At 38.0% G+C, this 56750-nt stretch overlaps 5 protein-coding genes across 7 annotated transcripts; 2 read left to right on the top strand and 3 right to left on the bottom strand.

The window, feature by feature from the left end:
• Positions 1-2594: 2594 nt before the first annotated feature.
• LOC135462117 (stabilizer of axonemal microtubules 4-like) lies at positions 2595-9079 on the bottom strand. Its single transcript, XM_064739481.1, has 12 exons — positions 8948-9079; positions 8192-8431; positions 7438-7591; positions 6997-7119; positions 6632-6695; positions 6194-6306; positions 5443-5514; positions 5153-5254; positions 4265-4368; positions 3549-3719; positions 2982-3146; positions 2595-2676 (listed from the first exon to the last, which is right to left on the bottom strand). The coding sequence occupies exons 2-12, from the start codon at positions 8419-8421 to the stop codon at positions 2595-2597; spliced, it is 1380 nt and encodes a 459-aa protein (XP_064595551.1). The 5' UTR covers positions 8422-8431; positions 8948-9079.
• A 1895-nt stretch (positions 9080-10974) lies between these two features.
• On the bottom strand, positions 10975-20157 carry LOC135470778 (uncharacterized). 3 transcript variants are annotated; one of them, XM_064749831.1, is made up of 7 exons: positions 20041-20157; positions 17365-18328; positions 16207-16758; positions 15599-15736; positions 14982-15052; positions 13941-14183; positions 10975-12822 (listed from the first exon to the last, which is right to left on the bottom strand). In XM_064749831.1, the coding sequence occupies exons 2-7, from the start codon at positions 18314-18316 to the stop codon at positions 12769-12771; spliced, it is 2010 nt and encodes a 669-aa protein (XP_064605901.1). In that variant the 5' UTR covers positions 18317-18328; positions 20041-20157; the 3' UTR covers positions 10975-12768. The 3 variants fall into 3 exon arrangements, with proteins under 3 accessions (XP_064605901.1, XP_064605907.1, XP_064605893.1); XM_064749837.1 differs by lacking the exon at positions 20041-20157 and adding an exon at positions 19599-19702; XM_064749823.1 differs by lacking the exon at positions 20041-20157 and adding an exon at positions 19270-19454.
• Positions 20158-20230: 73 nt separating this feature from the next.
• LOC135470802 (large ribosomal subunit protein uL23m-like) lies at positions 20231-29276 on the top strand. Its single transcript, XM_064749848.1, has 5 exons — positions 20231-20328; positions 22823-22972; positions 24159-24241; positions 25306-25382; positions 26248-29276. The coding sequence occupies exons 1-5, from the start codon at positions 20282-20284 to the stop codon at positions 26401-26403; spliced, it is 513 nt and encodes a 170-aa protein (XP_064605918.1). The 5' UTR covers positions 20231-20281; the 3' UTR covers positions 26404-29276.
• A 3125-nt stretch (positions 29277-32401) lies between these two features.
• LOC135462106 (uncharacterized) lies at positions 32402-46721 on the bottom strand. Its single transcript, XM_064739469.1, has 15 exons — positions 46436-46721; positions 43079-43189; positions 42668-42778; positions 42120-42230; positions 41846-41956; positions 41074-41142; positions 39349-39448; positions 38087-38203; positions 37380-37474; positions 36683-36804; positions 36217-36440; positions 35633-35743; positions 34329-34385; positions 33477-33589; positions 32402-32807 (listed from the first exon to the last, which is right to left on the bottom strand). The coding sequence occupies exons 1-15, from the start codon at positions 46535-46537 to the stop codon at positions 32670-32672; spliced, it is 1692 nt and encodes a 563-aa protein (XP_064595539.1). The 5' UTR covers positions 46538-46721; the 3' UTR covers positions 32402-32669.
• Positions 46722-47359: 638 nt separating this feature from the next.
• LOC135478946 (uncharacterized) lies at positions 47360-53024 on the top strand. The gene is made up of 7 exons (XM_064758662.1): positions 47360-47508; positions 48370-48499; positions 48936-49123; positions 49480-49598; positions 50633-50677; positions 51508-51618; positions 52253-53024. The coding sequence occupies exons 2-7, from the start codon at positions 48375-48377 to the stop codon at positions 52346-52348; spliced, it is 684 nt and encodes a 227-aa protein (XP_064614732.1). The 5' UTR covers positions 47360-47508; positions 48370-48374; the 3' UTR covers positions 52349-53024.
• Positions 53025-56750: the final 3726 nt, after the last annotated feature.

Below are 56750 nucleotides of genomic sequence, written 5' to 3'. Positions count from 1 at the left end.
TGCCCACTTTACTTCACTGCCACCACTAGACGAGCTTGACTGTTGGAGCCTGAGCAATGTACGTAAATAGCTTCTTTATGCTAAGCCTCACCACTGGTGTTTTCGCACGAAGTTATTTAGTAAACATTCAGCAATAAAATTGTTTTAGATGTTGGATACAATCATGTTGTGCGTACTTTAGATAAAGCGAGTGCATGAGTTTTAAGTATTATTACTTTAGAGATTTTGTGATTTCTATCAACACTTCCTGCCTCGTCACCGTGAACATAGTGACCTCGGCTTTGTTCAAGGTATCCGTACAAAATTTGCTAGTGCAGGCAGTGATGTAAAGTGAATGTAGAGAGAGATGCATGCACTGTAATGGATAAGCCTGGAACAGTTGTGTCCTAGCTTTATGTATATTAATAACAACTCCAGTCATTGCATCAGAAGTAATTACAAATAACCTTAGCCGGTAATGTTATTCGTGTAAGTAAAGGACCATGCATGCTTGTGGAGTGTTCCATGAGTGACAAGATTTTTTTTTCTTCTTGGAAGAGAACAGGTTAAAAGCAACAATGATTTGTCTTCAAATTTAAGGTAGCTCGCTACTGTTTAAATCTACCACTTCTTTCTGTTACATCTGTTGTGTGCTCTGCTCACTTTGATGTTGCTCTGCTGACACTTCAGTGGAATGCTCTTCATCACTAAAATGATGTACCACTTCTGTAGGTATACCATTGCACTCACATAAAGTTATTTTACACTGAATTTAGTTCCGTGACCCCCACTTTTTATTCGATATATGATTCTTTCCCACTATTTTTAAAAAGTCTTTTATATTAGAAGTGTAGCAAAATCTATACATATATCTGAGTTATAACTCAGCAGTAGAAGTCATGTATAGCCTGCAGGAGTAAACAGACAAATGCAATGGCCTTTTTACTGTTCCTTCCACAAAAAGTATTTCGATTGCCCCAGTTTTTTTGTTTGATATTACTTGTTCCCACAACAAATGCTATCACTTCATAAAAATCTGAGTGTTACAAGTTAAATCTAGTGAGCTACATTAAGGGCAAGTTTTCAGGTAGCTGGTAAGGTGTATAGCACTGTCCACTGTTTACCTTCCATGGATGTACCTATATCCATATATACACACATTGCACATATACATGAATGCAGGCAAGCCAAGAAGGTCGTACGTGGGAAGGTTTGCCAGCAACCTGCCGATGGTCGTTGCTTCCCCCATGGCTCTGCCCAATTTCCTCCCAACATAATACTTGACATCGTCGCATAAATAAATGAAACAAAGGAAGAACTGGTCCATCAGTCTGGGTAGAATTTGATGACAAGGCATCATTCGCTCACTGAAGCAGCACTGCTTACACTGTGATGACAGTTGTAGTCATGGCTACATGTACAGGTAGGCATGTGACATAAAACCACTCTTCTATTCTATCATATTGATAGCGTTCATCAGGAAATTAGGTGCTTATTGTATTTGATCATATGACGTTATTGTAAAGTGTTTTGCACATTATGGAGTGGTATTGTACAAACCCATTCAGACTTCCAACACAACATGGACGAATACAATACCACTCTATAATGTATAAAACACTTCACAATGACCTATTTATTATATAGCTGAACCTGTCAGAGGACTTAAACCTCGTGCAAAAATAATGATCAAAGATACACATACAGATTCAGCTGGCCTGGCAGAAGTTGTTTCGATCTCCCTGTTCTCAGCAGGCAATAAACTCTGTATGCAACCCTTGTATATTCCTAAGTCGCTTTTGATCTTCACTTTAGTATTTTGCAGAATTTGGAAATCAACAAATATATGAAACTTCACATTTTCTCGTCAAGATGTAGAGAAACGCACCTCCCTTTAGAATATGAAAAAAATACAGATCCAATATCACTCCAAGTACATGACGGTCATGTGGTATGATCTGGCTGATTTCATTGGACTGCATTTATAGCTATATAATAATATTTTGTATTAACTATGAATGTGACAATGTAACAATACAAGTACCGTATATCCAAAAACCTTGGTTTATTACCATAAATATACATAACTGTTTGTGTGTTTATACACACGTGTGAAGTATAGAGATAAACCAACCCAGCTGTCTTATATTTCTGTTCCCTATTTCCATGTAAAACAACATAAGCAAAAATCAACCAAAAAATGCAAAAGCTAGATCCTAAAAATACAGGTGTGTAAATCACTAAATTCAGTTGGAATGAGCTGAAAATTTATCACAGGTGCTTTTATAAAATACAGCTTACATATACATGTAAAACAGCTTTCACATATTCAATATCAGGCAAATTGTACAGCCAAACTATTAAGTAGCCATTAACAATTCCGGCGTGAATAGTTCTGTGAACGAAAAAGCAAATCCTTTCACAACATCATGAACATGATAGCTATAACAATTTCCTCAGTGATATCTGACTGTGCACAGGGTTTGAAGAATTACACTAACCCTCAAATTGCATGGATCAACAAAAACTTGCGAATCAGATTTTTCCACAACTTTTGAGAAATTTGTCGCTGTATATTTCATTTATGTATCATCGTTTTGTTTATCGTTTATCTCTCATGCCATCATGGTGACTGATCTATGTAGTTTACTGTCATGCTTGTGGTCATCAAAAAATGGATCTCTAGCCACCAAACTCCTGTAAGGAAAAAAAATAAAATATATTATGTAGAGAGGAAAAATAAGAATTCAATCATTGAAGCTCATAATTACATACATGTACTAGCATGTCATAATTACCAGCAGATAAAAATTTTCAGAATTTCATCATGCAATGCTGCGTCTGATCACTGTTTGACATCAGTATAGAATGCAGTGTAAATTTCAGGTAAATCAAATGCAAAAAGTATCAAACAACAAGGTAGTAAAGTGTAAAACATTTGTACGCATATAGCTGGTTGAAGATAGATGGAAATTAGCAACACAAGACATTAAAGCCCTTACCTGCCGACGTAGGGCTCAAGTCTCCTGAGTGTAGCACTGCTCTCTACATCAGGGCCATATGTATGAACAGAGGTACTCTTTGTGAAGCCGTCTAGCAACTGAGGCTGGACCCCTCCACCACAGTGGCCTTCCCGAGCCTTTCCCACTGGGGTCTCATCCTGGAACCTACAGCACAAATTCAACTGTTGTTATAACATAGAATAGATACCCCAGGAGGAGACCCTCACTTAAAGTGTACATCTAGTATGCAATGTGAGGTCCATGCAATTGTAAATGGAGGTAAGGCTTTTAGTGGGAAAGAAACTATGTTTTGTTAATTGTGTGTTGTACACCATAATCTTGTACGGAGGATAATGAACACAGCCACCTTAAGAAACTAAAGCTGCAAGTCGATTGCCTCCAATGTCTTACTTGCTGTAAATGTTAAATATTATATGAATCTATAACCAAGTTGTAAAGTTGTTGCTTTGCTTAAAGATTTCTACAAGTTAATAATGATGGCCTCCTTTCGGCTTGATCATCATTTAGCCTTATGCCAACAAGACCAACAACATGGGTGCAGCATACCTGGTCATGTAATGTGTGATGAAGCGACGTGGATTATCAGAGGTCTGTACAAAGCGGTCATTGTTCTCAGAGTAGCCAGTCAGCTCCTTGTTGCCCACACCAGTGTGGCCCAGGCGGTCAGACTCGCTCTGGTCAGGATACTGCTTCCCCAGGTAATCACACTTCATAATGCTGTAGTGGGAGGGAAGGAGGAGATAACATGTACATCACTAGAGGCCGATTTATGCCATTTATGCCAAGGCACTTTTTGTACTTTTGTGTATATGATGAATATAGCATGGTAGTAATTAAAGAAGAAGGCATTTGGCGAGCACATAGCACATTCACCAAGTGAATTGACTGGCTTTAGACAAAGGGACAATACTCTGCATTTCTCTCTTCCCTGTCAATGGTAAAGAATTACTTACAAACTTCCCTGATCAGGATTCCAGTCTGGGTCAACGCCGAAATTTAACAGACTTGGGTCCTTTTTACAAGGGTGTGGCAACACTACATCATGTACATTTACCATGGTAAAGTATCTTTTCACTACATGTGAAGTTATGTGTGATTTACTGATTATCACTTGAAATTTTCGCAAAGTTAGTAATGATAGCAGGGTGATTAATTGGTGAAAAATGGCAAGAAATTATTGCTGATTTACCATAAACCTCCCATTTTGCATGTCAACTGATTGATAATATATCTGTATAATCATCTACGTCTCAAAAGCTTACCTGGAGTGGTTGTTGGGATGGGTCATGTTTATGTATTCACTGGGATCCACTTTCCTTGTCCGATCCAGCCTTAGATTAGGAACATCACTGGCCAGGTCATAGGCCTGATTAATTAATAAAATATATCAGTTTGTTCCTCTTTTATACAGAAAAGCTATTTTCTATATAAGTCAACATATGTATCACATGCAATACAAAACGTGTTAGAGTGTCGGTAACCTGTACTAATATGTTAAACTGCATCATACCCAACCCCATTGTAACACTATGCACACTTTGTGAAATGGACCCTTGTGTCTTGTGAAAGATGCTTCAGTCAGGCAGTAGATATACTGTAGATATACCTCTAGTAGTGTTGGGATAATTCTGCTATCAGGAGATACTGATAGGAAAAAATGCAAATAATGATAAAGGTGATATTAAACCCTTAAATTGTGGGTGAATGGTTGATGCTGTTTATTTATTTTTCAGTTGCTGGGACATGCAAGACATTGGCTTATTCCCAGCCTTGGACACGGAATTTGTGGACTACCCCACTTTCAAAGTTTGTTGGGCCTCGGTGACAATAAGTGGATGAAGGAGCTCATGTAGCCATTTGCACAGCCTGACATCCGTTGAAGGCCACTTGCTTTCCACCAATATGGTGTGCATATTTGTACATTACACCTCTGAAAGTTTGATAATAACTTGCCAAACATCGGTGGTTTATCGACTCAAGGTGCTCCAGTTTCTGCCATCATATAAGTGAAAAATTGATGAGTACAGCATTAAACAACAAATCAAATAAATAACGTAAACTGTACAACTGTACGTAAACTGGAAACAAATTAAAACACCAGCTTATCTGGAAAGGCCTATAGTTAGTAAAGAAACAATAAAATAGCTCACTTCTAATGGCACTCGGTGAACATAGAGGGGTTTGACCTTTTCTCTGGTGAACCCTGAACCTCTCTCAGATGCAGTGTTCAGCTTTGGTAATGGCTCATTGCCCTGCAAGAAATATACATAACATGAAGATTTATCTATTTAGGGTTCCTTGAAAAAAATGCCTTTAATTTGAGAAACGAAAGACCATAAATGTCATCTAGACATATAGCTTTACTGTGTATGTCAAAACGTACCCACATACAGTATAATTTGTATAATATTGCTTCACCGCTACAACAAATGGTACTTACATGCAGATACTCAGAAGGTAGGAAGTGTGTTTTGAATATACTGACACCTGTTGGTCTGTTGGTCATCCAACCCTAGGGAAAGCAAATGGAAAGTCAATTGAATATAAGGAGATTCACATAACATAAAACCAATGTCAACTGACTCAGAACACTAGTATTGTTCAACATACACATCAAGTAACAGAGCATGCAAACATTATGGCGTGCAACAAAATTTGTTGATTTGACCCTGCAAAGTGGGGAAACTGGGGAGGTCTAATCAATGTGGAATAACAAGAATATGCATGAAATCTGGTGTCAAAATAGTAACAGCTTATATTTATCAAGCATAAAAAGTGCATAAACTGCCATACTCAGAACAGGTAAGAACTCAGACTGTGGCTGGTACATTGTTCTGAAGAAAAGAATCAGTGTAGAAATTTTAAAATTCCTAGAGCGAAACATTTAATTCTAGCTCAGTGCGTTTGAAATTTTCTTAAGTCATAGACATTTGAAAAAATCTGGGATCAGAAGTCCCTCTATAGGTAATTCTGTCTTCCACATTTTCAATGTCATGCATGGTACTTCAGTTTAGCCAATAGAAACCTGGGTTTTATGAATTTATCACCATCCAAACAAGAAATTATTGTTTCTGATGGCATTTATTTGAATAACCATGATAGGAATACAGGGAGAAATTATATCTTTTTGGTATATACATGAGGATATACCAGTGCACATTAAATATGTACACATTATACAATAGACTTACTGGATATTCATTTTTGTGAGGAGAGTCATGGTTGAATGTTATAGGCTCAACATTTTTAGCATGTGTGAAACCACTCTCTTCAATAGGGCCAACTGACTTCGGCTTCATATCACCTATAAAGACAAGAAGGTCAACTAAACAACCAGTCTGTAGCATTTTCTTTTGCAACTGTCAACTGCTTCAAGCATGTCGGTGGATTTTGCATTATTTTTGTGTTCATTTCCTTAAAAATGTAATTTTTTTCCTTTTTCTTTTTCCACCAAGATAATTCTTACCACTGCAGTCAAGTGTAGTTTTACGATTTTCTCTAGACTTTTCAATCTGCATGATTAACAAAGAAAGAGACAAGCTGCATGGCCACACCTGACATTACAACAGAAATGATATTTCTTCACACAGGTGTACCTTCAGAGTAGTTACTAAATATTTGTAACATACGTGTATCATCAGCAGGCTTTCCTGTGAACCTTTGGTGCGTCTCTGTTGTCATATAGCCAGGCCCCTGAATAATGACAATTTCATATATATACATGTACATTTAATATAAGAAAGCTGAACAAAGTCAAAATGAAACTGAAACACATTACCCTGTACTAGAATTTTTTGTTAACCTTGACAAACATAACGCTGTGTAAAACTGATAAAAATGAGTGCCAGAACTGTTATACATCAGGAAGGCTCAGAAATATTGAATGACTCTTTCTTGCTACTTCCCAACCACCACCTCCAATGAAGACATGAAAGAGGCAAAAGGAAGGTATAACCAGTCTGCAACTTTCAAAGTGTTTAAAAGTCACACTTACATATCCTGAATTCTCAAGTTCAACGGGATCTTTTGGTTGAATTTTATGCAGCAGAGGTTTATGTCTGGGTAGAATGTCTGTACGAGCATTCACAATGCGGGTGTCAATAAATGGTTCAGCAGCCTGCAAAACAAAGTTAAATTACTGTTTTACAAAAAACACAAATATTAACTTCTGCAGAAACAATGACCAGTTTTCAAATTACTTCTTCAAAACTATTTCTCTGTAACATATTGCAGCACAAGTGACACACAATGGACTAATCTAAAAATGATATAAGTGTTGATCAAGGGTATGAGTGGAATTATTCATGCAAACTTTGATTTTTAGCAATGACATATTTTGATAATTTCAATGAACATCGCATTTTGTACCTTTCATTTAAGCGTTGGTATTATTTATTGCAGGAGAACTCAAGGGAGATCACTCCTGTACACGTACCTCCTTCACTGTTGGAACTGTTAAATGCTTTGCTCGTACAAATCCTGACCCCACTTGGAATGTGGTACAAGGCAAAGCCTCTTCCCCTGTATTTTCTTTGTAGGGCTGGTAATGTAGCTTTGTTATAGTGTTGTAGTTTTTGGCACAAACTTCACTAAAATGAAAAAAAGGGCAACAAAACTTCAATCAAACACAGATAAAGATGTGCAGGGAATTCTAGATGAATTCTCATTTCTTGTTGCATTGCCTGCAGCTGTAAATCAGCAATAAAGGATGCCATAAACTTGTTCCACCTTTAACTGAGCTGATTAGAGATGACTTATTAGTACAGTTACTGTAGGACAGTGAATCACTGTGATAATTCAATCATTTGTTTCTATGTACAAGACAGACAGTGACTGATGAGGACTACACAACACTGCATCAAGGTCAAGTAAAGATACAATATTTTATAAGCCTATTTAATAACAAAGTGTCAAAAGGAACAAGTGGCACTGCTAAAAATGAACTTCCTTAGTGATTTGGTACTATATAGAAGAATCCTACCCATTGATTGATTAGTTGAGCATTTTTTCAAACTGGATATCATCCCACCTTCCAAATAAACCTCAAAACATCTTTCTTAGATCAACAGAACTTTCAGAATCTGGCAAAAATGAGTAACTTAGCCATTGCTAAATTTTACATCAGATACGGTACACTTTGCACATAACTGATTCAACCTTGACAATAAGTAACTAAAGTCCATACTGACCCCATGAATGGATTATCAACATCATCCAGTCTTTTACTATAGTAAACCCCGGGTCTGAAGTTTGACAGATAACCGGTGCCTGTGTGGCGACCCTGCTTGGGTTTGAACTTCTCCCAGTGTTTGCCATACGTTGTGGAGTTTTGAGTGACATAGAACTTCATGATGTTTGTATCGGGGCCATGACTGGCTGCTATGTGAGCCGTTCTGGGTCCAGTCTGTAAACGTCCCATTATGACCAATCTGGAATTAAAACCAGTCACATAGACTGTCGTGTAAATAATGTGCATGTACATGCTTGAGCTACGTATTACTGGACATTTAAATTTTGTGCATTTAAATCCAGTTCGAAGAAATTTAGAAAAGAAAACATATAAATCATTAATATCAACAAAGCATAATTAGCCATAATTAGTCATAAATAAAGTAAGTATAAAGTAAGTCACTTCAATACAACTTAAACACCCCAAGTGCTGTCAACTCAACGTCGTCTTATCTGACTAAAACGTCAACCCTGCTTAATTTTTGTTGTTGTTGTTGACAATTCCCTAGTGAGTTGTCTCGACATATAAAAAAAATTATCTGACAGTATCAACATTTAACTCGTCCAACAACACGGTTTTGGGGTTCTTATGTATTGTTTTTCAGTCTGACAGCAGTCACGGGACAGTCCAATACTTCACTTAGCCAAGAACCAAACGACAGCGTAGTCAAACTCAACTCTTCTAACCACACTCACTTTGTCGTACTTTCCCTTACCAAGTATTCGGAGAAGCAATTATCCCTTTATATTTGCCCTATCACCATCAGGCGCTGAAATTTCTCCCGGTAAGAAAATGTCAGCACATTTTAATGCCAGATACCAAACATCAAGTCGAAAAGCTTGTTTCGTCGTCCTTGGTTACCAGGTGTTGTCACATAGCGGAGAGAACGGTTTTCAAGGGGAGACAACTTTCTTTATCCCAATTACTACACCGCTCTCACGTGTGTATAATTAACCTGTGAATTCGTGGTCAACTGAACTGTCAATAAATGCCCAGTGATATATCCAAGTCCAAAAAAAAAAAAAAGTAAATGCAGTTGTAGACTTCTATCGGATGTCCACACTTATGTTAACACAGTACTGCAATTCTTAAATCTTTTTCGTATGTTGGCAAGGTGTTTGTTCAAGCATATTCTGAAGGTATGCTGCTGTGTTGACTGATTATACTTTTTGTGAAGCCCTGAATCTGGCCAACCCAACCAATGTAATTTTGTCTCCAATATCAAACTAAAAATGTGCATAAATTGTGTTGAAAGTTGCTCTTTCATATGCAAAAAGAATGAGGTCTATAATCTCTGGTTCATCTGTACCAAATGGCAAAGGGTAAGCTAGGGCTAGCCATTTGTAAGGCAAGGGCAGGCGTGCAGTTGAGTCCACTGAAGTATTTCACTTGCAGCATAATTATTTTTCTAACGCCATACTCAAGAATTGTTCACGTAAAGATTGGCTTTCAATTTTATGGTGGAGGAAACTAGTGCCAAGATTAACAAGGAAATGCAGCAGTTTCAGTACCGGTATAGAGCCTACAAATTAACTAATTTAGTTCATTTATTGTTAAACCTGCAATGTGAGGAGCATGGGAGTGTGAAATGTCAAAGAGTCAGTTATTGAATCCTGGCCAGCCAATGGGGAAAAAAAAAACTCTATTGTCATGAGAATGGAAGGGTGATAGCAAAAGCTGTCCACAATAATAAAAGCAAGCTATGTATTTCTGTTATAAATGTGTTTATTTTTTAATTCTGAGATCGCAGTTGACGGCAGGGATGAAGTACAACATGGTGGCGACACATATATATGACACATAACTGATGCATATGCCAATGATTTAGGGCACAGGTATTGTAAACCGCATTTTTGTTTGTCACAATCACATAAACAACTCTGCTACACAAAATTTTACTGTTGCACAATGTACCATTCAGTCAAACCCAATATGAGATCAGCCTTTATAAACTGACGGGTTATTAAGGAGTAAAAATACAACCACTTTACATTCCATTGGTTAATTACTCTGATGTACAAATGTACAATCTTTTAATACACATCAGAGCGCCAAATTTTTTTACCATAAATATTATAAACTTTGGCATACAAACTAAGAGCTGCACAGAACTGAGCCGAATTTCTATCAACTCAAATAATAAACTAAATCAGTTCTGCAAATATAACAAAAGTAAAGCACTGCCATATTTTTGTGTCTGATTACCTGACGTAAATAATGTAAAAAGTGAAAATAAAACTACCCGAACATTACATTCTTAAGTAAATTAAAATAAAATGGAATGAACATCAACCTGATTTTAACTATAACATGAATTCCGGAAAATAAATTAAAATTTATAATTTGTTACATTTGATAAAGCATATAAAAAATGTTTGATTTTTCAAACATTAGTATAAAAAATGGCCCTCAGGGGGAACATCAATACAAACTGAGTGATACTGAAGATTTGTGACCAAAGGTTAAATCTACTGTCTTTGTTACATATTTAGGCCAACTGCCTTCAAGTGGTATTCAAATCAAGGCAGATTTCCAATAATTAAGCTCACCATTATAAACTGGTCTGCATGTGGTGTACTTAGTAATACCCTGTATCATTATCTTAATGTATTTAATCAAGGTGGGGGGAGGGGAACGATTGTTTTGATGATTTGTAAAAGTTTCTGGAATATTTTTAAACAAATATATTTTCATTAACCAAATGCTTTGCTGGGCAGTTGATTAATGAAAAAAGTGGAAAGTGGAAATCCATCCAACCATTCTCTAACAAACAGCTGATACTCATGAAATCCAAACAGTACCTTACACCTTGTTACCTCAGGTAAGCTTACATGGGCAATACACTTCACGCATTTCACTCCATACAACTGGTCACATAAGCCACAACAATGCACACGTGTATGACAAAATACAAAATTGGTACAAATTTTCTGCATACAAAAACATTTGCCGATAATTATAAATGTTATATCAAATCAATACACATTTGCGCAAGCTCCATTTATTGATAAAAAAAACTTGGCCAGACACAAACATCATGATCAAGATTTTATGCCATTTATTACAGATATTGCAAATAAACGATGAAAATAAATATCACAGATTGAACACAATACAGATAAAATAATACCATGAAATGGGACTGTAGCAGTGAACACAATACAGATAAAATAATACCATGAAATGGGACTGTAGCAGTCAGAACTCACATACACATTACTGATAAGACAATTCTACTGTGAATTATTAAGTGAAGTCCCCTCTATAGAAGACTGATGAGATGAAAAAAAATCATGATCAAATGTTTGACAGCAATATATTTATTTATTCATTTGATTGTTGTTTTACGCCATACTCAGGAATATTTCGTTCATACCACGGCGGCCAGCATTATGGTGGGAGGAAACGGGGCAAAGTCCGGGGGGAAACCCACAACCATCGGCAGGTTGCTGCCAGACCCTCCCTCATACGTCTGGAGAAGAAGCCAACATGAGCTGGACTTGAGCATTGGCGAGAGGCTCCTGAGTCATTATGCTGCGCTAATGCGCCAGCCGACTCACTGGTTGAGCATAATTTAGACCAATTTCTCTGGATTTGTCTGTCTAAAAGCAGAAGACCATGCTTTCTCTTGAATAAAGCCATTTTATTTCATCAATTTTGACATACTATACTGTCGTTTTTTCTTCGCTACATTTGCGACACAAATTATGTGAATAAACATTCATGTCACTTCAATAAATGAATTCTGGCACAAGTCGTACTGTAACTCTACCGTTTATTCATCAATGATATTGAAAACCTGTAAGGTAGTCATTTCTTGTACTTGTAATTACAGTTATGTAACCAACCTCCTGACTTACAACTTCAACACTCGACTCAATCTGTTAATGTGACGCCGAATTAAGGTCTAACAACTGTGGTTAAGGGACAAATTAATTGCCGTGTCCTTAACAACACTTTATTCAAATGGGCAATAATAAGTGGAATGAACAATACCAAATTATGCAATGTGAATGAAAAAGCCACATCCTGTTCAACACTCAATATAATCCCACCTAAAAGCTTCCTTCTATACTTTCCTGCCAAATTACCACAGAGAGATTATAGTACTACATATACAGTATGTAGTCCATGTTACAACACATGCTCTGAAATAATAGCATTAAATACACCAGTTGTGGAAATGCATCATCAGCATCTTTTACTGTATTCTTGGGGAGTACAGCATCAACTGTCTGCAGCCTTTCTGGATCCCAATACTGGTAGATCTACAGTTGAAGAACACTTCAGCTGGTACTTGCCCATGTAATTCCTTTGAAGGATCAATCAAATCCGTGGTGATGTATACATGCATATAGGATTTCCTTTTCAGCCTTTAAAGGCTTTTCTCAACCTTCATCATTTTCTTATTTAGCTCTTAGTGTAACTTCAAGCAAACATATTGTCATATACATATGTCAACAAGGTTATTTAGTGGTTTGTTTTTCCCCAGAGCGTTGCACTCGAGCTGTAAATACTTCGACATTTCGGAATGTATTACTTCTTATCCACAATATCAAGCTCCGAGTCTGATTCTTCCAGCATTGAATCCTGTAAACAAAAAAAAACAAAAAAAAAATAAATGTTCAGCTCAAATCTCTCTAAAAACATTCACCAGAGTCATCAAGGGTTTATGTAAAATTATCTCATAGATATGTAGTCAATATTAATGTCATCAAAACCCCCCAGCACTACTTTGTTATTGCTGTGACCTCCATCATATAGGATTTCATGTCATCTTGCATGCAGACCTCTCGTTATGTGAATGGTACATGTTGAAGGATAGGAGGCCTAGCGTTCAGATAGGAAGTCAAATTTGACGAAAAGGTTGAGGAATTAGTGTAGTCACAGCCTGGGAAGAGTGGTATTAATTACAGCAGCAAAGTGTACCTATAAATGGGGTTCAGATAAACAAACTGGGCCAGCTTTCAAACCATTAACACCTCACAGTTCGTTTTCTTTGTGTTTCATATTGATTACCTCTGCCAAGGAGGCCTACTTTAGTCGGCGTTTTAAAAGAAATGGAGAAGTTATGCAGGGATGTAAATGGAATAAAGTGTGCATGATGGACTTTGGCCATGGACCAGTTATTCAGTACATTTTTTATTTATCAGTTTTTTAGTCAAATCAGAAGGTGTGTCCTTGTAGCATACACATGATTGCAGTCCTGCCTCATAAGACAGACTCACAAATGACACTTGGCATGATGTCTTGGCATGAAAGGCAGTTACAATTTTACTGACACTTGTCTCAAATGTACATGTACTTGTCCTATCCCTCTGTTCCATGAATTAAGTACAAAAATTGTGAATTTAAAAGCTATCAAACTGAAGACCTCTTCAACTCAATGACATAAGATAACTGAAATTCATGTCCAGACATTTAAATTTCTCGATCTTTACTACAAATGAAATGACAAATTTGAATGAAACTCATTTAACAGCACAGTTCAATTTTGTGCATAGAAAATGCAATTTCTGCACTGTTCAACTAAAGCACTTTTATGAAACACAACAAGAAGATGTACATGTAAAACCATGACAATGTGAAAAACTTTTGAGAAAGTAGCAGTGTTTGCACCAGAAGGCTTCCACCAAACAATCTCTGCTTGGACTAACTGCACAATGGAAAAAAAAACAACAAAGACAGGCCATCTTTTTATAACTTACCCATCCACCCTGGCCAACAATCCATGCAGCAAATGTATCCTCGAAGTAGCGCAACGTGTTCTCTTTAATCTTCATGGCTAAGGCACCACCAGCACCAGCTATCTGAACAGCACCTTTAGTGAGGTGAAACAACATGGCTATCTGTTTGACACTCGTCTCATGACCTATGGCTTTCTGCACAGTGTTCTGGAACGTACTGTATGTGGCATTCTTCACCATTTGTAAAGCTGGGGACATGTTCATCTGGAAGAAAATTGAAGGGAAAATATACTGTTTGATTGTCTCTTACATTTAAGTACAACTTTATGGAAAGTCAATCACATTCATTTTTCTTTTCTTTTTTTACAAAGCTCTCACCACCAACTTTTAACTAACATGACTTAAATTTTTTGGTACATTTCCATGACACAATTCACGCTCTCATTGGCTTTCATCATCCCCTTTAGCTGAGCCTATATCTGTTGCTGCTTGCTTGTCCCTCTGACCAACAAGTCACATTCTAATTTTCATCATCAACCGAAAGAAATAACATAAGTCTGGGAGCAAGATGACATCATACTTACTGTAGATTATAATGATCAAATTTTTTCCCAACTTGGCAGTAACCACAATGTTCATTCTACATCACAAATTTTATTAAAAAAGGACTTTGCAAGCTGCTGGATTATAGCCATCATTATTTATTTATTTATTTATTTATTTGATTGGTGTTTTACGATTCATTTTATAGCTGCCAGAGGCAGCTCTATAAGCACTTGGTTATCAGTTTGTCTGTCTGTCTGTCTGTCTGCCTGCTTTTTACAAAATCTTGAAGCTATTGAAAAGTTATGCTTGTTTCAAGGCTTTGTTACCCAAGATAACCTACACATAAGGTTAAAATGAACACAGGATTCTTTATAAGAAAGAAAAAGTGTGTTTCATGTACACCTGTGGAGACTGTTTGTCTTTAATCAGGGAGTTAGTGTAGTTGTAGATCAGTGTGTAGGTTATCCCTGGACACATTGTCACGAAGCAGAAGTGATGGGATGATTAGATACTTACATCGGTGTTGATCTGATCTCCTTTGTCGCGCAAACAGTCTAACAACTTTTTCTCTAAAGACGTCAGTTCTTCTGTAAAAAGGGGAAAACACCACATAAACCAGACCTGCAATATGATTGTTATGAATAACTTATCAAAAACACGTATACTGCATTTAAACTCAAACTTTAGCTTTTTTCAAGTAACAAATTTTTCTCGATTTGCACTGATTCATCTTACTTATAGGGCCACTTAATAGTTCTTTGTGAAGTTTGACTAATTTCTTGCCAAAAATACTTAGAGGTTGGCATCAATAGTATCATTTTAAAGTGTGATTCTTCTCAACATATGTTTTTACAGGCCAAATTTTGTTGGAAATACAGCACTCATCAATGTATTCATCAATCAGTTTATTTAATTCTTTTCACTGTATTTAATTCAAATGCCCAAAATTTGATAAAATTTTCTTGTTTTACTTTTCATTGAAATATTGATGAATATACGGGATAAACTTCTGACAATTTTTGTGAAAGTGAACCCTGGAGAGCAGCATCTATCAGTACTGACAGGACTGTAAAGCCCTTTGCTTGAACTTTACTGTATTGATATTTGGCAATCTGCCATAAAGCATTCCTTACCTTTAGGTGTTTCGGCTTCAGATTCCACGTATACGTCAGCAATGTCGGCCAGCTTGCGAGCTATGATATCATACATCTGCTCTTTTTCTTCCTCTGACTTTTCATCGAAAGGAACACTGTCTTTACCGGGGGGATGATCTGTTCATTACAAAACAGAGCAAAAAAATTTTTGCAACTATAAGCATTAAAAAATAAAACGCACAAAGAGCGAATGTGGTTGTGTCTGGTTCAAGTGATTGAAACAGTTTCATTTGAGATCAGAAATTAATCCTTGATTAACGAGGTTCAATATCAGGTAAACATGTCAGTGGAGCTGTTTGTTAAGTATCTTTACCTGGTAAGTGGTTTCTGTCTCCGCTATGCCAGATTCCACCAACATTTCGACCTGAACGTGTTTTATATAATAATAACAAGTACCCGAAAATTCAACCGAGAAAGTATACCATCAGATGTAATTTGAAAACAAACTTCAAAAGGGTTTGAAAATTAAAACGTTTTGTTCATATATTGGCACGTATGAGCTGCACAAGAGCTGATCCAGTTGAAAAATTGAACCTTGAGCACCTGTTCTGAGACCCTCCCACAGATAATTTCCTTATAATTTTTACCTGTGTAATCCTTTCCATCCATGACAACATTAGAAGGTAGCTTTAAGTTTTCATCCACAATGACTCGTGATCTTGTCTCGATTTTCCCTTTGCTGGTACAGACAACTTGGTCAACTTGGTGTCGGTCAAGGTCAAGATCAAAGGATTCCTGGGGGGCCATGACCGCATCTTGTCGGGTGATCCCAGACAGGCCAAGCCGTGACCTCCGCCCGTCACCTAACCCTGAACCAAGCAAAACACGGGGCGAAGACGGAGATGATCCAGGGTTCCCTCCACTACCTCCAGGTGATTTGCCTGTTGGACCTTCCACAGTGTCGTAGTCAGATGCGTCACCATCAACGCGGGTCTGGCGAGTTATCAGCTCGCTGAAGAACTCGGTGACCTTGGCTTTTTCTCTGCCAGAGAAGGTCTTTCTCTGATTCATAGAGTACTCATGTCTCCCACATGCCAGGGCTTCAGATACTGGTTCAGAATTTGTGCGATGGAATGGCGTAGATTTTGGCCCTGTCTTCATGTTCAATTGAGATATGACAGGTTCCACAGATTTCGACGCTGCAAAGAGTACAGAGAAAATATAAATTTTACTAAAACAAATGTATTAATCTATCTTTTGTGAAGGAGAGTAAAAGAAGGGAGGGAGGTCCAATGACTGCTACATGTCTAATACAATTCCGGTGTTAATTATTCCTCTATTTTGGTGTCCGAACTCTTATTACTACTCTTCACAAAATGTTTAATTTTCATATTACTAAACCTGAGTTTTTACTACATTTTATTACCCTTTTCACAGATATATTCACTTTTTCACATGCTGCTTTGCCAGCTTTGGGTTTGTATTTAGTTACTGCTAACAGTGATAGCCGTTCATTTCCAGCCATTTTGGAGAAAACATGAACGTGTGTCAAGGTAATGTAGTGTACATGCATGCAAATCCAGGCTGTACCAGCCTCTCCACGAAACACAGGAGTAAGATTCTCTTCAAGCTTACTCCACTTGAAGGTTATAGTTTCAGTACAATTCTTCTCAGCACAATGACAAACCTGTTCACCCTGCCACATAAAGCCACGTATTAGAGACATGTATGTTAGAGTAGACATTTTTGCCACCACAGACTAACATAGAACGTATTTGTTTCAAACAGATATTAAAAGTATGTACCAGATAAGCCATCTTTTGCACCTGTAGACTTTCTCCGACTGAAGCTTCGTCTGATCCGCCCTAAAACGCCTCCGAAGCCATTTTCACTTTCTTTCACACTAATACGCTTTTTGGTGTGTCTCATCTGAACCTCATCCTCCACCTCTATGTCCTCTGTCGTGTCCTCAGTTCGTATGATCATCGGCTGTTCACTGCTGCCATTTGGATGAAGCACCTCCTGATGAATGTGAGTATGAGTGTGTGTTCGAACTTCAGCTAACACATCCTCATGTGCTTTACGGGAACCATTCTCAGATTTAGCTTTTGAGTCCTTAGCCTTAGCCTTCTTCTTTGCTTTTGTGCGATATTTCTTCAACTTTTTCTCCTTTTCTTTCAAAATTTCATCCACGTCATTAGGCTGCTTTTTGAAAGCATGTCGTAATCGCTCCTTAGTACGCGTAAACAGACTTTTCTTTCTTCGTCCCTTTTTCACAGATAGCGACTCATCTTCTGTATCAGACGAGGAAACGGAGCCAGTTTTTCCAAGCTGGCCCTTCTTATAGTAATCAATAGGGACGGATTTCTTTGAAGGGGAATGTGAGCCGTTATTTGTTCTGGTGTCCAATACAACATCTTTATCTATCCGTGTTCTGTAACTAGACGGCAAACTTGAAGTCTTGTTTCTAAAATTTTCTTTTTCAAACTCACTGGCATCTTCAAAAATCACATCTGCTGCATCATGAAGAAAAGAATCAACTGATGCTTGTTTATAACTGTCACTTCTCAGGTAATGCCTCTGGGGGTCTTCTGTGACTTCATAGCTAACAACCCTCTGGTAGTTATAAGGGGTCACACCTGCTGCAGCCTTGTTTTGGGTTGCTATTTTCCGCTGTAAAAACTTCTCCAGAATCTGGGCTGCATCTTCCTTGACTCCTGGGATTGTGGCCAGCCGTCTGTCACGCCTTCCAGACATCTTCACATAATCCTAGAAAGAAAAAAAAATTCTCAAAATTACTAGTAACCGACTGATTTATTGCACTTTTAATGCTGTATTCAATAGTTTTTAACTGAAACAATGATGATCAGAGATATAGGAGGATGAACCTGGAGTACCTAGTGTAAAGAACTGCTGTTTGCCAGGTACATGTACAATGTACCGTGTCAAAAAGTTGGTCACTTGATTTAAAGAGACAAAAATTTACTTAAAGCCATACAGGCAGCTGTCACTACATCTGTCAAGGGACTAACAGTCACAGCATTTAACTTTATCTTCTCAACCAGCAATGGCTTCATTCAAAATTGAGATTTCAGTTGAGTGATGTAATTTTATGATTCATGTTGTTCAGTAATTTTACACTGGCGTAACTATGCAACTAATAAATAAATCTTGAGACCCGATGCCTTAGTTTTTTGTCTCTGGATTTACATACAAATTTCCACACATATCCAGCAGCCTCTATTTTATCACTGCATCTATAGTTGGCACTGAGTAAAAATAACTGCTTAGTGTAACAGTGGCATATCTGTAATGAACAGGCCAATACTGACATTTGGAAAAGTACGTCTTAACATGTACATGTAACACTAAGATGCCTCACACACATCTTCAACACATCAAATTTCCTGTGTAAATCCTGTGGACTCGAACTCACAGCAACCGCACTGGTAAGAAATATAGTTAAATACATAGAGGACAAAATACTTGATGATGAATTTTACAACACATGTCACACAGAAGCTGTGGAGGCATGACAGAGACTAAAAGAGCAGTACATTTATACATAAAAAAGATACATGTGTTATTTACCTTGTCATACATGTACACATTTAAAGCATTCAAGACACACTTGGTTAAAACATACTTGCCATGTCAATATCTGACACATTTCAGTATAACTAAAACTCAGTTGTAAATAAGATACCTACGACTGTTTTACTTCGTCGAAGGAAAGCGTTAACTCTATGTTCATCACAGTCCTTATTTGGCATCTTTGAACGAACTCTTTTGAAACATGAAATCCACAAATAATAGTGGTAATGACCTTAGGATAGCTCACTGAACTACCCTATCTCTGCTTCATAATAAACTGATCAATCTCCTGAATTAACGTTCTGTGTTTGTCACTAAAGCCACTTTGTCATACACTATATACTGCTGTGGTCATAGTGCGACGTAGGTGGTTTACTAACGCTATTACTAAAATTAGACCACATGTAATCAATAATCGAGCAAAAAAATGTAAACAGTGACTCACACTCCATCTGTGCTTACAGTAGTACTTGCCCACCTGCTGCTGTCGTCACTAACTCAATCGACTTTCAAATTCAAAGGTTATGCCATGATGACTAACACAAAGTAGTCCATTCCAGGTAAAAACGAAGAAGTAAAAATAGCTTCTCCGAATTCCCAACACTTCACCAGCCTGACCAGGTACGCATGTGGTGACAGGTCGAAAGAAATGGAAGCCAGTACCTTCTATACGACTGAGTTCCCAATGGACATATATGGTCTAATCGGGGGTTAACACAAGGTCATATCGATCGCTTGTGATTATGCAATGTCACATTCCGGGCAGATTATACATGCATGTCTGAACATCGGCGGAGGTAGGGTGAACTTGACGGAACTAATACACGAAATTCGCTTAAGCAATCACGTAAATATCACCCATTCAAACCTTAAATAACCTAACTCACCGGTCAAGGCAGTTGATAAACACCTTGTGTAGTTCAGGGCCAAGTTCGAATTCCTCAGGCGAAAGTGAAACCAGATTCTAAAGGATATACCTGAGACGTTAACAGGAAAACCCAATTCGTAACACAGAGCACTTCCTTGTTGACGTCACATCTGCTGTGGGGAAGCCAATCAAATTGTCTCATTCTCCATTTAGCAGGTTGGCCAGTCTAACGTCACAGATACGGATCAGTCAGTGCAAATATGTCTTTTTCCAGAAGCAGCCAAATAAAACACCTCAGGTCGCTGATGTAAGTAGCGAGCATATACGACAGTAAACAACGCGCAATGTATGACTTTGCCACAGGTTTTTTACTTGTGTGAACAACTTAAAAAGTAAAATCCACAGCTGACGAAAACTAGACCCTCTTTGGGGCCACGGCTTTCTATGTAGATGTTTATTATTTTAGGCAGTAAGGGTATTGGCGACTGGAGTCCATGCTAAATTTAGGGTATCCTGTTGTGGCATTTGTCAGAAAATGTGCCTGTCTGTATTTGACTCTGTCTGTTTTGGATCTGTGTCCCTATTTTACACAGCACAACTACCAACCCATCAAAATAATTTTCTGAACACGTGGAATAGGCCTATACAGACCATAACAAGATTATAATTAAATCCTTTCTAATTACATGGCATTATATTGTAAGGCAATGGCATAGACAAGAACAAGCGAAACAAGTCTTGTGCATCCGTCTAGGGCACCATACTCCTTACAGCGCATGCGTCGCTCCCTAGTTTTCGCTTTACATCACGTAGGCTTGTTTAGGATTAGCCTCATCACTTGTGTCATCCTGCAGAACTATTTAATCAGCATTTATCAAGAAAATTGATGTGTTACTGACCCCTCTCATATCAGTGATGTGTTGCTGACCCCTCTCATACCAGTGACGTCTTGCTGACCCCTCTCATACCAGTGACATCTTGCTGACCCCTCTCATACCAGTGAAGTGTTGCTGACCCCTCTCATACCAGTGATGTGTTGCTGACCCCTTTCATACCAGTGAGGTGTTGCTGACCCCTCTCATACCAGTGAAGTGTTGCTGACCCCTCTCATACCAGTGACGTGTTGCTGACCCCTTTCATACCAGCGACGTGTTGCTGACCCTCACATATCAGTGACGTGTTGCTGACCCCTTTCATACCAGTGATGTGTTGCTGACCCCTCTCATACCAGTGACGTCTTGCTGACCCCTCTCATACCAGTGAAGTGTTGCTGACCCCTCTCATACCAGTGAAGTGTTGCTGACCTCTCTCATATCAGTGACGTGTTGCTGACCCCTTTCATACCAGTGATGTGTTGCTGACCCCTCTCATACCAGTGACGTGTTGCTGACCCCTCTCATACCAGTGAAGTGTTGCTGACCCCTCTCATACCAGTGATGTGTTACTGACCCCTCTCATACCTGTGATGTGTTGCTGACCCCTCTCATATTAGTGACATCTTGCTGACCCCTCTCATACCAGTGACGTGTTGCTGACCCCTCTCATACCAGTGATGTGTTGCTGACCCCTCTCATACCAGTGACGTGTTGCTGACCCCTCTCATACCAGTGATGTGTTGCTGACCCCTCTCATATTAGTGATGTGTTGCTGACCCCTCTCATATTAGTGATGTGTTGCTGACCCCTCTCATACCAGTGACGTCTTGCTGACCCCTCTCATACCAGTGAAGTGTTGCTGACCCCTCTCATACCAGTGACGTGTTGCTGACCCCTCTCATACCAGTGATGTCTTGCTGACCCCTCTCATACCTGTGATGTCTTGCTGACCCCTCTCATATTAGTGATGTCTTGCTGACCCCTCTCATACCAGTGAAGTGTTGCTAACCCCTCTCATACCAGTGACGTGTTGCTGACCCCTATCATACCAGTGACGTGTTGCTGACCCCTCTCATATCCATTGAGGTAGCGATGAAGGTCAGAATTGTAAAATAACATGCTAGCTAGACCACACCCATGATAGCCATGAAATAGGTGGCTATTTCAACACCTCTCTTTATACTGTGTTGGTGAAGTATCACAGAGGTAACATTGTGTATCCCTGTTCCTCCTAAAAATTGCCGCAGATTTCCGAAAGTAAGCTCAGTGGAAGTGATCTCAACCAAGTCAGCATATTGTGACACCCCTGCACATTCCTGCGCTGGAAAAACAAATCCCTTTTTCTGTCCTCAGATGAATTTTGAAGATTGAAGTTGTTCTTACATACAGTAATTTTAAATATCATAGAGCTCAGTTACATTTCAGAAACCACATGTATGTCACATTACTTTTTAAAATGGCTGTCAACGGCAGTGAATGTAATGTAGTTTTTAGGTGAGATTTGTGTAGTAACAATAAAGTATTTGAGATTCAATCGGAGAATAGTTCACGATGTGATATCAAACTTGTAGTTTGTTGGCTACAAGTTGTATGGGAAGTAAAGCATCTAAATCTCAAGAATTTAAAACCTACTGGGTAAATTTGCTCGTCATGTGTGTGTTTGATAATTAAGAGCTCTAGTCCTACGTGGTTGAGTGAGCAGTGTGTGACTTGGGAACCTTTTTGCTAATGAGGTAGCTCAAGTCCAGCTCATGTTCACCTGACTTTCTCCTGGGTTGTATGTGGGAAGGTCTGGCAGCAACCTGTAGATGGTCACGGGTTTCTACGGGTGTGCCAGGCGACGTAATAATGAAATATTCTTGACTATGGCGTAAATAGCACCAATCAAATATAAGATAAATAATTAATTGAACTTTTAATTTGTAGACCATTATGGCAGAAGAAAATCCCACGTTATCCTTTATATCAGAAAGGAAACCCACAATTGAGAATCTTTCTCCCACAGTTCTGGATGAAGATGGTGAAACCAGAGAAAGACTTTCCTCCTGATCGTCTCAGCTTCATTGTTCATCCACAGTATGTCATTGTTATAAATCAATTGCCCTAAATCATGTGTACAAATCTAAACCATATGAAAATATTTTGCAACGTTATGTATGATGGTGAACAAGGGCAAGCCGTGTTTGTTTATGTTTATGCATTAATTTGATTGACTTTCAGTGCCATACTCCAGAGTGTTTCACATTTACAACAGCTGGAAAAAGGGATTGGAGCTAGTAAAAATATAAATAAATATCTGTAGATAACATTTGGTATTTTTTGCTAAAAGTGGTTTGGAATCCTTGGTGTATTGAATTCTCCTTGAATTAGATTGAGTGCTACATGTTTGTTGTAATAAACAGAAGGTGGTAATACTTAAAATTACAAAATTATTCATCTCGTTATTCGAAATTACATAGTATATGGGCGTAACCCAATCAGCTCTCCAAGAAAAGCTTTATGAGGGTTTTCGATAGAGGTTTTCAGTTTCTTCATATTTCTTTCAGGGTTTATTTGTTTAAAATTTCTAACATTTTCATTAGCAAAAAACAAAAAAAATTGTTTCCTGCTAAAGAATCCTATATGTTCTGATACCCACAGATAAGGCTATGCCCAGCAAAGAATTTTTTAAGGATGACCTTGTTTTCTGGATCAGCCTGCTGGTTTATGTGCAGTGAAATTTTAATAACATTGACCTAGTCACTTGATATCAGTCAGTGTTCCAGTTTTCAACTGACATGAAACCATCTATTGACATTCTTTGTCAGTGGACTTGTTTGTCACGTTACATATGTTTTCCAGGTGTTCAGGGTGTGATGGAGGTTTCCCCTGGGCCATACTTCAGAGGTTTCCTCCACTTTATATGTATCAAGCTGACCCAGGTTGTACACTCATGTATGTTCATTTTTGTAAGATCACCACTGGCTAATGTCAGACTTTATACAGTATTCAGTCATTTTAAACAAAAGACTGGTCAATAGGATGTACATTTAAAGAATTTCTTATGTTGCAACACTCACCAAAGTGTCTTCAACAGAGAATAGGGTGAAAGCCTTTACTGAGTGTCGCAACGTAAGAAATTGTCTAAGTATATATCCGGTGGAACAGTCTCAGTGCTTTTGTTTAGTGTACTCTATCTGGATGGCTCAGAGTATTCATTCCTACATATTCAGTTATGGTATTTATTTATTTTTATTTCATCTCTTACTCAATTTTATTTCAGGATGACAAAACTAGATATTAAGAACTATTTGGAGAAGATTTATCATGTTCCGGTCATCTATGTCAAAACAGAGCTGCGCCCAGGTATGTCTGATGAAGGACTTGATGTCTGTTTGCAGGGCAGCGGTCAGTGCTTGTAGGATTTATTTGATTGGTGTATGCCGTACTCAAGAATATTTCACTTATAGGACGGCGGCCAGCATTATGGTGGGTGGTGACCGGGCACAGCCTGGGGGGAACCCACAATTATCCGCAGGTTGCTGGCGGACCTTCCCACGTACGGCCGGAGAGGAAGCCAGCATGAGCTGGTCTTGAACTCACAGCGACCGCATTGGTGAGAGGCTTCTGGGTCTGCTTGTAGGAAGTACATCCACTACTTCATGTAATTTTGCTGCTCTGTTTCTTTATCCACACTAGTTCTAACTTTTACCCAGCTCACACTGGCTCTGCCCGACTTCCTCCTACAATAATGCTGGCCTCCATCGTATAAGTGAAATATTCTTGAGTAAGGCGTAAAACACCAATCAAATAAATACATAAATAACTTTTACTCTTATATTAGGCCAAGGTTCACTCAATTGACGGGTTTGAAAGCATTCCTGTTACTTTCATGTATTTTCTGCATGTCCTTGGTTGGCACATAGCTGAAGAGTGGATAAGAGGCTACTTGGACTATACCATTAAGATGTATTATATAAATATTATATGAAAATTGGAAATGTACAAAATGTACACAAAAAAAATAGGTCATTATGTAATACTTTTATGATGGTATTATAGTGAAACTTTCAAAACACTTCTTGCTGAAAGTGTCCCAAACATGGTGTTTTAAATTTGCTCTTCTCACTGATATTGTTGAGGATGATTCCTGTTTGTAAGGACAAAGAAAAAGAGAAGTATAGTTATTGCATGTTGATATATCACTGATAGCACAAAAAACGAGTCTCCTGTCATTGGGGTGATCTAGAACAAGAATAAGGAAAGTTACAAGTTTGAACACCCCTGAGGCAGAGACTATGAAATATTCTTAATTAACATGAAATAAAGAGCTGATAATTATAGTGTATGTGTGTTTGCTTTCTTTGAAATATCTCATTTTTATATGAAGCTGAAATATGAAATATGAAGCTTTTTCATTGGTGTTGTAGGAGAAGACATCAAACACCCAGGAAGAGGTCACGTCATGGCCCGAGAAGATGATTATAAGATGGCCTATGTTTTCTTGGTGAGTTTGCTGCATTTATGCTTCCAAGAAATGCTGTATAGATCTGCTTATTTAGACTTACGTCCTTAAAAAGAATCTGACTCTTCAGCCTTTTATACGTCCAAGAAATGCCTTATTGATAGTGGGATGTTAGGTTTTATTATTGTGTTCATGTTTATTTATTTATTTATTTGATTGAAACCCACGACCATCCGAAGGTTGCTGGAAGACCTTCCCACTTACAGTGGGAGAGGAAGCCAGCATGAGCTGGACTTGAACTCACTGCTACTGCATTGGTGAGAGGCTCCTAGGTCGTTACGCTGCGCTAGCACCCTAACCGACTGAGCCATGGAGGCCCCCGTATTGTGTTCATGTAAATTTGGATCAAAGTTGGTATTGGGCCTTTTAAGTGCTTAAAGTTCTCTTTGTGATGCAACATGTCTACCTTGTACGGAGCTAGTTGTGCCATTGTAATCACAGAAAGAATCAGATATTACTACGCTCTCGCACTTATGAATGACATTCCAGTGTTGACAGAAAAAGACATTGTGACCAAAATCCTTTGATCTTTCTCAAGTCAGGAGCTTTGTGTAGAATAAATCTGCCCACAGAAAAAAAAAAAGACTAGTCACTCCGTTTCCTTTTCATGCAAACCTAACACCACTTTAAGTCGAGTTGCATTTCAATGTTGAATCTTGCACCTATATCAAGCCAGTTAGAAAACCTTATTAAACTCCTTAGTTTCAGAGACATCATTGAAACACTAAAGTTGTTGAGAAGTTGTAAGTTGTTTAATTGCTTTCTCTTACCACTTGGAATGTGTCTCTTAACATATGCAAACTTCACAAAAGCCAAACCTAACACTATCCAAAATTTTTCTTTTCAGGCACCAGGGGTTGAGTTTACATTTCCGGACATATTTGGTGGGGCAAATACAAAAAGTGAAAAAGAAAGTGATGATTTGAAGAAAGAAAGGGAAAAGGAAAAAGCGATACAGGCTAAGCAATGGGACAAACTCAGCATACCACCTTGGTTTCGGTAGCATTAGTTCTGTATAAGTGTAAAAGACTTGTTTATAGGGAGTGCTGTATGTATCTACAGTGTATCTTGTCTTCTGGGGGAATGTTTATAGGGATATGCGCCGGGACTATGTGATATCGGACATCCACTGCAATAATGAAAGGACTATCAGCCTGGATTTGAATTCTTGCCAGAGAACAATTTGAAAGTGGAAATTGTCCATGTGATGCCAGATTTACATCCAATGTAGTTCCAAGGGAGACAATTTCCACATGATACAGTGTTTTTAGTATTGACAGAACAGAATGATGTCAGTAATAACTCTTTTTGTTAGTACAATCAAACCTTGCTATAACGCCCCCCCCCCCCCCCTCCCTTTATAACGCCACTCTCACTTATCGCCAGCATAAGGGCCTGGTACAAAAATCCCTAATGTTTTTTTTCCATAAACTATCGCCACCCTCACTTGATGCCATCCGCCATGCTTTTTTCTGGAGAAAATGTATTAAAACAATCAGTTTTGTCCTCGCTCTTCCTCCAACGATGTGCCACCAGTGTCACAAATCATGGCACTTGATTTATACAGAACTTGTTAACTTCTGTTATCGATCTGTTTTATTTATTTATTTTTTCTCTCATGCAGCATTTGGTTTTTAAACTGATTGAACAGATGTGCACTTTGTAACAAAGTTTTCCAACCCGTAATGAAAGCACTCTTTAAATTTAGAGATAATAAAAGCTTCTCACTGCTAGTCAGATGACTGTTGCAATGGAATGATCGATTCAATTGATTAAAGTGACTTTATTTCCAAGCTGAAAAAATGTATATTCAGCTATAACTGTAGTTCCCTCTGGCATCTGATTTTCACCAGCTTTACAGTTTGAGATTCTGAATTTGTAGATAGTCTCCAAACACCTCGTTCAAGGCTGTGCTCTCTGTCCCAATGGTCATATCTGATATCTCTTTTGTCATGAAAAAGCATGAGGAGATGTTATAAAATAATTAAGGAATCAGATGTGCATGTATTAGTGAGTGATTGTGTATAACTTGCAGATCCTCATTGTACCGCCAAACTCACCCTACTGCCAACATGGCGTCGGTACCAAACCCGGCGTTATAGCAGGTTACCAGTGTAATACATGTAAATCTGAACTATGGAACAGGTGTTGGTATATTTGGAATCTGACACAAGTATGAACCTGTTTTTTAGTCAAAACTCTGAACTACATATTATATGAAACTGTTATTACTAATAAACTATACAGTAGTGTTAATCACAACTCTGAACTACGTATACTACAGTACATGTATGAACCTGTTGTTAGTGATAACTGGTGTTAAAAGAGTATAATAACTGAACTATGCACCTGGTGTTAATCACAACTCTGAACTACATGTACTACAGTACATGTATGAACCTGTTGTTAGTGATAACTGGTGTTAAAAGAGTATAATACTGAACTATGCACCTGCTGTTAATCACAACTCTGAACTACATGTACTACAGTACATGTATGAACCTGTTGTTAGTGATAACTGGTGTTAAAAGAGTATAATAACTGAACTATGCACCTGCTGTTAATCACAACTCTGAACTACATGTACTACAGTACATGTATGAACCTGTTTGTTAGTGATAACTGGTGTTAAAAGAGTATAATAACTGAACTATGCACCTGCTGTTAATCACAACTCTGAACTACATGTACTACAGTACATGTATGAACCTGTTGTTAGTGATAACTGGTGTTAAAAGAGTATAATAACTGAACTATGAACCTGGTGTTAATCACAACTCTGAACTACATGTACTACAGTATATGTATGAACCTGTTGTTAGAGATAACTGGTGTTAAAAGAGTATAATAACTGAACTATGCACCTGGTGTTAATCACAACTCAGGGGTCAGTTCTATGCAGCTATCCCAGTGCTGTGTTAAGCGCATTTACCATGGTGACATATCTCTTCACTGTATCTTTTCACAGAAATTGCACCAGGTGCAGTTTACAACTGCTTCGAACTACATATACTACGGTAAATGCATGAACCTGGTGTTAGTTAGTTCTGAATTCCTATAATATACACCTGGTATCAGTGGGGCAGCTCAAAGCTCTGTACCTGCAGGGCTGCATGCTTGTTTCAAAGTTCATGGTCATTACCTTAATATCACATGAAGTTGTACCAAATCTGAATTCTTTATTTGGTTTATAATATATCTAGGATGTCATTGTTCCATGTAATACAGATGATAGGGATATTCAGATGATTTTGTGGAGGGCAGTTAAGTTGTGGTTTGTTGTTTACCTGGTGAAAAGATGAGTTGATAACTCTTAGTGATACAGTATTATTTCAGTTAGTAGAGTGGCATTTAATGACTTCACCTGCAACCGTAACAAGGTGTCAACTTGCCAGGGGCAATCAAACCCTTTAGTGCTATACTACACAATGTATGACATTGTTGACATTTCCAGTACATGCGTACAATATGTGTGAAGATTTGAATGGCATGTAATAAAATACACATATTTTACATGTGAAGTATAATTTTCGTTTTCATTTTATGGGATGTCGGTTTCAAATAGGTTTATTGTTAGTGCATTGCTGGCAAAACTTTAAAGATGATGGAAGGATGTTATCTATTTCCTAGGCGTTCTGGATTCCATTAATAGTAAACTTTGACCCCTGTTACGCAAGTAAAAAATTCTTGAGCAATTCGATAAATCCAAAAATGTCCACCCTAAAATAATGTCTCTTAGAGTTAGGCCTCCAAAGACCATTTACAGGGCTAAAACCACCACCTTAACTGCAAAGAACTGGGAAAGATATAGATATTTCCCAATGAAGGTTGCATTGCAAAAATATTTTCAGAGTGCAATGTGAAAATGATAACCCACGAGACGCGTATTCATTTATGTTGTGTTATCTTGATTTTCTGTATTTGAACAAGTTTAAACAATGTTCTTAGCTGTAGGCCTTCATGGACTTTATGTATATAGCATGACATCGTGCAGGACGTCTTGATTGACAGTGAGTCTGGTTGCATGACACGAATGTTAAAAGTTGGAATGTTAAAGTTGACTAAACTGGTATCATCCTGCTGAGCTAGAACTGAAACGTCGTTGAACAAAATGTTTCTTGTCTGATGTCATTGCGTCTGGGTATGTAATATCAAACTGTAGAAACAAAAGTGATATCCAATTGTGAAATATTACTTTTATGCATTAATAAATCCTGATATTGCACCTTTATGTAAATAACAAGGCATTCAGAGAATACTGGTAGCTCGCCTGACAACATAATGTTCAAGCCATGTGATACATTCAAATATTGATCTCTAAACCCCAAAAAGTAGAATGAATTATGTGGTGCTAAGATCTTGCTATTAATCAACAAGAAAGACCAAACTTATAATACAGTTAAAACTATGACTGTTTATCGTATGTGTTAAAGATTGCACAGCAGTGACTTCATATGCTATGGAGTTGAAAATCATTGTGGTGGTAACAGACACTGTGGGGAGTTAGTGCACAAATTTACCACAGAAGTATTAGATATGCAAAGCGCTAACTGCATTTGGCAACCCACGTACTGTGGGAGGCAATTGCAACCCTGTGAATAGCTGAGCAAAATGTTGAGCTATGAGGTAAAAAGACTTCCTTGGTCTTTTATATGCAAATTGCTACCAATGATTGGCTATCTGTGTACTATGGGTGGGCACTGCAACCCTTTGATTGGCCTAAAACTTTACCCAAACTGGACACCAATAGCATCTTATCCCCATCACAATACCTCTCCTTACTTTGTAAGGTGAGCTAATAAAATTCATTACATTCCTTACCCATTACGACTGCTGCTTTCATTAACTCTGAAGGTCTGTCAGCAACCTGCAGATGGTCGTGGGTTTCCCCTGCGCTGTACCTGGTTTCCACCCACCATAATGCTGGCCGCCGTCGTATAAGTGAAATATTCTTGAGTACGGCTTAAAACACCGATCAAATAAATAAATAAATTCTTCTATCTTTTGTTGGAAGAGACATCAGGATTATCAGACTATAAAGCCTCAGAATTTAGAGCAGAACAGGACAAAAAATGATTTAAAAGTTCCATGACAGTAAACATTGGTGACAATATCTATTACCTTTTTTAATAAAAATTATGGTGAAAGTATAACAATATGCTCAGCATAAATAGAAAATCACCAATATTGTACTTGCAACTTTCAGCCTAAAAATGGCTTATATACATGCATCTGCTTGTTTCACATAAATTTTTTATAATTCATGTAAATGTCTAGAAATAATGGTAATGTGTAAAAATATTGAATGCTCTACAGTAGAAAATGCTTTCTGAAATAAATGTAGATCATAAGTATGCATAGAATTTATATGGCAGAGAACTTCCCAGACCACAAATCTCAGGTAAAAACACAGTGGGCTTTTTGACACTATAACTTGACAAAAAAGTCTTCTTCAAACTTATACATGTATACATCATGTGTGTACATTATCATAATACAGATGTGCACCAACTTTCAATAAAACAACTGTCAAAGGATGACAAAGAAATGCATGTAATATACTGACTCGGATCTAAAAATTAAAAAAAAACAAAACAATAACAATAACAAACTAGAATGGATCTGCGAATAGCAGATCCTAGGCCGGGATCCCGGATCGGATCGATGACGTTTTCCCCTTCATGTTCTGTGTTCGAAGGACACATGTTTCACATACACGGCTTTCAATGTTTCCATGCGACCTTACACCGTTTGTCACTGAGGCAGTCGGCCAGTCATTTGCATTCCCTCGAATAGATTGGCGACCTTAATGATGCTACGCTATGCCCAGTGAAAAACGGTCGTTCCTTGGCAGACTTAGCCCGCTATTTGTAAGAAATAACGCAAAAACACGACCAGTGTAACAGCAAGTTTGTACATTCACATCTCAATCCACGACCTGCCATGCACAGACTCACTGCTCCACTGATAGCTCGGCCATCGTTAGAAAGTCAGCAATTGGACCACGGCGCATGTCCATATCTGTCAATCACCCTGGCCTGTTTAACGTATAGTAAAGAGGACGAGGTCTGCGCAAAACAAAGCTAACTTTTACAGGTCTACGTCGTTTGCTGTTGTAGTTAGATCTCTACGCCAGCTAATAGAGTACTGGAGTTTGATGGGAACTGGAATCAATGTCATCCTACAACCGTTTCGTGAGATCACGGACAGTGTAGTTGAAAACATCAGGTCAAATACTACAAACCCAGTCCAGTCCCCTTCTAACTCCATGTTAAAGCAATGGGATTCCCATCTTTTTCTAAACAAAAAATGGTGTTGTGATTTAAACGCTTGTAGCGAAAAAACTATTGATCGTAGCTCAAATTCGTTGACAAATGCTCGAAAGAGCATGTCTTGGGCTACAATTTGGTGCAGGTTGCACATTTCTAGCTGCCATAGTTCTCGAGTTACAGGTCATTGAACTTACGTAAGTTTTTTGAGTTTTTTGCTAATATCTCAAAAAGTTACACAGATATGGAAAAAATACAACCAGATTCAGAATCAGCAGCTCAAGATACATCAGAATACGTTCAGAACAATTGAACTTTGAGAACTTTTTGTGACGTCACAAATTCGACCAATGGCGAGCTTCCAGAATTTTGACCGGAAGTGAACCATTTTCGCAAACTTTAAAGAACTCCTGACCTTCTAGCTGCATTTGAAATCGATCGGTTCAGTGGTTCTTGAGAAGAAGATTTTTAAAGATTTTACACAAAATCCAATATGGCGGCCGAACCACGTGACATAAGAAAAAAATGAAAAATATACCCCTAGAAAATCTCCGCCAGACTGTGTGTACAAAATTTGGGACCTCTATGTTGAACGGTGTTTGAGTTCTGCTGCTAACAAGGTCGGTGAAAAAAAAAAAAAATAATAATAATAAGAAAAAAACAGAACAATAACAATAGGTATCCCGTTCAGGAGAACGGGATCCCTAAAAATTCATAAATCAACACCTCTCATTTATCACTACTGAACTTGTACAAAGTTTCAATCAAATATCACAAAGGAAACTCTATAGGGTGTGACATACCAAACATTAGGTGAATTCTCAGCTCCCTTTCTTACCAGGGATAGGCAACGATGAGTAATTTATGTGTACAGTCAATCTCTTCTTAAGTGCAATACCAAATAATTGTTATGTAAATGCCATAAATGTGAGAAATGTGAGTCATTCAATACAATAAGATTTTTTTGTAACAGTAACGACTTGAAACTCAGCATCACTCTTCAGGTGTTGCCTCGTGTCCACTTTTCCTTCACCAGTTGTGTGATGGCCTCAGCGAGCGTCTCATAATCTGACATCTGATTGTAAATGTGAGCGGATATTCTAACATAAAGCTCACCTTGTACTGCTTTGATGGGAACCTGACAACAGATATAATATATAAAATTATGTCGGAAGTAGCAAATCCAAATACCCGATAAAAAACTCTAACCACTAAGAACTAAGGAGAGCATTAAATATGCAAAATTTATGGTGGTTTTCCAAAAACTAGCATAGATTCTACAAAGTAAAGCAGCCCACATTATCAAAATTTGACAATATTAGGAGTTGTGTTATTGCACAGAAATGAAAGAGTAACAGAGAGACAAACCCACATTAATATCACTCACTTTCTGTGAAAGTGGAATAAAAAGTCACACCACGCTTTTAGTCATGTTATGGCTGAAAAACTTCTAAACTTCTACATATGATAAAGCCTTTAGAGAGTTTAATTAAAATTAATCACACAAATTCCAAGACAATAATTTTATAGCCATATCTTTGGTGTTTCATAACATTTTGCAGTTAAAGTGCTGACATCATAACTAAGCATTTTAAAATGCCTGCCTTTGAAGTTTGTTTCTTAATGAGCATGTTAGAGTTATGAAGTTAGGGAACGATCAGTTATTAGCTCAACAAAGGCTCTGCACTCCACTCGTTAACCTGACCTACCACAGGTAATTGAAATACTCTTGAGTACATCAATAAACCTCAATAACAGAAAATTAAAAGAAAATAATAATTAAAAAAAAATTCATGCATAATCTCACTTCTATGTTATATCTGTGGAATAAGATACTTTGAATTTCCTCTGCTGTGTTGTAGTTGACAGTTGATGATGTCTGGTATAGTGCTGCCGGCAGTTGCACAAGGCACATGGATCCTGTACAAAGTGTTTAACATAGTCAGATTAATGTATCCACATAAATACAGTCAGATTAATGTATCCACATAAACACAGTCAGATTAATGTATCCACATAAACACAGTCAGATTAATGTATCCACATAAATGCAGTCAGATTAATGTATCCACATAAATACAATCAGATTAATGTATCCACATAAATACAGTCAGATTAATGTATCCACATAAATACAATCAGATTAATGTATTCACATAAATACAGTCAGATTAATGTATCCACATAAATACAGTCAGATTAATGTATCCACATAAATATTTCTGATGCGTTGACATTATCAGTCTTGTACAAAATGATTGTGACTTGAATGATGGCTGTATGCTTATTATAAGTGTTAATAATACTGCCACATCACACAATGCTAATGGATTATGAAATCTATGTCTGAACAAACAGGTCTGAACAACCATGTCTGGACAAACATGCTTTTCTTGAATAAATGTTTGTCAAGTAGAACAATATTGCCCAAAACCATTGATGTTCAAACACTACATTAACTCACAACATTAATTTCATAAATGATTCACTCATTGACAATATGTATATATATCAGAAAAAAACTTCAATTTAAGTTATGATTTCTTACATGAACAAACAAATATAATGTGCTACCATCTTTAGTTTGATTTTGTTTTTGTTGATAACTGATTAGGTTTCACACATGGTTACAGTTTAACTGTCTGATCAGCTCACTTACTGAACATATCCTCTGGTGCGGCCAAAGCAGTATCCCAGCATTTAGTCAACATGGTGGCTGCAAAAGTAAAGCAATTAATGGTAAAAAGAAAAATGTCACGTGAATAAATACAGGAGAACCTCTTGGCGACAATAAATGTTACTAGGAACGAATCTCAGTAACTCAGCAGGTGACTCCAAACCACAAGATACATGAGGTACCATGGGGATTATGTCCGGAGGTGACTCCAGATCACAAGATACATGAGGTACCATGGGGATTATGTCAGGAGGTGACTTCAGATCACAAGATACATGAGGTACCATGGGATTATGTCAGGAGGTGACTCCAAACCACAAGATACATGAGGTTCCATGGGGATTATGTCAGGAGGTGACTCCAGATCACAAGATACATGAGGTACCATGGGGATAATGTCAGGAGGTGACTCCAAACCAAAAGATACATGAGGTACCATGGGGATTATGTCAGGAAGTGACTTCAAACCACAAGATACATGAGGTACCATGGCGATTATGTCAGGAGGTGACTCCAGATCACAAGATACATGAGGTACCATGGGGATTATGTCAACAGGTGAGTCCAGATCACAAGATACATGAGGTACCATGAGGATTATATCCGGAGGTGACTCCAAACCACTAGATACATGAGGTACCATGAGGATTATGTCAGGAGGTGACTCCAAACCAAAAGATACATGAGGTACCATGGCCATTATGTCAGAAGGTGACTCCAAACCACTAGATACATGAGGTACCATGGGGATTATGTCAAGATTTATAGTCCAAAAAATTATTAAGATTTATAGAAGATTGATATTGGACTATGTCATGTTTTTATACGCCAATTTGATCATAATTAGAAAAGTACCCTAAATGAACACAAATATTATCCGTGACAAACTTAGGGTAATCAGTGTCACCGAGTGCCCTCCCTGAGGTCCTGGCCTTGGCCTTGCCTTGCCTCAATACAATACATGCACTACTTTTTAAAATATCATACTTTTGTGAAACACACATTGCACTACTTAATCCAATGTAGAAATAATTACAACACTGCCGGCCAGACTATTGCAAACCACCCTAATTCCTAAACCTTTTCACACATGAAAGAGCAACTTTTAGTGAAATTTATGTACACTTTTAATTTCATGTTGAAGACTTGGTAAATTTCAGGGCTTCACAAAAAATATCATTTTATCTGTCAACACAGAATAATGCCTTCAGAATATGCTTGAATAAACACGTTGCAAACATGCGAAAAGGTGGATGAATTACAGTACCACTTATTAATAAACTTACCAGCATCTTTAGTAAGTGAATTGATATATAGTCTTATATTCTCAGGTTTAACCACTTCCCAGAAATCCAGAACTGTTCTCAGCGCTATGAAGGCACTGTAATCTTTCAGACCTGCAAACAAGTTGTTTTGTAACAATTTAACAAGCTAATTCAATGATTTTTTATGTTGATCTGAGAGGCCAGGAAATGAATCTGCCGACAAAATTTGATCAAATCAAACAATGTTTCAAGATCTGAATCAAGGAAATCAAAATCTGCAAAACTTACAAATGGATCCGACAAGGTTTTGAACTTGATCTGATGTTGTACAAAGTGAAACTTCAAACAAAATTTTATCACAATTCAATAATATTTAGTGAAGTTATTGCAAGGAAATCTTTTCAAACCTGATCTGAGGTTCCATAAGATAAAGTTGCACACAAAAGGTGATCAAAACTGGATAACATTTTAATAGTGGAGTTAGCACTCAGAAACCAATGTCTGACAGTTGGAGAGACAATCACAATTGTTAAACAGTTTAACAATCAGCTTCATGCAAATACACATTTCAATTAAATGTATGCAAAAAAAGTAAATCAGTTTACCTTGCCATATAAATTTGGAATGAAATCCACCTTCAAATCCATGGGAAATGACACATGGGTTGATGTCGTGTTGAAGTTCTTTGCGGGCATAGAGGAAGGCACATCCTTTAGGAGCACAGAGCCACTTGTGAGCATTAGATGTGTAGTAATCTGCACCAAGAGCAGCCAGATTCAAGGGGAGAGAACCCAGGGCATGGGCTCCATCAATCAGCACTGGAACTCCCCTATAATTATATGGTATGGTGTAGAATTTTTCTACACTCTGTTAATGCACATCAAATTTTGAGTTTCTGTGTTAATGTTTTGGGAGTTATTCCCCTTGAGTCACTCCTAAAATGAGCAATTCATTCAACATTTACTGTGAATCCTGGTTTGTTTACAAACATGATTTTCTCTTGAGACAATAATGGAAGGAAGACAACAGACTGCACAAAGCATCTGTCTCTCATTTTCTGCCTCGACTCACCTTTCCTTACACAGTGGTATGATCTCCTCCAATGGCATAACAAATGGTGTATTGCTAGGGATATGGTCAAATACAGCCAGTTTCGTGCCTGGTTCCAGTTTATCCTTCACAAGGTCGAGTACCTGTATTTATAACAAAATATTTGACAACAGTCTCACAACTGCAGATTAGCTTCCCTTTCGGTCGCAGTGAAATAAATTTACAACATTGGTATATGTGTATATATATGTACAACAGTAACATACAACAGAAAGTATAGAAACCTTATCAAATAAATCGCCATTTTTCACAAAAATGACATTGAGTTTTCCATACTCTCCACTGCCATCTACAGGTATCTACACACTTTTCAACCTTTATTCAAACACCCAACATCACATGCTCCTCTGGCAAGTTACAGAAAAAACATTTCTATGTGCCAGTGACATAGACGTGCACAGAGTATAAGTGGAAGGTACAAGGTCTTTCAAAGAATGAAAGGCAGCAAAAAGGGCCTCAGAGCAGCACAAAGAGCCTCAGAGCGGGACAAAGGGCCTCAGAGCAACACAAAGGGCCTACTATGGAATGCTGGATTGTCTGTCCAAGGGTGGAACTGAACCCACACCTGGTGTTCCTCATCATCAGGAGTCGCATGATTTACTGTTGGCTTTTCATTGTACATTTACATGTATTTACTACTAAAGAAAATCTGACAAACCTGCTGTTTTCCAGTAAGTGGGAATTGTACAAGTTCTTCCTGGATTACTGCCTCTGTCTCTGAACACCTGTGTCTCAGGAGCTTCTTTAATGCCCCTGACCAACAGACAACAAAATGACTCAAGTTTAAGACCTTAGAACCCTTCTTGCTGCAGTGATACTTACTTGCTTATATATTTTATTTCACTGGTGTTTTATGCCTTATTTCACTTGTATGATGGAGTCCAGCATTGTGGTGGGGAGGAAACCGCACAGAGCCTGGGAGAGGGTGATAGGGGGCAGGGGGGTGGGGGTGATGGGGGAACTCATGACCACCATCCGCAGGTTGCTGAAGACCTTCCCACGTACAGCCACAGAGGAAGCCAGCATGAGCCGGGCTTGAACTCACAATATCCTCATCGGTGATAGCCTCCAGCGTCATTACACCACGCTGGCACTAACCACCTCGGCTACAGAGGCCTCTCTGAAGTGATAATGTTACGTGTTGAAGGTGACCAAGGCCTTTGTTTAATGACACAACACTGGTTAATTTTAATATATAAATCAAGTTAAGACTGAGCCTTATGTCGAACGCATACATTGTACCTGGATAACTAAGAACCATTAATTTTCATAATCTATAGTTATCACGAAAAAAACAATGGTATTTTAGTGTTGCACATGATCAAAATTCTTTTACTTTTCACTTAAGCTACCTTAGATCCTTACCATAAGTGACACTGAGGCAGAAGATCTTCTCTCCAGGCTGGAACTGAAGACTGTTCACCACAGCACTGAGAGCTGAGGACACATTGGCCACTAACACAAGCTCACTTGGGTCACAGTCTGAAAATAACAACAAAGTTACCTTTGTTATGTAGGTAAGCCTTTTTTTTCAAAAAGTGGGACATATGATTCTATAAATTTTTGTCTGAATTAATAATTGATTACTGTTGATAAAAATTTGCTTTTGTTTTCTTGACATGAAAACTACCAAATGTGGCAAGTTTAATGTACATTTCTAAACAGTACTACAAGAAATGACCACATACTAAAGGCCGAAAAAGATCATTCATGATTTAAATCAGTTTCATATCAAGGCAAACCACTCGAAACTATATTAGTTATTCTTTTCGTCAAATTTCATAAATTCTAAAGTCATTCAACTGGAATTATGTGGACTCCAGCACATCGTAAGAAAACACACAATAATCCTTTTTCGTATTTTGTGCAGACCTGACATACAGAAAACTTAAAAATTTACACGTATGTGGACTGAACCCACTGCGTTGAAATGTTTGGGCAAGGTGATGTCACGAAGAGTGTGGACACATAACATATGAATTGTGATCATCCAAACATAACACTATGATGATGGGAGGGCAAATAAACGTTGTAGCATAAAAAAATTCTTGCTGGAGAAATACTTACTGACAAATTTGAATTCTTACTAGAGAAATACTTACTGACAAATTTGAATTCTTACTAGAGAAATACTTACTGACAAATTTGAATTCTTGCTAGAGAAATACTTACTGACAAATTTAAATTCTTGCTGGAGAAATACTTACTGACAAATTTAAATTCTTGCTGGAGAAATACTTACTGACAAATTTAAATTCTTGCTAGAGAAATACTTACTGACAAATTTAAATTCTTGCTGGAGAAATACTTACTGACAAATTTAAATTCTTGCTGGAGAAATACTTACTGACAAATTTAAATTCTTGCTAGAGAAATACTTACTGACAAATTTAAATTCTTGCTAGAGAAATACTTACTGACAAATTTAAATTCTTGCTGGAGAAATACTTACTGACAAATTTAAATTCTTGCTGGAGAAATACTTACTGACAAATTTAAATTCTTGCTGGAGAAATACTTACTGACAAATTTAAATTCTTGCTGGAGAAATACTTACTGACAAATTTAAATTCTTGCTGGAGAAATACTTACTGACAAATTTAAATTCTTGCTGGAGAAATACTTACTGACAAATTTTGCCAAACGCCTGGCGGAATGCACCAGTTGAGGAATAAGCTCTCTGTCAATGACCCTCAGTGGTTGGCTCTCTGTGTAGATCTGCCACTTCTAAATATTAGGATACAGGATGATATATGGCTCACAGGGTTAAACACATAAAGCACTACACACCAAAATATGTCCAGCAAGCCCACCTTACAGTCTGAACATCAAACTTTTTTTAAGTAACAAAATAAATATTGAAAAATAAGAACACCTATTTCAAGATTCCGTTTTCCACTGTCTTTCTGATAATAGTCCACGGGCCAGACATGATAATGGTACCACCTTAAGTGGCCAAACGTAATTGGAACTAACATGTTTATAGGGTCGGTAGAAGTAAATTAAGATCACATTATAAGGTGTTGCGGAAATTTACAAAAAGCAAGAGAAACGTCAGCATATCATGGACTCTCAGTTAAAAAGACCAGTTAAAAAGGGTGGTTTGTATTGTTTATGAAACAAAGAAAATTTAGCAGTCCACGTTTTGTCTATATTTCATGTATTAGCTATTAGCTGAATATTCAGATGACCTCTACATTTACATGTAAGATTTGCAAGGTTTTCAGCTGGGTTGATAACAGTTTATATGCCCAGCTGTGTACTTCTTTTATTTACACTCATTGTTACAGTGAGCTAAGGTACATTACCTCAGGTAAGTAAAAGTTCATTTCCTTACCTGAGATCTACCAGTCTGAAAACTACAATGTCAGAGCGAAGCTTTGATCAGCTTTTTGACTTTCCATTAAGAATAATGGTAATTGAAACTTTCGCCAAACACTAAGGTTAAGGACTAAATTATTCTGAAATACTCATTGCAGTGTAAACGTCTACTTTGAAGTTAAACCAAAAAACAGAGAAAAAAACACTATAATGGAGTGTATGTCAGACAAACATTTTTCAAATTTTTACAACCTATTTCTTGACAGGTCAATGACAAAGAATAAAAAGTCTTGCAGTTTCCTTTGGCATTTGGGGTCATGGACCCCAACTATGTGCCATTTGGGGTCGTAGACCCCAAATGTGTGCCATTTGGAATTTACTATTCAGATATACAGACCTGAAGTCAACAGTTGTTAACACAACCATGATAGAATGCCCTAAAATGTTAAAAAGCATAAACTTTATATCTTCTCTCTGGTTGCTTTCTGGCTGCAAAGAAAACTGCTAATTCAGTCCTTCTAGCCCCCTGTAGCTCACCCGTCTCCCAACCCCGAGAGGGCTAAAATGTCATCTTTCATCAACAAATCTGCCTTAATGTTTGAGGAGATTAGCTTGAATAAGTTAAGGAAACATTCCAAAAGGTAAGCACTATGTTCCAGAGTTAACTGGGAGTTCAAATAGCACTGTTATAGTATGACCGTTGGCAATGTATGAGTTAGCTCATTGGACAAAGTTTATTAAAGGGGGCATAAGCCCTACAATACTACCGATCTGCGAGGGCTATCATAACAAAACAACAACTAAAGATATATGCCAACTTAAAAATAGCAAGGAGATTTGGCCACCCTGGGTGGTAGCAATATGTGAAATTTTGGTCCTTGGCTCATGGACTATAATGTTCATTTGTTTTTGTTTTTTCCTCCATTAAAGCAAAAACTTGTCACCAACTTCCTACACTAACTTTGGCACTGTTGCTTTAGTAATATTCCCTTTTCCCCATCGCAAACACCCAGAGAATATCTGATGTATACCTGGGCTACTTCCATGGCTTCTTTAAGAACTGCACCCATGGCTCCATGATTAATAAAAGTACAGCTATCCTGAAAGTAGAAACATACAAGAGGAAGAGATTTGATCAATACAATCACATTTTTTAAAACAATAAGTATCAAGATACTTACAAAAACTTTTACCAATATTTTTGGTCACTATGGTAACCGTATATTTTATAAAGTTTGTGAATTAACACCGAATTATAAAATTGTTTGAAATCTTTCACACAATTTCAGAGAATATCACATTACAAGCAGTATAGAGATTGGTAACAGTAATGGAAATCCCAAAATCCATGGGAAGTATGACTGAGCAGCTCAAGGAGTAAGTTATGCAACTCTTAACCAAAAGGCAAACTAAGTGTGGGTTAAATCTTAGACAGGGATACCTGCTGTCTTTAGGGGCGTTGGTGACAATAATATCCACATAGGGCTGTTTTCACAATCTTCTGTTCATTGAGGATAAGTTTCGCCAGCCACATGCCAAAGGTTGAAGGTTTACCCTAGGCACATTGGTTCCCTGCACCTACAAGATTGACTACCACCATTTAAGTCTAAAATTGTTGAGAATGGCATCAAAGAACAACCAATCAACCAGTCAATCAACCAGTCAATCAATCAAAACTCAACATCCTTTACAAAGGAAAACTGTACTATGATACTGTGTCACTAGCTGCTGATTGGAATCCTGAAGCCTTATGCAGATTGCCATCATCTGAGGGATTCTGAACCTGAGATATGAAATATTCACCTCCAGGTAAAAGTGTCTCTGGCGACACTTTGCTCCGAACTGGATGGACTCAGAATGATACTCTGTAAAAGTAGGCACGTCAAATGGTTGATCTGGTGGTTTATAGCAGGCCTAAAGCAAGGAAAAACAATATTCACCTCCAGGTAAAAGTGTTTCTGGCGACACTTTGCTCCGAACTGGATGGACTCAGAATGATACTCTATAAAAGTAGGCACGTCAAATGGTTGATCTGGTGGTTTATAGCAGGCCTAAAGCAAGGAGAAACAATATTCACCTCCAGGTAAAAGTGTCTCTGGCGACACTTTGCTCCAAACTGGATGGACTCAGAATGATACTCTGTAAAAGTAGGCACGTCAAATGGTTGATCTGGTGGTTTATAGCAGGCCTAAAGCAAGGAGAAACAATATTCACCTCCAGGTAAAAGTGTTTCTGGCGACACTTTGCTCCGAACTGGATGGACTCAGAATGACACGCTATAAAAGTAGGCACGTCAAATGGTTGATCTGGTGGTTTATAGCAGACCTAAAGCAAGGAGAAACAATATTCACCTCCAGGTAAAAGTGTTTCTGGCAACACTTTGCTCCGAACTGGATGGACTCATAATGACACGCTATAAAAGTAGGCATGTCAAATGGTTGATCTGGTGGTTTATAGCAGACCTAAAGCAAGGAGAAACAATATTCACCTCCAGGTAAAAGTGTTTCTGGCAACACTTTGCTCCGAACTGGATGGACTCATAATGACACGCTATAAAAGTAGGCACGTCAAATGGTTGATCGGGTGGTTTATAGCAGGCCTAAAGCAAGGAGAAACAATATTCACCTCCAGGTAAAAGTGTTTCTGGCGACACTTTGCTCCGAACTGGATGGACTCAGAATGACACGCTATAAAAGTAGGCACGTCAAATGGTTGATCTGGTGGTTTATAGCAGACCTAAAGCAAGGAGAAACAATATTCACCTCCAGGTAAAAGTGTTTCTGGCGACACTTTGCTCCGAATTGGATGGACTCAGAATGATACTCTGTAAAAGTAGGCACGTCAAATGGTTGATCTGGTGGTTTATAGCAGGCCTAAAGCAAGGAGAAACAATATTCACCTCCAGGTAAAAGTGTTTCTGGCGACACTTTGCTCCGAACTGGATGGACTCAGAATGACACGCTATAAAAGTAGGCACGTCAAATGGTTGATCTGGCAGTTTATAGCAGACCTAAAGCAAGGAGAAACAATATTCACCTCCAGGTAAAAGTGTTTCTGGCGACACTTTGCTCCGAACTGGATGGACTCAGAATGATACTCTGTAAAAGTAGGCACGTCAAATGGTTGATCTGGTGGTTTATAGCAGGCCTAAAGCAAGGAGAAACAATATTCACCTCCAGGTAAAAGTGTTTCTGGCGACACTTTGCTCTGAACTGGATGGACTCAAAATGATACTCTATAAAAGTAGGCACGTCAAATGGTTGATCGGGTGGTTTATAGCAGGCCTAAAGCAAGGAGAAACAATATTAACCTCCAGGTAAAAGTGTTTCTGGCAACACTTTGGTCCGAACTGGATGGACTCAGAATGACACGCTATAAAAGTAGGCATGTCAAATGGTTGATCTGGCAGTTTATAGCAGGCCTAAAGCAAGGAGAAACAATATTCACCTCCAGGTAAAAGTGTCTCTGGCGACACCTCCAGGTAAAAGTGTTTCTGGCGACACTTTGCTCCGAACTGGATGGACTCAGAATGATACTCTATAAAAGCAGGCACGTCAAATGGTTGATCTGGTGGTTTATAGCAGGCCTAAAGCAAGGAGAAACTATATTCACCTCCAGGTAAAAGTGTTTCTGGCGACACTTTGCTCCGAACTGGATGGACTCAGAATGACACGCTATAAAAGTAGGCACGTCAAATGGTTGATCTGGTGGTTTATAGCAGGCCTAAAGCAAGGAGAAACAATATTCACCTCCAGGTAAAAGTGTTTCTGGCGACACTTTGCTCCGAACTGGATGGACTCAGAATGACACGCTATAAAAGTAGGCACGTCAAATGGTTAATCTGGTGGTTTATAGCAGGCCTAAAGCAAGGAGAAACAATATTCACCTCCAGGTAAAAGTGTTTCTGGCGACACTTTGCTCCGAACTGGATGGACTCAAAATGATACTCTGTAAAAGTAGGCACGTCAAATGGTTGATCTGGTGGTTTATAGCAGACCTAAAGCAAGGAGAAACAATATTCACCTCCAGGTAAAAGTGTTTCTGGCGACACTTTGCTCCGAACTGGATGGACTCAAAATGATACTCTGTAAAAGTAGGCACGTCAAATGGTTGATCTGGCAGTTTATAGCAGGCCTAAAGCAAGGAGAAACAATATTCACCTCCAGGTAAAAGTGTTTCTGGCGACACTTTGCTCCGAACTGGATGGACTCAGAATGATACTCTGTAAAAGTAGGCACGTCAAATGGTTGATCTGGTGGTTTATAGCAGACCTAAAGCAAGGAAAAACAATATATTATTGAAGGCTGAAAGTTAAGATACATACTGAAGCAAAATCAGTCGGAAAATTTTATCAGGCAAGACAACAAACTTCAGAGTAGCAATAAGCCAATTTTTTTATGGGATCATCTTATCTGGCAGAAGATACTAACTGGTAGTTTACATATTTGCTATGTAAACTGCCAATTAAGCATATTTGTTATGTAAACTTCCAGTTAGTATTTGCAATTCCAAAGCAACATGTCACTGTGAAACTTTTATAGATTCTGTGCAGACTGCATGCACATATGGAATGAAAAGGCCTACATATCTTTCAATATTCGATCCAGATATGTACGCAGTAAAACATAACTGTATTTATTATATTTTATGAAATAAAGCCTGTTATCCCTACTTGTGAGGTCAACCTCAACCGCACTCATGCAGCCATTAGCATAGTCTAATATTTACTGAAGACCACTTTTCTCCCAACAATGTGGTGTGCATATCTTTATTTATTTATTTATTTGATTGGTGTTTTAGGCCGTACTCAAGAATATTTCACTTATACGACGGCGGCCAGCATTATGGTGGGTGGAAACCGGGCAAAGTCCGGGGGAAACCCACGACCATCTGCAGGTTGCTAGCAGACCTTCCCACTTACAGCCAGAGAGGAAGCCAGCATGAACTGGACTCGAACTCACAGCGAGCGCATTGGTGAGAGACTCCTAGGTCACTGCGCTGTGCTAATGCGCTAACCACCTGAGCCACGGAGGCTCCTGTGGTGTGCATATCTGTACATTACTAAGATGTGGGTAAGTTCATCAATAACTTGCCAAAGATAGGTGGTTTATTCCATATTCCTGATATCCTCCACACATAAAACTGACTGCCATCATTTAACTGAAAAATTCATCAAGTAAAGACCAAGTGAAGAAACAAATCAAACATGGCAGGCCCTACATGTAGGTAATATCATGATATAGCAGCCTATTAAACATTGATCTATTAGCTAAACCTGGCCTGACGTCGCTTTACCCTAGTAAAGTCTTGCCAAAAATGTCGCAGCACAGGCTGAATCTCTGCTTGTATAACTAGACTGTACCAAATGCTAGTTGAGAAACATTTTTGACCCTACAGTTCGTGTATATATAATAGTTGCCTTATAGTACTCCGAAGCCTCAAACAGCAATTCAACTCCTTTGTTAAAATTTTGTTTGGGGTACTATAACACAAGTAAGATATAGAACATTGACATTCCAAACTGTCTACATATTACTAGTGAAACAGTGCCCTGAAGCCTCAAACACCAACTCAACTCCAATGTTAAAATCTTGATTGTGGTACTGTATCACAAGTAATATATAGAGCATTGGCATTTCAAACTGATGTCTACATATTACTCATGAAACAGTACCCCAAAGACTCAAATACCAATTCACCTTCCATGTTTAACTCATGCTAGGGGTACTATAACACAAATAACACATAGGGTGTTGGCCATTAGGGAGAACAAAGTTTACCTGTTTGTTATTTATTTATTTATTTATTTGATTGTTTTTTTACGCTATACTCAAGAATATTTCACTTATACAATGGCGGTCAGCATTATGTCGGGAGAAAATCCACGACCATCCGCAGGTTTACCTGTTTGAAGGGTACATTGTTAGTGGTGGGGGATTGGGTGGCTATTTAACATGGACTGTCATTCAGTTGTAGTGCAAGCTTTCAGGTAAAATGTGTACAATGGCTTAATTAGGAAAAGGAAATTTTAAGCTCAGATATGCCTCTACCACTTCAACAATACCCCTGTAAACGTAGTCAAATCTGAGGCTTAAACATGCAAGCCACATTGAAAATTTTCTGTCTTATGACCACTCCTGAGCAATGTAAGGAATGCCCCTTTTCAAATGTAGTCAAATTCAATGTTTCTTGTATGTCTCACCCGTCCATTACATGATGGGTAGGGAAATATCCCTTGCTATAACTGAAAAGGTAATATCATATAATATTAATTTGCCCTTTTTCAAATACACTTTTAGGGGCGAAATTTGGGGTTATTTACCGTAAACTATAATTATAAACAGCTGGGACACAATCAACTGTAAAATACCACCACAACTTAATAGCGCCTACCTCTGAAGCATTGATGAGTTCTTCTGCGTTTGAAGAGTGAAATGACCCAAAATCCCTTTTACTCATCTTTACAAAATTACTGAGACTGGTGTCTGCAAACATTTAACATTAACAGTTAACCTACGGTAACAGAAAATGAAACTCGGTTGCTACTCCTATGCACGTCAAGGGGAATAACCCTGAAAGAGACATTATTTTCTGTCTTCTATCACATTAATGAACACGTTGTAACTATCACGTAGACGCAGAAATAATCGCCGTGGAACGAGGAAAGGGGTATTAGCTAAATATTGATAAAAAATTTACATTTTCACAACAGAAATTACAAAAATAAGTCAGCTACACTGCAACCCTACATGCCTTACTCGCGTCAACAGTAGTTTCAACTCGCTACAAGAGGATTACGAGGGCCGATTTTCCATTGGTGTGCAGAACGGTGACGTCACAGGCTTAGGTTTGTCTGCGAGATTGAAATGTGACGTGTCAAGACCAAAGTGCTCCCCCCCTCAATGAACATGCATGTACTTTGCTAGCATTCCGTCGTAGTTTCTGAATTGCAAGCTATATATATATACATAACTCACAGGCATTTGGAATCGATTTTGCGTTCCAAGTACCTGCACAAGTCAGGTAACTGTGGCTGTTGTTGTTGCACATGGAGCCTTCCCTAAGATGACATCTTGTCAAAACCGACATTTTCTCGTGGCACCGAGCATGATTGGTTTACACAAGTTTCATTGTACACAATAAAAGAGTTATAAAACGATTGTTTACTTGTATATACAAAGTTATGTACATAAAGGCAAGATTGTTGGGGTTTTTGATTGATGTATGCGACAACCAGAGATTTCTATCGACCAAAGCGTCTGAACGACGACGGCTGCAGTTGACGAATTTCCCTCTGTGCCACCATAGGCACATATACTGTCAGTGTCACACACTTTTACGTTTGCGTGGCGATTTTCGATTTGCTGGAGTTTCGTAGTCGTATAAACATGCCTGCAGACACGCTCGCTCTCACTTCTGCTATTGAAGTGTGGTTCTGACATTTCTGTTAAAGTATCAATATTCAGGTGAGGTGAGCGATTGCGATATAATCCGAATTTTTGACTAGAACTGCAGCATAAGTACTGTCAGGCTTATCACAATATCAGTTGCAAGTTATAGTCAGAAAATATATTTCATTATAGACATGCATAGGTATGCGCATTGCTTCATTGTTGATTGTTACTTTTAGCCTAATGAAATATGTTAACCATACAACGTCAAATTCATTTGGCTATTTTATTTTTACTTTAGTTTATAACTGTAAAGTTAATAAGGCCATTATTAATCGTCGTCACTGTCACGGTACCGATTGCAATACAGTCATTATTCCTTACCTGTAAGTCGCAATTGAAGAGAGGAAAAAGTATGTTAACAGATGCAAAGTGGCAGTATTTACCATATCGAAAGGAGTCGTAGGTGCTGTAGCATAGTCCCAGTTTACCCCATCATAGTCATATTTGTCTACTAGAATAGACATACGTACTACCATAGTGGACCTGCTATGACGACGACAATGTCATTTCATGAATATGACACATTTACATTTACTGCATGTCTTACATGATATTGATATAAATGAACAAAAGAAAATTATATGAAATCGTCACATGTTAATTTTCTAATGAGTATTCACGTCATAGTGTTAATACCATATTGTATTTAAGAACTAGCTGTGGGCCTTGCTAGACACTGTATTAGAATGATGCCACAATGCCCTATAAAATTCTAGGACTTGAACTCCTTCACCAGTTGAATTTTATTTATTTTTTGGGGATTGTTGATGTTATTTGAACACCATACGGAACTCCTTTATTAACATGATTGAAGAAACAAAACGCCTAAAGGCTGTTATAACTCCTGTTACTCAGTGTGTTGTTCATTTTCAGATGTCATGATGCCCTTAGATCGTGTAGCTGTCTTCCAGTTCAGTTTGCTCGTTCTAGCAATACCAGCTCAGTACTTTATCCTCAAGTTCATGGAAACATCAGAATCTCAGAGGAGCTATGCCTTGAGGAAGTAAGAGCTGATTTGTCACAATTAATCCTCTGCCTGTATGTTCAACAAAGATTATAATTTTAACACCACTTGTATGCTATGTCATTCCATCTTCCACTCTCACAATTCTTATTTGAGGCCATAATTGATAATAGTAAGCAAGAACACTTGTCTTCCACCTGTGTGGTGTCCAGTGGTGACATGGGAAAGTTTGGCAGTAAGTTACCAAAGGTTGGTGGTTTATGTAGAGAGTCCAATATTCTTCAGTCATAAAACTGATAGCCTTCATCTAAATTCCTAAATATTGTGGTAAGCAACAGACAGATAAATAAATAAAATAAATGAATTTACACAATTTGAGGACTGTTGTCTAGACTAAGAAGTGATATGTTTTTTATGCTGGACAGGTACAATGTTTTTCTTGATGTAAAATAATATGTATATGTTGCTTACCCAGTGTTTTAAGCAGTGCTGTTGGGCTGAAGAACAAATACTTAACGTGGATGTCCTGGCGGCAGTGGTGTGTGTCCCTGTTAAAGAGTATTCGTCAGGAGAGTGTGGAGTATGGGGGTCAGGATGACCCAGATGGCGAATCTCCAGCTGTGGAGGTTATCAAACTGCGCAACCCAGATGGCATGTTTGGAGGTATTGAACAAAGAAATACATATACTGTTTTCTTTAGGAAGAAGAACAAAAAGCAACAGTTTAACCTTACTGATCTGACACATGACTGACACTGTGTGCTGAAGTCTAGATCATTGAGTGCAATAAATTTTACCTTTGATCGTTTTAGCATTGTGTATAAAATAGCAACCAAAGACCATAAATCTCATGTTAGACTGCACTTTGCCATGCATGTATTTGTCCAATTTTGTATATCCCCTTCCTTTTTTTTTGTTTTTTTGTGATGGGGTCGGGGGTGGAGCGGATTGATCTTTTTGAAGATACATGTATGTAGCTGAGTTTCTGACATTAATGCTCATGTGGTTTTCCTTAAAAAGCCTCGCCCGTACCCCGGAGCCCTAGACCAGCACACGTGAAGTACAGAGTAGGTCAAGTCATCAAGCATAAGATTTGGGGCTACCGAGGAGTGATCATTGCCTGGGACACTGAAGCTAAGGTAAGTATGTTAACATGAAAGAGAAATGTGATGGGCATGAGACTGTATATTGGTTTGTTTTTCTAGTAAAATTGTTTTGGTACTTCACTGACTTCATTAATGTCTAAGCTTTCATTGGAGTGAGAAATCTCACCATTAGAATCATTATTACATTTGAAGATGGCTACAAGCAGCTTTAATATAAAGACTGTCTCCCTGAGTGAAGTCACCAGCTTATTTATTTGATTGGTGTTTTACGCCGTACTCAAGAATATTTCACTTATACAACGACGGCCAGCATCATGATGGGAGGAAACCACGCAGAGCTAGAGGGAAACACATCATCACCCACAGGTTGCTGGAAGACCACCCCACTTGGGGCCGGAGAGGAAGCCAGCATTAGCTGGATTTGAACTCACAGCGCTTTTTGCCTTAAGTGTGAAAGGCTGACTGACTGTCACACCATCATGCAACATCAATGTAAAAACGACATAACAAGAACATATTTGCCGATAAATTTCATGGGATGACCCAGTTATGACTAAGCTATAATTGGGTCAGACTAGTTGTAGTATTAAACTCTGTTAAGGAATTGTATCAGTTCTGTAGCAAAGGAAAAAAAGTTGTGAGAGCATCTAGAAGTACATGTTCCAATGTATATGATCTGACTGTCCTCACAAATGCCATTGTTTCCTGTAATAATATAATACTGCTCCAGTATATACGTATTATCAGATAACTGTGGAAAGCAAAAGTGTTTACATACAAATACCACAAATGAGACAAATTGAAAGTGATTTAATGTGTTTCATGTAATTATTAACTTCTTTAAACTCTCAAAACTGTTGAATGTCATAACCAATTCACGATATTGTAGGCCTAAGGCCTAATTGATAAGATTGTCCAGCTTCACTACATGTACTTACAGGTACATGTATGTAAAGCAGTACACATCTGTATATAGTTGAGCATAGAAAACCCCACAGTTGAATATATAAAAACACATATTGTTATTTATTAATGTTACTTAATGTTTTAATGGTATTTATTTGCAGGCTCCAGCGCAGTGGTTATCAGAAATGCACCCAAAAAATAAAAAGGTAAGCCTTTTACAACATTTATGATTATATGGGAGTGATATTAAATGGAGAGTAGACCAATTTTCCTGCTTTATACTCTGGAGAAGGACAGTGTGCCATTAACCAGACAATTAGGTGTGGGTGTGTTTTGTTATTTTGCTTTTTTACTTTTTTGATCATTGTTTAACGCCATGCTGCCTCATTGGTATCTTAAACCTTTGCCCTCCAGCCTCCATTTTCAAGGTTGGCTTAGTCAGTCAAAACACCTTCACAGTCAAGAATTGTTATAAAAATGTCATGATTATTTTTCCCTTAATTCTGGAGGAAGTCATGAATTTTCTATTCTGAGATGTAAATTATTTGGTCATGAATATTTGTGTTGAAGTATCTGTGGCAACATTAATGTAAACGTTAATGTATGTATCGCCCCAAGAACCCTTAGAGTCTAGTAAACTTTGCTTCATGCAGAGCCTCAAAATATCATGGTGGTAACACACTTATCTTTCATTGTAATTTAATATGCTAAGACAGTTCATTCAGTTGGCTGAGGTGTCACTCTTGCCATGCTCAGTATGCCTTTGACTTGAAAGATTGTGTGATGTAATCCAGTTCCAAAAACTTTGATGACACAGCATAAAATCAAGAGGTTATGGAAGGAGCCTGCAGTTAAGTTAAAGGGTAGCAGTGTTATTCCTCATGGCACTGCAGGATTTCTTTCATACACAAACCTGATTGCCATTTTACGAGTGAAATATTCTTGATTACAGCATTCAACCCCTATTATTAACAGCATGAATATCGTGATAATATTTTGTTCTGTGTGTTATAATATTTTGCGTTTATTCTTTCAGCATTGGAGAAATATGCCAAATTATGCTATTTTGGTTGACACCAGAGACCGTATAAATGCTCAAATGACATATGTGCCTGAAGAAAATATCCAAGTCATCATCAATACAAAGGTAAGTTAATTGGCGTTAATTTTTGAAGGCACATTGTCAAGAATTCCCTGTTAGATCACAGCCACTTTCGTTAAGTTGAAAACATCTATCATCAGGACAACATATCACTGTTGTACAGGCCGCAATACTCTCTGAGATAAATGACTACTTCCTGTTTAACATGGTGTTAGTTTCATTTTTGCATGAATACATTTGTTTTGCTGAATGGTTAATTTGATTTTATGTCATTGTGATGATTAAATGTCAATTTAGAATTGTCAATAAAACATTAGCTAAAATGTCAGTTAACTCCTGAGATATGGCTGTAAAAGACCAGTTGGTCATAAAATTCAAGATTACGACAAGCCTGTTCCTCTAGTCAGTTTACTGTGATTAAATTTTTGAAAATGAAACAGCTTTAAGAAATGAAAACAAGCCTGTAAAAATGTCTTTGTGTATAAATCCTCTCTCGTTACATTGGTGGGAAGAGTTTTAACTTTGTGCATACTTCTTGTAAGTTACAGGGCATGTTTGATTTTTTAACCATTTCCATCCATTGTCAACAAAATTAGGTCTGTTTTTATCTGGTTCTAGACTTCTGCTGTTTTCATATTGTCAAACTGCACTGCCTAATTAGCATATGCCACTGTTGCAGATATTCCACCCAAATCTGGATGAGTATTTTGAGGCGTGGGATGGAGCTCAATACCTGGCACGTCCATGGATGAAAGCACTCTATCCACATGACTGATGTCTACATGACCGGCTTATGAAACTTACCAGATTAACATTGCAATGTGTACTCCAACCACAACTGGGCCCATTTTCACCAGTCCGCTCCTGCCGTAATTAAAGACACAGTTTATCATCCGATTACAGATTTCTATAGATCCTCAAGACTGATGTCTGCACGACCAGCGTGCACTGATTATAGCACAGTACATACTCCAGTCACAGATTCATCATATCCTCTGTATGCTGTCCCAGTGGCCAGCTTGCCCTAGTTAACATACAATGAGTACATCCTCCAATCAAAGATTCCCCTCTATCCTCATGACCGGCTTCCCCTATATTTTCCTAAGCTTTTTCAATGCTCTGAACTTCTTCATACCTAAGAAAATCAAGTGTGTGTTCAATTTATGCAGTGAAATTTATGGTGTAGTCATGTCCTGGATATTTCTATTTAAAAAGCTCTTTCATCTGATTTTGGCATCAATTTTATGCTTTATTATACCTTCAAATGGATACAGAATGAAGCTGATTGGCTGACAGTGGAGATAAGGTTTCCTGGGTTAAATCCTGTAGCCTTGGTCACCCTTGAATAAATCTGCCATATATAAAATTCAGCATACACTAGGCATAGCCTGGACTTGCCTGTCACACCAGCCAATCAGAATCGATTCTGTATCCCTTTAAGACTGGCTGCTGATAACATTTATTTATTTATTTGATTAGTGTTTTATGCCGTACCTAAGAATATTTCACTTATACAACGACAGCCAGCATTATGGTGGGAGGAAATTGGGCACAGCCCGGGGGAAACCCACGACCAGCCGCAAATTGCTGGAAGACCTTCCCACGTACAGCCGGAGAGGAGCCCGCATGAGTTTGACTTGAACTCACAACGACCGCATTGGTGCCACTGATAAAAGGACACCTACTTTTAACCCACATATCAGTGGCACGCAGAATTTTTTTGAGTGAGTACATGAACATTGTATGCTGGCATATCAGTTTATAAAGGAAAGAACCTGTGTCTATTTATATCCCTTGATTTTCTCCCTGACCATTCATCCAGTCAACTTCAAACTTTGATGATCCGAAGAAATGTAGTGTCAGTTTTTGAAAAATTGCATGTGTAAATGAGGCAGTGTTGATGTTAAAAATCTTCAATGATATTCTGGGTTGTACACAAAACCTACATTCTTCAGAACTCCAGAAAGGCTTAGTGGCTGTTCCTCATCAGTGGAATGAACACTGCAGAAGCGTGCCTATACCGTGGGGTGGAAATTAGTTATTTTCAATGGGCACTGTACTAGTATATTTAAACATATCATTGTATGTATTTTTGACAAAATGGCAACAGAGGGCTCAGTTTAATGTGTACTTGACTTAATAACATTGACATTATAAACTGTAAATACTTTTCTATTTGTATCATTTGTAAAAATGAACTTATGCAGCAAAGGGTCAAGTTTACGTGTAACAGGGAACAACCTTAATTCAGAAGTTCTTAATATTTTTGTTATTTACACCCTAAAATCTGAGTGTCCTGTCACTGAGCAGCATTTTTTGTCATGTGACTTGTGCATCGTAGTTCCAGATGTATTAGTTTTACTCAAAGTTTATGATATACAAGTAATATATGAGATGTGTATTTAAAGAAAAGTAATGCATAATACTACAGGCAATATGGCAATTAATTTAATTACGTAAATACATAGACTGACTCGTGTGCAGCCTTACTCTGCTTATATTCTATTTTTCTTGTCATCTAGCTGGTCTTTGTATTCAAAAAAGGCAAATAGATATGGTGCTGAGTAACTGGACATTCCCAGATAAGAAAGTTTTAGGCGCAAAGCGTTAGATAAACTGTTTCTGTGATTAGCATTGGGAGGGAGTGGGTATACGAAGTGCAGAGAGAGCATGCTAGGTTTTGATTGTTCTGATTCTTTGTGTGATGTATGGCAACATGGCTAGGGTAAGCTTTGCTGGACAATTCAGACGCTTTATATGCCTGAGGCATGTCTGAAGTACTTTCCTGAGGGAGAAATAATGGTTTCTGAATTGACGTCATAACAAGCGTTCTAATTCAGCATCAAGTACACGTATGCCAAATGATATTATATACTAGATATTGTCTAGTCTATCACCCATCTGTCCATCCATGTTTCTCATCAAGAATCTTGTGTACATTGATCAGCCTCTATTGAGATCAGAAAGCCTATTAAAGTTTAGTCCTCCTGGGCAACTTTCACCAACCTTTTGAACATACAACCTCTTAATACTTGATTATGAATAAATTTTTGAGATGAGTTTCATGCAGGAGAGCTGATTTTTTTTTTTATGTGTATATATATATATATATATATATGACCTAAAATTTTGTCCATTTCGCCCGATTGTGAAAGATCTGTTGATCTTGAAAAGGGATTTTGAGGTTGGCTTGGAAGGTAGGATAATATCCTTGTGGAAAAATGTCAGTATTGACACCAAAAGTAATATTGTGTGATCTTTATTTGCCTATAAAAATGCTAATTTTTGGGCTTAGTTTTAAGGCTAATAAAGTTTGATAATTATCTTGAGTTTGAATTATTTGAGAAACTAAAAATCTCATGCATTTTTACGCTCATGGAATGCAAACAATTAATAGAAGGTGCTATGCATGGTATGTGTATCAGGTCTCTTAATTAGGAAAATTTGACGGCATTTAAAATGCTGACCTATGTTTACTGGTGATGGCAGTTATGACCACGTCTTTCTTCTCTATTTTTTTTTTTTTTTTTTTTTTTGCAATTTTACTGGTAATAAACTATTAATTGTGATCAAAATTGATAACTTTGGTCAAAACAATAAGTTATTTGCCGTTTTGTTTTAGTAGGTATTTACTTATGCCATGTGTTTTTATTTTGTTCCATATCCTGTTTCATTGCCAATATATTTAATGTCAACACAACAACAAACAACAATTTTGTTCAGTTGGCAACTGTCAAAAAAAAAATGACGACCTCGCTGCAAACTAACGAGTTGGTATATACAACGGCTTTTGCAGAAAGCCACCACTAAGGACGAGGGCTGTGTACACTGTATGGATTCTCAAAGCAGTGACTTTGTATCTAAAAAGGGAGTAGTTTTTGTCATTTTATAACAACATTGATGTCATTTGCAGATTGAAATGGAATCCATGCTTTTTGTGTTCTGAAAGATGTATTTACATCTTTGCATCAATGTTAGAGTGAAAGCAGAACAACCCAAAAAGTCCAATGAAAGCTATATCTGAAAGTACATTTACATACTCCTTCACAGGGGCTTCCATGGCGAAGTGGATAACGTACTAGCGTAACTCCAGTGCCTCTCGTCAATGCAGTTGCTGTGATTCAAGTCCATTTCATGTTGGTTTCCTCCATGGTCGTACAACTGCTTCGGTGGCCAAATGGTTACACCATGCTCCTTGAAGTTCGAAGACCTGGGATCAAATCCAGGTTGGGTCATACCAGGGACTTTAAAAACGGTACTTTTTGCTGCCTTGCTTGCTGCTCAGCCCTGAGAGGTTAGAGCAGGGAAATGGGACTGGTTGGCCCGGTGTCAGTGTAACGTGACTGGGTGGAGTGTCCTGTCTGGTGTCTTCAGCACGAATCTTCAGTGGCAGCAGCACTTTGGCGGCATGGACTTTCCGCGTAACAAGAAAACACAGTACATGTATATGTAAACTCACCTGATGACAACTTATCATCACATAACTTAAAATTAAACCCCCAGCATACATACATACATAAGGTTGTACAAAAGTCACTTGTCACAAAATTATACACCGATACTCGGTGCAGGGTACACAATTTTTGTTGAGGATTGTGTGATATAGTGCGGGTTGTCAGCTGAAATACCACACTGCAAAATCCACGTCCAGTTGCGTCTAACTTACTCAGTGCATGCCTGCAGTTCGCAGCATCTGGGTCAAACATCTTTGATGAAAAATATATCTCTGACAAAGAGTTACTACGCCACGGAGCGCATTCTGGCTTTTTCAATGGCTAAGAATGGCAATATAATGAGGAATATGCCAAATGATAATTAACCACTAATGTCCGGAGTCTGAACTATTGTAACTATTTGTAAATTGAGTCTTCATACCTGGCCAAATGATGAGAAAAAATGCTTCTGCAAAACACTCAAGTTTATAACGTTGGATTTATTGTAAAATAACAATCAGTTAGCATCAGAAATAACAAGCAAAACGATACCCCTACTTCCATGTGAAAGTACATTCATGAACACATATAGGACTACAGATCCCCACGAAAACATGAGACCCCAGGATATGATCCAAACCAAGACACTGGTTAAACTATCTACTAATAACGAGTTTCACACTAAAATAATACATGTACCGTATGTGGTTGTGGAGAAACAGCACAGAATAGAACACGAGGTTA

Source organism: Liolophura sinensis, chromosome 1, assembly GCF_032854445.1.
Source record: "Liolophura sinensis isolate JHLJ2023 chromosome 1, CUHK_Ljap_v2, whole genome shotgun sequence".
Classification (NCBI taxonomy): domain Eukaryota; kingdom Metazoa; phylum Mollusca; class Polyplacophora; order Chitonida; family Chitonidae; genus Liolophura; species Liolophura sinensis.
Note: the sequence above shows the minus strand (reverse complement) of the source record. Positions and strands in the feature narration are given on the sequence as shown.

What these genes read in the sequence shown, in the direction of transcription:
- LOC135478946 (XM_064758662.1), top strand. Translation starts at nt 48,375, where the DNA reads ATGATGCCCTTAGATCGTGTAGCTGTCTTCCAGTTCAGTTTGCTCGTT. An exon ending in CCCAGATGGCATGTTTGGAG is followed by an intron (nt 49,124 to 49,479) that starts GTATTGAACAAA and finishes TTCCTTAAAAAG; the next exon opens with CCTCGCCCGTACCCCGGAGC. An exon ending in CCTGGGACACTGAAGCTAAG is followed by an intron (nt 49,599 to 50,632) that starts GTAAGTATGTTA and finishes ATTTATTTGCAG; the next exon opens with GCTCCAGCGCAGTGGTTATC.
- LOC135462117 (XM_064739481.1), bottom strand. Translation starts at nt 8,421, where the DNA reads ATGGGACGTTTACAGACTGGACCCAGAACGGCTCACATAGCAGCCAGT. An exon ending in GTTGATAATCCATTCATGGG is followed by an intron (nt 7,592 to 8,191) that starts GTCAGTATGGAC and finishes TTTTCATTTTAG; the next exon opens with TGAAGTTTGTGCCAAAAACT. An exon ending in CTTGAGCCCTACGTCGGCAG is followed by an intron (nt 2,677 to 2,981) that starts GTAAGGGCTTTA and finishes TTTTCCTTACAG; the next exon opens with GAGTTTGGTGGCTAGAGATC.
- LOC135462106 (XM_064739469.1), bottom strand. Translation starts at nt 46,537, where the DNA reads ATGTTTGCAGACACCAGTCTCAGTAATTTTGTAAAGATGAGTAAAAGG. An exon ending in AGAAACACTTTTACCTGGAG is followed by an intron (nt 42,779 to 43,078) that starts GTGAATATTGTT and finishes TCCTTGCTTTAG; the next exon opens with GTCTGCTATAAACCACCAGA. An exon ending in CGCACCAGAGGATATGTTCA is followed by an intron (nt 33,590 to 34,328) that starts GTAAGTGAGCTG and finishes CACTTTGTACAG; the next exon opens with GATCCATGTGCCTTGTGCAA.
- LOC135470802 (XM_064749848.1), top strand. Translation starts at nt 20,282, where the DNA reads ATGTCTTTTTCCAGAAGCAGCCAAATAAAACACCTCAGGTCGCTGAT. An exon ending in AGCTTCATTGTTCATCCACA is followed by an intron (nt 22,973 to 24,158) that starts GTATGTCATTGT and finishes ATTTTATTTCAG; the next exon opens with GATGACAAAACTAGATATTA. An exon ending in CAAAACAGAGCTGCGCCCAG is followed by an intron (nt 24,242 to 25,305) that starts GTATGTCTGATG and finishes TTGGTGTTGTAG; the next exon opens with GAGAAGACATCAAACACCCA.
- LOC135470778 (XM_064749823.1), bottom strand. Translation starts at nt 19,332, where the DNA reads ATGCCAAATAAGGACTGTGATGAACATAGAGTTAACGCTTTCCTTCGA. An exon ending in TGCAAAAGATGGCTTATCTG is followed by an intron (nt 16,759 to 17,364) that starts GTACATACTTTT and finishes TACTCTTTGCAG; the next exon opens with CGTCGAAATCTGTGGAACCT. An exon ending in GAGATCAGATCAACACCGAT is followed by an intron (nt 14,184 to 14,981) that starts GTAAGTATCTAA and finishes ATTTTCTTCCAG; the next exon opens with ATGAACATGTCCCCAGCTTT.